The 56,537-nt window shown below is 42.6% G+C and overlaps 4 protein-coding genes across 4 annotated transcripts; 3 read left to right on the plus strand and 1 right to left on the minus strand.

Annotated features, from left to right (window-relative positions):
* Positions 1-1,115: 1,115 nt before the first annotated feature.
* Positions 1,116-3,365, plus strand: Ubqlnl (ubiquilin like). The gene has a single exon (XM_032895705.1). It carries the CDS (start codon positions 1,327-1,329, stop codon positions 3,163-3,165), a length of 1,839 nt encoding a protein of 612 aa, XP_032751596.1. The 5' UTR covers positions 1,116-1,326; the 3' UTR covers positions 3,166-3,365.
* A 7,695-nt stretch (positions 3,366-11,060) lies between these two features.
* Ubqln3 (ubiquilin 3) lies at positions 11,061-13,709 on the plus strand. The gene is made up of 2 exons (XM_032895706.1): positions 11,061-11,136; positions 11,417-13,709. The coding sequence occupies exon 2, from the start codon at positions 11,454-11,456 to the stop codon at positions 13,419-13,421; it is 1,968 nt and encodes a 655-aa protein (XP_032751597.1). The 5' UTR covers positions 11,061-11,136; positions 11,417-11,453; the 3' UTR covers positions 13,422-13,709.
* A 7,209-nt stretch (positions 13,710-20,918) lies between these two features.
* Positions 20,919-22,799, plus strand: LOC116893993 (ubiquilin-1-like). Its single transcript, XM_032895708.1, has one exon. The coding sequence runs from the start codon at positions 21,106-21,108 to the stop codon at positions 22,627-22,629; it is 1,524 nt and encodes a 507-aa protein (XP_032751599.1). The 5' UTR covers positions 20,919-21,105; the 3' UTR covers positions 22,630-22,799.
* Positions 22,800-35,700: 12,901 nt separating this feature from the next.
* LOC116893994 (olfactory receptor 52D1) lies at positions 35,701-36,666 on the minus strand. The gene has a single exon (XM_032895709.1). It carries the CDS (start codon positions 36,637-36,639, stop codon positions 35,701-35,703), a length of 939 nt encoding a protein of 312 aa, XP_032751600.1. The 5' UTR covers positions 36,640-36,666.
* Positions 36,667-56,537: the final 19,871 nt, after the last annotated feature.

Consider the following 56,537-nt stretch of genomic DNA (forward strand, 5'->3'; position numbering starts at 1 on the left):
GAATCAGAGAAAGAACTGAAGAGCTTGAAGGGGCTCAGACCCTTATGAACAACAATGCCAAGCAACCAGAGCTTCCAGGGACTAAGCCACTACCTAAAGACTATACATGGACTGACCCTGGCTCCAACCTCATAGGTAGCAATGAATATCCTAGTAAGATCACCAGTGGAAGGGAAGCCCTTGGTCCTGCTAAGACTGAACCCCAGTGAATGTGATTGTTGGGGAGGGCAGCAATGGGGGAGGATGGGAGGGAACACACATAAAGAAGGGAGGGGGTTAGGGGATGTTGGTCGGGAAACCGGGAAAGGGAATAACACTCGAAATGTAAATAAGAAATACTCAAGTTAATAAAAAAAAAAAGCCTCCATGGCCAGTCTCATATCTACTTCCTGGAGAAAACAATCATATATGGACACATTCTCATTTAAGTCAACAATCTCACAGTCTAGACCTCAGAGTACTTAAGATTTTCACATAAGATTTTCACTTTTGTTTCATTTTTCTTTCTTCAAACATTATTTTATTTAATTAATTTAATTTTGGAGACAAGGTCTCACTATCCTGGCTGGCCTGGAACATACTCTGTAGAGCAGACTCACCATCGACATCTTCCTGTCTCTGCTTCCAGAGTGCTGGGGTTAAAGGCACGATTTATCCAGTCTGACCTCCATTTCCCTTTCTAATGGTCACTTTGTCAAGATCATTAGCAAAATTAATAAGTCCTTCCTGTGATGTAGACTTCATTCTTTCTCTCTAGATTGAGTCTTTTTAATGTTTTCAGCAGATCTAGCACTTTATACAATAAGCCTAACCATTCCAACACACGGCACTATAAAAAACACACATTCCATGTCTTGTCTTATTGCTACTATTATTATTTACTGGGAACTTTTATCTTCATTTTAAAAAAATCTTCCCTATTTTGTTTTATTGCAAAGAGAAACATCTGCACTCTCCCAAATTTATTCATCTCCATTTCATCATGATGTATTGTGAGGCTTAAGTTGACATCACAATATTTCTTTTCTGAACACCCTTGGGGGGTGGGGCAGCTGTGAAGGGTCATCACTACTTAGTCCACTCTGTGCCAAGTATGAGTCAGTAGCCACGCCAGGCCTCAGCTGGGCCACATCTGAATTGGGGTGAGGGTTCAACATCGAATAATTCTGGCTTTTGCCCATTCATGCCTTTTAGGGGCATCAAGAAAAATTAACCTATGACCTCAGAACACAACACCTGCAACGAAGGCCAGCAGGACCACTTGCCGGCCCTCACCTCCCTGCCCCTGCTTCTGCCTAATCCCCATCTGACTATCCACTAAGGTCTATGCCGCATATTATCTCTCGGTCACCTAGGATGCCCCAGAGCAGGCATCCTGCAGGTGTGCCTGCAGATGGGAATATCCCTCCGGGTGTCATTCGAGTGATTGTGAAGACTCCAGGCAACCAGAGCGTCTTTACAGTAGCTGAAGACACCTCAGTGAGGCAATTCAAGGAGCAACTGTCCTCTCACTTCAAATGCCAAATGGAACAACTGGTACTGGTGTCCATGGGCCGCCTCCTAAAAGACCATGACACACTGAGCCAGAGGGGCATCACAGATGGCCACACCATCCATGTCGTCATCAAATCCAAGCATGGCTCCAGGTCCCTGACTCACTCTTTCCGGAACCTGTTAACCAACAATCCGTGCCATCAAGACAGAAACCCCAAAGGAAATAGCAGCACAGTGTGCCAATCTGCAGGCATGAGTGAAACCAAAGTGGAATCATCCATTCTCATGGAGCCGGATGCATCCAAGGTGTGTACTCCAGACCCGGAAGTGGGTAGTCCAGAGCAGATTGAACAGATGCTGGAGACTCTTTGTGTCCAGAGACTGCTGTCCAATATGTTCTTCATTCATCAGCTGCCCCCAGAACACCCAGATATGCAAGATCTGATACAGCAGAACCCAGAAGTTTCCCATCTCCTTGACAATTCTGAGATCCTATGCCAGACTCTGGAGCTGGCTAGACACCTTGCCATCATCCAAGAGATAATGCAGATCCAGCAGCCAGCACAGAACCCTGAGCATACACTGAACCCACAGCCATACTTGGGCTTGGAGACAATTCCAAATGGAAACATTGTCCTAGGCCAGGGCTATGACAGTTTCAATGACCACATGCTCAATGGTGTGCATGTGCATGATCTTTTGGAGGACGACTCTTTTACAGCTCTTCTGGCTGAACAAGTACTAGAACAAGTCCAGACTCCTTCGCTATGTCAACCACCACCCCAAGAACAATGGGGCCAACTCTCTTCTTCCCAAGTCATTTTTGCAAATTCTTGTGGATTTTTAACTACCCCAACAGAGGCTAATCCAAACACCACCAACAATGCTTCCAGGGAAAATCCAGCCATAGCTGCCACCCAGGGCCAAAGCAACGTCTGTGCTGTTCAGCAGCCAACTGAGATCCCATCCTTATGCACCATACCAGTCATCCAGGAGCCTCGAGAGGGCGATAAGGATACTACCATCCCTCAAGGTAGCTCTGCCCAGTGGTTAGAGGACGATCTCCAGCAGTCAGAAGAGCAGTCCAGTTCTCAGATCACAAGAAGCATGATCCAGTTGCTTAGGGACCACCCACACATGGCGGCTGAGATGCTGCTGCTTTTGAATCCGCCTCAACTGAATGAGCAGTGGAGGCAGCCAACTGCCACACCCTTGCAGTCGTCCCAGCTTTCTGACTTGCTTTTAGCCCTAGCCAACCCCAAGACATCGCAAGCACTATTACAAATTGAGCATGGTCTGCAGCTATTGGCTACAGAGGCCCCTGCCCTTTTACCCTACATTGAACCTTACCTATGGGGTCTGGGTTGGCTTATTCCTTCCAGCTGTGACTACCTCGATACAGTGCCCTGGACTTGGAATGTGCAAGACACAGTTGAGCCTCAGTGTCCTGAAAGTTGCCACAAATCTGGAACAGTCCTTCAGAGAGAACAGCCTCTGTCTGCAGACTCTTCCCATTCCCTACAAGCCCCCGAGGTTCGTTTCAGCAAAGAGATGGAATGCCTTCAGGCCATGGGATTTGTGAATTATAATGCCAACTTGCAAGCCCTCATTGCTACTGATGGTGACACTAATGCTGCTATTCACAAACTCAAGGCTTCTCAGGGATTCTAACCATTATGTCTCCCCATCTGCTTTCTACTGCATGCTGACCCATCTGACCACTTCACCTGCCTTTCCTACCTTTCCTGATGTTTCCAACTGGGAGCAGCCCTGGAACAGGAGAAACCAATCAATCTTGCTCAACTGAATACTAGCTTACTGGTCATGGCTTGAAAAACTGTCAATAAAATGGCTACACTTACTTGCCTTCATCTGAGACTTGCCTTCATTTTATTGTTTTTGTTTTATTGGATATATTTATTAACATTTCAAATGTTATTCCCTTTCCCAGTTTCCAGTCTATAAGTCTCCCTCCCCCTCCCCCATTAAGGTGTTCCACCCCCCACATACACCCCTCCTTACCACCCCACACCCTACATTCTCCAGCACTTGGGGTGCAACATTGGCAGGACCTAGGGCTTATCCTTCCTCTGGTGCCCAACAAGGCCATCCTCTGCTACATATGCGTTGGAGCCATGGGTCAGTCCATGTAGAGTCTTTGGGTAGTGGTTTAGTCACTGAAAGCTCTGGTTGCTTGGCATTATTGTTCTTATGGGGTTGCAAGCCTCTTCAGTTCTTTCAATCCTTTCTCTAATTCCTGCAACGGGGGTCCTGTTCTCAGTTCAGTGGTTTGCTGCTAGCATTCGCCTCTGTATTTGACATGTTCTGGCTGTGTCTCTCAGGAGAGATCTATATATCTGGTTCCTGTCACCATGCACTTCTTAGCTTCATCAATCTTATCTAGTTTGGTGGCTGTATCTATATGGGCCACATGTGGGGAAGACCCTGAACGGCCGTTCCTTCAGTCTCTGCTCTAAACTTTGCCTCCATATCCCCTCCTATGGATATTTTTATCCCCCCCCCCTTTTTAACTAAAAGAGCTGACAACTTTATTTTCACATTTCACAATATAAGTGAAAACCATACTTTTTTGTATCACTTCTCCCTCCAGAAGCATCCTCTCTGTTAGGAAAGGAAGTTCCTTGTCATGCATCTAGGAAACACTCAGGCTCAGCACCAAGATCTCCTGGTGAAACAACAAGAAAAACAAAAGGATAAAGAGCACTTTTGCTCTTATCTGTCTGGCTGGGTCATGCCAAGCTGTGTGGGCACCATCATAGGGCGGGCAGGAGGTCTCATCATTGGAGGCCTGGGCATCATGGGAATGTGGCTTTCCATGGGTGGTCTCATCCCAGGAGCTGGTACCACAGGTATCATCCCAGGAGGAGGAGGGCCTATTATTGGCATCATGGGAGGGCCTCCCATGTGGGGTGCAGGCATCATGCTAGGCCGAGGAGGACCCGGGAGACTGGGGGAGGTGGGATCATGGCCCCTGCAGGCGGAGGAGCAGAGAATGGAGCTGGAGGGATCTTTCCTGTTGAAACGCAGCGGTTGTCTTGTCAGTCAGGCTCTGGGCCCGCTCTTCCATCCATTTCTGGTAATAGTCTTTATGTTTCCGACCGTAATGGAAATTGTCCACTGAAGTCCTGCTTCTCCATCTGGGTAGGCACAACTTTCTCTGTCTTTTTCTTTTTTTAAATTAATCATTTTATTTGTTTGCATTTTAAATGGTATCCCCCTTCCTGGTTACCCTTCCACAAATACTCCATTCCATCCTCCCTTCCCTTTGCCTCTACGAGGGTGCTCCCCAACTGAGACGCCCACTGCTGCCTCACTACTTTAGCACCCCCTACACTGGGCCATCAAGTCTCCATAGGACAAAGGGCCTCCCTTCCCACTGATGTCAGATAAGGCCATCCTCTGCTACATATGTATCTGGAGACACGGATCCTTCCTTAGTTGGTGGTTTAGTCCTTGGGAACTCAGGCTGGTTGGTCCAGTTAGCTGATATTGTTCTTCCTATGGGGCTGCAATCCCCTTCAGTTCCTTCAGTCCTTCCCCTATCTCTTCCATTAGGGTCCCTGGGCTCAGTCTGATGGTTGGCCGTGAGTATCTGAATCTGTATTGTTTAGATGCTGGTAGAACCTTTAGGGAATAGCCATACCATGCTCCTGTCAGCAAGCCCTTCTCTGCGTCAGCAATAGTGTGGGGGTCTGCAGTTGGGACGGATGCCTAGGTGGGGCGGTCTCTGGGTGGCCTTTTCTTCAGGCTCGGTTCCATTTTGTCCCTGTCTTCTATTTGGACAGGAATATTTCTGGGTTAAAAAATTTGAGATATGTGGGTGGGCCCCATCCCTCAACTGGGGTTGTGTCTATCTACTGGGCTTGTCTCTATCGGCTTCATCTTTCCTTTGTTGGGTATGTCACCTAAAGTCATCACCATTGAGTCGGGGGAGCCTCTCACTTCCCTGGCATCTGAGACTTTTAGTGGCTACCTCCAGCTCTTCATCCCCCACTGATACATGCTTATAGTCTATTTCCTGACCCTCTGTACTTCTGTCCCTTCCAATACATGGTCTTACCCCTACCCCTTTCCCCTTCCCCCTCCTCTCTCTCCCAGGATCCACCCTCCCTTGACCTCCTGTGATTGTTTTGTTCTCCGTTCTATGTAGGATTAAAGCATGTACACTTTGGCGTTCCTTCTTCTTAGACTCTGTATGGTTTGTGGGTTGTATTGTGGGTATTCTGAGCTTTTGGGCTAGTATCCACTTATCAGTGAGTACATACCATGTGTGTTCTTTTGTGTCTGGGTTACCTCACACAGGATGATATTTTCTAGTTCCATCCATCTGCCTGTGAATTTTATGATTTTTTTTTAATAGCCGAGTAGTACTTAATTGTGTAAATGTACATTTTCTGTATCCATCCTTCTGTTGAAAGATATCTGGGTGGTTTCCAGCTTCTGGCTGTTATAAACAAGGCTGCTATAAACATAGTAGAGCGTGTGTCCTTGTTATATGTTGGAGCATCATGGAAATGAAAATCAAAACAATCCTGAGATCTGCCTCACTCCAATCGGAATGGCTAAAATCAAAACCACAGGTATCAGCAGATGCTGGCAAGGATGTGGAGAAAGAGGAACACTCCTCCATTGCTGGTGGGGCTGCAAGCTGGTAAAACTACTTTGGAAACAAATCTGGCTGTTCCTCAGAAAATTGGAAATAGTTCTACCTGAAGACATAGCTATACCACTACTGGGCATATATCTAAAAGATGCTCCAACGTATAACAAGGTAGGTACCACTTTCATTACTGATGTTCTCAGAAATGGCTGTCAATCTTACACCTTCTGCATGCTTCTTTTTTTTTTATTACTTTTTTTTTTTTATTAACTTAAGTATTTCTTATTTACATTTCGAGTGTTATCCCTTTCCCGGTTTCCCGACCAACATCCCCCTAACCCCTCCCCTTCCCCTTCTTTATGGGTGTTCCCCTCCCCATCCTCCCCCCATTGCTGCCCTCCCCCCAACAGTCACATTCACTGGGGGTTCAGTCTTAGCAGGACCAAGGGCTTCCCCTTCCCCTGGTGATCTTACTAGGATATTCATTGCTACCTATGAGGTCAGAGTCCAGGATCAGTCCATGTATAGTCTTTAGGTAGTGGCTTAGTCCCTGGAAGCTCTGGTTGCTTGGCATTGTTGTTCATAAGGGGTCTCGAGCCCCTTCAAGCTCTTCCAGTTCTTTCTCTGATTCCTTCAACGGGGGTCCTATTCCCAGTTCAGTGGTTTGCTGCTGGCATTCGCCTATGTATTTGCTGTATTCTGGCTGTGTCTCTCAGGAGAGATCTACATCCGGCTCCTGTCGGCCTGCACTTCTTTGCTCCATCCATCGTGTCTAATTGGGTGGCTGTATATGTATGGGCCACATGTGGGGCAGGCTCTGAATGGGTGTTCCTTCAGTCTCTGTTTTAATCTTTGCCTCTCTATTCCCTGCCAAGGGTATTCTTGTTCCCCTTTTAAAGAAGGAGTGAAGCATTCACATTTTGATCATCCGTCTTGAGTTTCATGGGTTCTATGCATCTAGGGTAATTCAAGCATTTGGGCTAATAGCCACTTATCAATGAATGCATACCATGTGTGTTTTTCTGTGATTGGGTTACCTCACTCAGGATGATATTTTCCAGTTCCAACCATTTGTCTATGAATTTCATAAAGGCATTGTTTTTGATAGCTGAGTAATATTCCATTGTGTAGATTGTACCACATTTTCTGTATCCATTCCTCTGTTGAAGGGCATCTGGGTTCTTTCCAGCTTCTGGCTATTATAAATAAGGCTGCAATGAACATAGTGGAGCATGTGTCTTTTTTATATGTTGGGGCATCTTTTGCGTATATGTCCAAGAGAGGTATAGATGGATCCTCAGGCAGTTCAATGTCCAATTTTCTGAGGAACCTCCAGACTGATTTCCAGAATGGTTGTAGCAGTCTGCAATCCCACCAACAATGGAGGAGTGTTCCTCTTTCTCTACATCCTCGCCAGCATTTGCTGTCACCTGAGTTTTTGATCTTAGCCATTCTCACTGGTGTGAGGTGAAATCTCAGGGTTGTTTTTATTTGCATTTCCCTGATGACTAAAGATGTTGAACATTTCTTTAGGTGTTTCTCAGCCATTCGGCATTCCTCAGCTGTGAATTCTTTGTTTAGCTCTGAACCCCATTTTTAATAGGGTTATTTGTCTCCCCGCGGTCTAACTTCTTGAGTTCTTTGTATATTTTGGATATAAGGCCTCTATCTGTTGTAGGATTGGTAAAGATCTTTTCCCAATCTGTTGGTTGCCGTTTTGTCCTAACCACAGTGTCCTTTGCCTTACAGAAGCTTTGCAGTTTTATGAGATCCCATTTGTCGATTCTTGATCTTAGAGCATAAGCCATTGGTGTTTTATTCAGGAAATTTTTTCCAGTGCCCATGTGTTCGAGATGCTGCCCTAGTTTTTCTTCTATTAGTTTGAGTGTATCTGGTTTGATGTGGAGGTCCTTGATCTACTTGGACTTAAGATTGTACAGGGTGATAAGCATGGATCGATTTGCATTCTTCTACATGTTGACCTCCAGTTGAACCAGCACCATTTGCTGAAAATGCTATCTTTTTTCCATTGGATGGTTTTGGCTCCTTTGTCAAAAATCAAGTGCCCATAGGTGTTTGGGTTCATTTCTGGGTCTTCAATTCTGTTGGTCTTCAATTGGTCTATCTGTCTGTCTCTGTACCAATACCATTCTGCATGCTTCTTGACTCAAATTCTCTGCTTTTAAGATGACTCTGGGATCCATTAATGAAATAATTCTATAGTAAACTCATATTCAGCTCTGCCTAATTGTTGTAGGTAAGGAAACCACACAACTGTGTTTGCTGATCTTTAAATCTATCCCCAAAGCCTCAGTTAATCTATTCAGTCATCCTAACTACATACTTATGGGCAAAGATTCTCACTAGAATCCACATTAGAATCACCCAGGGCCAGTGTTTTAAAACACAGCTTTTAAACTATATTTCAAGAGTTTTAAATCAGTACATATAGAGTGGGGCTCAGACTGCTAACACATTTCCCAGGTAATGTGGATGTTACTGCTCTCGTCAGATCGGTGGATCTGGTCATTTTTTATCCTTTGTGGTGAATATGTAATATCTTTCCCGCTTTTCTCAAATTTTCAACATCTTTTTTCAGTCTGAATGTCAAAGAATATTTCACCTAATTTAACCAAAACACAGAAGAGACCCAAAGAGAACATTTGCTGCCAAATAACAACCAACTAAACTCCTCATCTTACATGTTCTGTCATCCATTCTCGTATGAAGAATAAGCAGTTTGTGTTTGTAAGTCAAACCACCTACTTAGGCCCTTGCTCACTCTGTGTAAGGATTAAAGCTTGTGATTGCTTCTTCTATTCTTGTACCAGTTTCTTCCTCCTCACTGGAAATGTTTTCACCAAAATAAAACTATGACATGCTAGTCTTCAGAAAAGAAAGCACACACTAAAAGGCTTTTAAGTACCACAACCCCCTTCTCTCATTTGTTCTACTCTTATTCGATAAACTTGTTTTTTGACTCGTTTGCTCTTAACCACTTTCCAAATAGGATTTCTGTTCCCAAGTACTGTATCACAGCTGGTCTTTTGCTCTCTTTTATTCAAATTCAGCAGGCGGCTTGAGGTTTTAGCCACAAATAAACTCTCTACCAAACCGTTGCAAGGCTCAGGGAACGTCATAGAAGTGTACTGAGGAGAATGTAAGAGTCAGGGTGCAGGGAAATGATGTCTTCTGGATATGACATGGACTCATGAATTCATTGCAGTTATAGTTACCTGCACAAGACCAAGCCACCAGGACCAGTCGGTCTACCAGCAGACTGCATTAACTCCACTTAGTGGGTTATGAGAAAGGAGAGGAGACGGGGATGATAGACAGAGGGTCAGGAATTTGAACAGAGGTGTGTAGCAATGGGGGATGGGGAACTGGAGGTAGCTGCCAGAAAGTCCCAGATGCCAGGAAAGCAAGAGGCTCCCAGGACCCAACAGGCATGAGATTAGCTGAAATGCCAAACAAAGGGGAGGAAGAACCTGTAGAGACCATATCCAGAGGTTAGCCAAGGCCTCTGGTTGGTGGTTGGGGCCACCCATACTTCTCAAAATTTTAACCCAGAATTGCTCCTGTCTAAAGGAAATTCAGGGACAAAGAGTGGAACAGAGACTAAAGGAAAGACTGCCCCACCTGGGGACCCATCCCATACACAGCCACCAAACTCAGACACTATTGCTGATGCCAAGAAGTGCTTGCTGACAGGAGCCTTATATGGATGTCTTCTGAGAGGCTCTGCCAGAGTCTTATTCATACAGATGAGGATGCTTGATGCTAACCATTGGATTGAGCACAGGGACCCCAATGGAGGAGTTAGGGAAGAGACTGGAGGAACTGAAGGGGTTTGCAACCCCAGAGGAAGAACAGCAATATCAGCCAATCAGACTCCCTCAGAGCTCCCAGGGACTAAAACACCAACCAAATACACAAACATGGAAGGACCCATGGCTCCAGCTGCATATGTAGCACAGGATGGCATTGTCTGGCATCAGTAGGAGGAGGAGCCCTTGATCCTGTGAAGGCTTGATTTCCCAGTGTAGGGGAATGCCAGGGCAGTGAGATGGGAGTGGGTGGGTAGGAGTGGGAGTATCCTCATAGAAGCAGGGGGAGGGGGAGGAAAGAGGGGGGTTCTGGAGGGAAAAATGGGAAAGGGGATAGCATTTGAAATGCAAATACATAAAATATCCAATTTAAAAAAAGGAAGAAAAAGAAAAAAAGACAAATAAGAGAACAGGAGGGTGGAGGAGCGATGTGTTGAGAGTTGTCCAAGGGCAATAAGAATGGGAATTATAGGTAGATATGATCAATGTATGCATGTATAGAATTGTCAAATCACTTAATTCTGTAGTCAGTTGGCCCTTTGGAACTATCTCTCTAATTTTCAATATTTAGTTACTCTTCTACTTTTGCAATGTCATTTGATCTTTCATCTTCTACCTTGTTTGTCCATCCCCTTCTCCGAATTATAATATTTCAGATTTTAATGTTGTACAAAAGGCAATATTTTTATATCTATTCATTTTTATATACTAACAAGGTAATCTTGTGTACAACTAGGACCTTTATCAGTTTTTCATCTATTTTTTATATCTAATGTGTAGCTCGTCTTAGTCAATAAATCAAGTAATCTTAACACTGATATACATTAGACCTGCAATATTTAGCTATTTTGCCACACTTTTATTTTGTTAGATAAAAATAAATACCATAAACACCTGTGACTATACCCATCTAAATTTCTTGGAACGTCCCTCATGTAGTTTCTTTATATGACCATTCGTCTGCACAAAACATTATAGAATTAACAATAGAAGTTAAGTGGGAGTTTAGGGTTGCCAGGAACTTTTGGAATCTCTAGTATTCGTGGTATGAGGTTGTGATGTCAGTGCTGAGGTCACAGAGGTGACAGATAGAATGGGTTCCAGCCCAGAAGGCCTGCAGGGTGGCTGTACAGCAAGATGAGGGCAGTTTGGAGCCCTGCCTAAGAGGAAGGACGGGGCCACAGCAGATTGGTGTGTATCCCCCAAATTGGGCCCTTTTATTGCCCCTTCCATTCCTTTATTCATCATCTGAAGACCATTTCCCTGGGCCCTGAGTGTTTTTCTCCCTGACTAACACATCCTAAGTCCATAGTTCCCTCAAAGCAGTCCTGTCCAAGTGACCTAGTGGTCCTTTCCATGTGAACACTACACCTTCCCCTGCCCCAGAGACCCAAGGCCCTCCTTATACTCCTTCCTCACTTTCATCATTGTTTGAAAGGATGATCTTCGTCTCCCACCCCCATCCCCTCAGCTGTGTCCCCACAGACCTGGGCCTCCTGCTGCCCATCATGGCCAAAAGTGGAGAGGCTCTACCACAGGGCAGCCCAGCGCCAGTACAGGATTCCCAGCTCATCCGGGTGACAGTGAAGACACCCAAGGACAAGGAGGATTTCTCAGTTGTAGACACGTGTACCATCCGGCAGTTAAAGGAAAAGATATCACACCGCTTTAAGGCACATCCAAATCAGCTGGTCCTGATCTTTGCGGGAAAAATCCTCAAGGACCCTGACTCATTGGCACAGTGTGGAGTGCGAGATGGCCTCACCGTTCACCTCGTCATCAAGATGCAGCGTCGGACCACAGGCACTGAGTGCCCAGCACCACCAGTCTCCACTCCAGGCCCAAATCCTCTAGAACTCCCTCAGCCAAATTCTGCTTACCCTGTGGATGGGTCTCCTTCTTTCAGCTTAGGGGTCCTCACAGGCCTCAGTGGGTTAGGTCTGACCTCAGGTAGCTTCTCGGACCAGCCAGGCTCACTGATGTGGCAGCACATGTCAGTGCCTGAACTCGTGGCTCAGCTGGTTGATGACCCCTTCATCCAGGGTCTGCTGTCCAACACGGGCCTAATGCGCCAGCTGGTTCTTGATAATCCTCACATGCAGCAGCTGATCCAGCAGAACCCTGAGATTGGTCATATTCTTAATAACCCCGAGATCATGCGGCAGACAATGGAGTTTTTACGTAACCCTTCCATGATGCAGGAGATGATGCGTAGCCAGGATAGAGCACTCAGTAACCTGGAGAGCATCCCTGGTGGCTACAATGTGCTGCGTACTATGTACACAGATATTATGGATCCCATGCTTAATGCGGTACAGGAGCAGTTTGGTGGCAATCCTTTTGCTACTGCTACTACTGCTAGTACCACCACCACCAGCAGCCAACCCTCAAGGACAGAGAACTGTGACCCTCTTCCCAATCCCTGGACTTCCACTTGTGGGGTTTCAGGTGGCAGACAAGGGAGACAGCCTGGGGACCAGGATACATCTGAGAGTAGAAATAGGCTTCCAAGCTTTCTGGGTAACATAGGACTCTTTGATTACCTCCAACAGTTACACGAGACTTCTCAGGCCCTGGGATCCTACCTGCAGGGTACTGTGCCAACTCCAAGTTCAAGCCAGGAAACACCACTATCAGGAAACAGAGTTCCTCCAAATTTACCCCCATCCCCTAAACCTGGGTCAGGCCAACCTCTGCCCAAAGACTCAGTAGCAATCAAGGGAAAGTCGTCCTGCCCAGCTTTCTTGAGACATTCATCTGAGAACAGTACTGCACAAGGTGGAAGCCTACATGATTCAGGGAAGAGCTCTACTGGCCAGAGTACTGGCCTGCCCAATCTTACCTCTCAGATAGGGGATAATGCCAACAGATCCCCATTTGTTTCTACACCATCATCCCTTATATCACCTACTCCTGGAGCCCCAGAATCTCCCTGGCTTCCTCCAACAGGTTACCCAAGATCTCTGAGATCAGCTTTAACAAATCAAGTCCCTCGAATGCAGAATGAGCTACATCAACAGCTCCCACTACTGTTGCACCTTCAGACAGCCATGACAAATCCCCGGGTCATGCAAGCCTTGCTGCAGATTGAGCAGGGTCTGCAGATTCTGGCTACTGAAGCACCCCGCCTCCTGCTCTGGTTCATGCCTTGCCTAGCAGGGTTGAGTGGTGTAATAGGAGGTACAGAATCTAGGGAAGGTGTTGTTATGTCTGAGGATCCCCGACCAACCCCAACTTCTCAGATTTCCCTAGTACAGGGTTCTGCAGAGCTAGGTTTCCATTCCTCCCCCTTTCTCCAGGTGTTGCAAGCGTTAGCTAGTACCAATCCCCAGCAGCTACAACTGGAGGCTCACTTCCGGGTACAGCTGGAGCAACTACGGGCTATGGGCTTTCTGAATCTTGAAGCCAATCTCCAGGCCCTCATTGCTACAGGGGGTGATGTAGATGCTGCTGTGGAGAAACTGAGGAAGTCTTAGGAACTCTTGTTATTTGGACCATATCTTTTCCTTTGTGTTCTTCCCCCATGTCTTATTACCCTAGTTCTCCTATTCTTGAATACAGCTGCACTATAAACCAAATTACTATGATGTTCTTTACTGTGGAGACAATGTTCTGGAGTCAATGTGGAAGATGACAAGCCAGAAGTAGGGTGGGGATGCTGTGTGATCCAACTGTGACTGACACTCTTCTACCTGGGGCCTTTGACTGAGTTCTGTGTGTGCCTATCTTGCGATGCAATTACATCCAGTCTCTAGTGCTGCCAATTGCCTGAGTCTGATTCTTGTGGGCTTTGAGAAAAGGGGGTAGAAACAGGTGGTAAAGACTGTTTCTCTGGAGGGTATAGGAAGCTAAATGGTGGGAAGCTAGAGGAACCAAAGACTTGGGGTTGGGAGGAGGTGTTGCTGCCACTCTTTGAAGCAGAAGGCCCATGGATTTCCTGGGGCTTCTGGAAGTTTTTCAAATTTTGGTGTACTATAGGAGCAAGCTACCACACACTCTATTTTGGTATGCCTTATTACATGCCTGGCTTGAGAAAGGACACCACTTCATACATTTAATCTCTAAAAGCTATCTCACAGACTTGACATTAATCTCTGGGTTGGTAAGAGCTACAGTAGGAAGAATCCAGTCTCAATTATAATTATGGATTCTGCAGTCTTACCCAGTTTATATTACTTCTTATGGACAGATTCAGAGACAAGAGTTTTCCTCTTTCATCTTTTTCCTTTTCTTTTTGAATATTTAATATTTGTGTTTTGTGTGATCATATGTGCACAATGAATATGTGGAAAATTTTTTCAGTACAGACATTCCGACACACACACACACACACACACACATACACACCATACCTTTCCCTGCATATATATGCTGTACACACAAGAGAAAGCAAATGCAGATCTATGCAATACCATGAGCAGTCTTACTGATAGTCCAGTCTGGAGAGACTTGGGAGCCATCCAGAGATAAAGCCTGCAACAATGTTCAGAGTGAAGCAGATAAATCTTTGGGGGGTGGGGAAGAAGACTGTCCTTGCAGAAGGGCTGCATGCAGCAAGAGGGACTTTTGACACAGACCTCAGACAAGAATATTGTTCCCATTACCTGTGTGTTTCCAGAGTAAAACTGTTACAAGTTGTTATAAGTGAATCAAGTGACGTGGGACTTTCAGTACCTATATACAGGAATGTGTGCATGAATCTTTATTGCAAGAGAGGCACAATGTGTCCCAGTGCATTTCAACATGTGCATACCCTATGCACAGATGTACATGTGTATATACTAAATATAGTCCATCAAGTCCAACAGACAAGGAATACAGACAAAATCTTTCATGCTATAGTACAGCCACAGAAGGAAAGAGGTCTTCAGTGGATTATATCTTTGTGAAAAAAAAAACTGCGTATGGTGTGCATTTCAATGTCAGAGGCTCAGTGCAGCATGCTTTCACATCTAATCTCCCTTACCCCTTGGCTTCCACAATCCAATCTTAGAGTTGCTAGAGCAGCAGCTAGCATGTGGTATAAAGATGAGACCGAGGTTTAGAAGCAGCTTTTCCTGGACACTTGCATTTCAGTCTCTAGGTGGGGCTTAGAGCTATTAGCACTTGCCCCTCCAATTTCCCTACCTGTTTCCTACAATTGAGGGAAATCTTGTCCAGATAAATCAAACATTTCTTATTGCAGCACTAAGCAAAACCAAGAGACAAGCCTAACCCCACCATTTCCTAAAGCCCAGAAGAGGCACACTGTAGGGTATGTGTACCTGCAGAAGGTGCATGAGACAACACTTTTCCACCTTTGGAAAGCCAAGAGGAAAATAATCTTTGTATAAAGAAATTTTTTGGAGTCAGAGAGATGGCTCAGCGGTCAAGAGTATATGCTGCTTTTGTAGAGGACCTAAGTTTAGTTCCAGAACCCTTTCTGGGGTAGGTGGCTCACAACTACGTGTAATTCTAGCTCTAGGGAGTCTGTTGCCTTCTTCTGGACACCAAGGGCACCCATCTTTATCTTTGCATGTACACAGACCCAAACACCCATACAAAAATAAATCTTAATTATTTGCTGTTCATCTGGGTGAGAGAAATCTTGAAAGCTCCCCAGGAAAAGAACATTTAGGATGAGTTTTTGTTTGTTTGTTTTTTAATTTTATTTGAGCACACTGTAGCTATCCTCAGACACACCAGAAGAGGACATCGGATCCCATTACAGATGGTTGTAAGCCACCAATCTCTTGCTAAAACTTGACCTCAGGACTTCTGGAAGAACAGTGCTTTTTATCTGCTGAGCCATCCTTCCAGCCCTACGATGAGTTTTAAAGTCGTGGCTAGGAGAGTGTTTAGTGAATTTTGTTCTTGTCATTGCCTCTTCATACAATATTTCTGTTAACATGTACTACTAGTATATATCAACAGAGTCCAATGAGATAGGTCCATATTGAATACTACACACACACATCAAATCCAGCCTCCTGTCTTGCTTTTTTTTTTTTAAATGTTATGTATGTGAGTACAGTGTCACTGTCTTCAGACACAGCAGAAGAGGGCATCAGATCCCATTACAGATGGTTGTGAACCACCATGTGGTTGCTGGGAATTGAACGCAGGACCTCTAGAAGAGAAGTCAGTGCTCTTAACCTCTGACTCATCTCTGCAGCCCTGTTTTGATTTGTAGCTTGCTTTCAAACTGACATGGCTCACATGTGCCATGAAAACAGAGTTTACAACTGGGCTATGTTATAAAGCCCTCCTATTGACTTAAGCTTTATAAGAGCACACACAACCCTTATTTTTCTGTGTTTACCTTATTTCAACTAACAATTTTTTGTTTTTAACCACCATGTGTATTGTTGCAAATGAAAAGGCTTCATTCATTTTGTTGTCAAATAATACTCAATGATATATATATATATGCATATACATATATACACACACACACACACACACACACACACACACACACACACGATTTTCTAAATTCATCCATCTAGGCTGTTACACATATTAGCAGTTGGACATACTGCTATAAAAACACAGGCATCTGGGACTCTCTTTTCTATACCGAGTTCATTTCCTTTGGATGTTTATCCAGAAGCAGCATTCTTGAATCATGTGATACATCCAAAAGTTTGCAAGGATCTGCTACACTGTTACCTATAACTGTCTCACTAATTGACTATCCCGCTAACTCTCAAGAACTCTCTGGAGTTGATTGAGAGCTTGGAATCTTTGCTGAAGCTTCAACGGTGACTGACTTACCCAGTGCCATGGTGGTGTACCTGGAGGAAACAGATCATCCTGGGGCAGAGAAGGTTGCTGCCTTCTACCCAGCAACTAAGGCGAAGTCTGACAAGTGGAAAAGAAATAAGTGATTAAATGATGGAGCCTTGAAGTATGAGTAAGCAGAAGGGAGGATAGATGAGAAAATGTTTACAACAGTCAATATACATCAGTAGAAGCTGCTGGGAAACAGAGCTGGTGTCTGACAGAGTAAAGGCCAGAACAGAGCTCGTGTCTGAGGGAGCAAGGCCCTTGGAATTTGAGGGAGAGAAGACCCCTACAGGTTGATGTCTGCTGTTCTTCTCATCTCTTCCCATCCACTGTCACTGCTCTGAGTCTTGCTATCAACGATCTAAGATGAAGTACCTGGGCTTTGACAAGATGAGATGAGGGTGGTATGCATGGAAAAGCAAAGGCAGACTTAGATGTCATTATACTGGGCCTAGTACCTGGCTCCCTCCAAATAAGATCTTTTCCTTTACCAGGAGATTTACTAGAAAAAAAATCAAACAAAAAAAGTGACTACATCTTTAGTTGCTTGATCCCAGACAGGAAGTTGAGCATCACTTTAGCAAAAAGATTTTAGAAGCCAGAGGACCAGGACATCTGCAATGAGATAGTGTTTTCCATGTAATACAGAGCTGCACCTATGAAATCCTTTTTTAAAAAAATTTTAATTTTTACTACTTTATTTTTTAAATTTTTATTAGATATATTTCTTTACTTACATTTCAGATATTATTCACCTTCCCAGTTTCCTGTCTATAAGCCCCCCATCCCCTTGAAATCTTAGCAAAACACTCTTCTAAACAAGACTTACACACTTCGTAACCTGAATGTAGGAAATCTCACAAGACCCCATCCCTAGACGAAGGACTGTAGGTAATTGATGGACGTTGAAAGAGGATTAGTCTTCTCTGGGAATGAACTTCCTAACAGGCTATCTAACCCCAAGTGTCAGCCTTCCACATATGTGCATATGAGCTGCACTGAATGGTGTTGAGTACCCACTCAACCGGTGTTATTTGTGCATACACACACACACACACACACACACACACACACACACACACACACACACAATGTAACTGGTAAGGAGTCAGGAAGTTTTCAACAAAACAAAAAACCCCGAAAAATAGTTAATTGGGTCTGGCTTACAGTGTCAGAGGTTTAGATAATTATCACCATGGTGGGAAGCATGGTGGCACACAGGCAGACATAGTGCCGGAGAAGGAGCTGGGAGTTGTACATCCAGATCTGCAGGAAATGATTGTGTGTCACTATGCCTGGTTTTGTGTTTCTGAGACCCCAAAACCCAGCTCCTAGTGAAATGCTTCCTAGAACAAAGCCACATCTATTTCAACAAGGCTACAAATCATAGTAGTTCCACTCACTATAAACGTGGGGAAGTCATTTTTATTCAGACTACTACACTGTTCTTGCAGAGGTCCCAAGTCCAGTTCCCAGAACCTACACTGAATAGTTTGAAGCCTCCTATAACTCCTGCTCCATGGGAATCTCAGTCTTCTGGGCTTTGCAGGTATCTATCTACATACACATGGCATATATACACAGAGACACATATAAAATAAACAACAAAAACCAACTCTAGCTTTATACTTTCTGGATTTCTGGTGTTTCTTTCCCCCACCCCTGCAGGCGTATGCATATGTGTCTGCACATACATTTGCTCATGCATGTGCATATGAAGGATAGAGATTGGCATTGACCAGATATGTTCCATATTATTTTCTGAGACAATGTCTCCTACTGACACTGGAGGGTGCTGTTCTTGCTGGAGTGACCAGCCAGGAGCCACAGCATTCGTTGAGATCATTATCCCTTCCAATGCTTGAATTACAGTAGTGCAGCATTCTGTTTGGCTTTTTTAACTTGGCTGCTGGTATTCCCAACTCAGGTCTCCATGACTAAATGGTAAGCTAGCTCTTTCTTTCTTTCCTTTCTTTCTTTCTTTCCTTTCTTTCTTTCTTTCTTTCTTTCTTTCTTTCTTTCTTTCTTTCTTTCTTTCTTTCTTTCTTTCTTTCTTTTCTTTCTTTCTTTTCTTTCTTTCTTTTCTTTCTTTCTTTTTCTTTCTTTCTTTCTTTCTTTCCCCCTTCCTTCCTTCCTTCCTTCCTTCCTTCCTTCCTTCCTTCCTTCCTTTTCTCCCTCCTCCTCCTTTTCATCTTCTTCTTTTTAAGACACAGTTTCCTTTTTGTAGCCTTGGCTATCTAGGGAGTTTCTTTGTAGACCAGGCTGGCTTTGAACTCACAGAGATCCACTTGCCTCTGCCTCCCAAGTGCTGTGATTAAAGGCATGTGCTGCCACCACCCATGGTGAAAAGTTCTCTAATAATCCAAGAAATCAGAGTTTTAGGTACTTCTCCACACTCTGACACATCAGCTATCTGCAAAAACCAAGTTCCTGAAAGGATGTGAAATAACAATGCCATTGAACTAGAAACTATTAATATTAATTTTCACACTAAAACCTGTCTACATTGTAAAACCTGTCCCATGTTGGGGGGCAATACAAAGCAAATAGAATGGCTTTTGTAGCAATAGTGCTATGGTAGAAATTCTTATGAGGGCTGGGCACTATCTGGGAAGGCTAGCTGTTAGCAAGCTGTAGTGCACTGTGCAAGTTTCTGGGAGTGAAAAGTTCCTTCAGACTCTGAAATTACATTTTGTCATGTCTTGATCTTGGCTGATACTGGAGATTCTGGTTCACATCTACTAAATAGTGCAGGTGCAGAGTGACCTAGGTAGTTATTTTACCTCTTTCCAGCTCCTTTTGAGATGGCATTCTAGGCAGGCAAATCCTTGTCTGAGTTTTTTTTTTTCTCCATCTTTATTAACTTGAGTATTTCTTATTTACATTTCAATTGTTATTTCCCTTCCTGGTTTCCGGGCCAACAGCCCCCTAACCCCACCCACTCCCCTTCTATATGGGTGTTCCCCTCCCCCCATTACCATCCTCCCCCCAACAATCACATTCACTGGGGGTTCAGCCTTAGCAGGACCAAGGGCTTCCCCTTCCACTGGTGCCCTTACTAGGCTATTCATTGCTACCTATGAGGTTGGAGCCCAGGGTCAGACCATGTATAGTCTTTGGGTAGTGGCTTAGTCCTGGAAGCCTTGCCTGAGTTTTTCGGTCACTGGAAATTCTAGAGCTAGGAAAAAAAAGTGTGTGTGTGTGTGTGTGTGTGTGTGTGTGTGTGTGTGTGTGTGAGAGAGAGAGAGAGAGAGAGAGAGAGAGAGAGAGAGAGAGTTATTGGTAATGACACAAACCTAACACATCCCTAGCTGAAACATGACCGCTCTCACACAGTTTTATAGTAGTTAAATCATATTTAGATCTAGATTCAAAGAGCTGGTGGTGTTTCTTTTAACCCAGCCACCAGCCTCTGAGTTGAGACTACAGTATTCTTTTTAAAAATCACCTTTTAAATATCTGTGCTTACTTGAGTATGTGTACTACCTGTTCAGAGACCAGAAGTTGCCATGGATCCTTGGAGCTGGAGTTATTGCCAGTTGTGAGCAGCCTGAAATTGGTGCTGGGAACTGAACTTGGGTTCTCTCTGAAAAGGCCACAGTCCCTCTAAACCATGTACCAATCCTCCTGGTACCACCCATCTCTCTCCTTCCCCCAACCCCCAGTTTATTTTCTGATAGCAGTTATCTGCTCTCAGATCTGGAATATACTACCCTTAGAACAATATAGACAGATTACCTGGGATCTGGGACCTTGGAAAACAAGGATCCCATTGAAACTGTGAGCTGATTACACATTTTAATTACCCACCTTCATTCTGTTCAGATAGAACACAGGGACTTGAGGCCTCAGCTGGACCATGAAGAACATACAGTAATTTAGTGTACGGGTAGAGACCAGAATGAGTGCTTCCTTAGCTAATTCTCAGACCTTACTTTCTTACTCAACCATTATTATTTGTCGAGCTTAGTGTTAGGATTTCAAGAAGTTTATGTGAAATATGTTTCTGGACAACTGACATGACTCCCTCCCCCCCCAATCCCCTATCCCCCAATTGGGTGCTTCAATCAAAATCATGAGGAAAACCCAACCTCAGGCAGGTGGCAGACTTCTGCCCTGCCCCCATTCAGATGTACCTTTCAACTGTGACCTCATCACTGACACCATATCCCCTAAAGATTGCCAAAGAGAGGATCAGCTGCCCCCCGCTATGGGAGCCAGGTGACTGTAGGGCTACACTGGCAGGGGGGACCTGCAGGACGTAGGTGAAAGGACATCGCCGAACACCTACTGGTCCCTTAACCCAGGTGTGCTCAGTGCCACATCAAAGCTTCCGCAGGTGTGTACTCCACTGTACCTTCACCTAACCCTGCATACTCTTCCTCAGGAAATATGGCACGGGCTAGGGAAGAAGCAGGGGACAGTCAGCTGGTGTCTGGTAGAGAGTCATCTTCACGTATCATCAGAGTGTCTGTCAAGACCCCACAGGACTGCCAGGAGTTTTTCCTGGCAGAAAATAGCAACGTCCACCGCTTTAAGAAGCAAATCTCCAAATACCTTCACTGTGACACTGACCGATTGGTGCTCATCTTCACTGGGAAGATCCTCCAGGATCAAGACATACTGAGCCAGCGTGGTATTCTTGATGGCTCTACAGTCCACGCAGTAGTGAGGTCTCGTTTGAAAGGGTCAGCCTGTACAGGAACTCTGGCAGGCCCTACAGGCCACTGTACCCACCGTTCAGAACCATCAGTCAAGCTTGGCCGGCTGGCTCGGAGCTCACCAGACCTAGCTGATTTCTTCAGCCAGCTTGTTCAACTGCTGCCTGCGGCGCCGGTGCAATTCTTGGAAGACCCTCTTATTCAAGGACTGGCAAATGAGAAACAAGCCAATGGCGTACACATTCCCGAATCCTCAAAGACGGTACAGAAACGGGACCCAGCTCTCAAATTTCCGGAAACCTTTCAGAAGCCTGTGCAACAGCAGGAAGTCCTGCAGGAACACAAGCAGAGAGTCGAGACCCTGAAAGCCGTGCCAGGGGGTGACAACGCTATGCATCCCAGCTGCTCTGATATCCAGCAGGCCATGCTCTCCACTCTGGCCTCATTGGTGGCTTCTAAAGGTCACATTTCAGGCTCAGACCTGTGTAGAGGAGAAGCCAACAACGCTCACAGCAGTTTAGATACTACCACCATTCCAGCCACTTCTGCTCCGGTCAGGACCTTGGCACAAGAGGTCAGTACAGGAGGAGTTACCCAGGTCAAAGGCCTAGTTTCAAGTCAGGCCGGTTCAGGATGCCGACAAGGTACGCTAGACTTACACCCAAGCTCAGAGACCCCCTCCCAAGAGAGCCAGCAGCCAGTGGAGAAAGTCCCTCTAACCAATCAGCTGAGACTCTCACCCTCTGTTCTGCGCCGAGCCTTGACTGTCCTGCAACAGAATCCATCTCTCGCACACCAGCTGGCAACTGGCAGCCCTCTACTACATCATATACCGCTTCTCCCCATCCTCACCAACCCTCGAGCACTGCAGGCATTGCTACAGATAGAGGAAGGCCTAATGATACTGTCCAGGGAGGTGCCTGAGCTGGGACCGTTGTTTCGGGAGTCAGCTAAGCCACGTGGGGCTAGAGGAGCCCAAGAAACTAGGGGTAGAAGACAAGCCCATAGAGAAGATACCTCACAACATTCCTTGGCCTTTCTTCAGCTCTTCCATTCCTTGGCCAGCGCCTGTTCCCAAACTACCCAAACTGCACTGCCCGCATCCCCCTTCACTGAAGATCGGTACCAGCAAGAACTGGAGGAACTGAAGGCCTTGGGTTTTGCTAACCATGATGCAAACCTGCAGGCCCTTGTAGCCACAGATGGAGATATCCATGCAGCCATTGAGAAGCTTCTAGGGGCTCCGCAGGACTAGTCTTTCCATCTGATGTTCACGATTGCACCATTCTGTGGAGCGGGAGGGAAAGGCAGAAGGGGATGGAAGGCACTTATTTTAGAAATTCCTCTTCCTCGGATTATGAGCACATTTGGACAGCCCTTCTCTCACTGCCCAAACCTGTTCTACATTAAAGAAGATTGCTTGGAGCTCCTGTGTGTTCTACATCGGGGACTGGGTGGGCAGCATAGTCTTACCTGGGGATAGACTTGTATATCGCTCTGACCGCATGCTTCACTTATTTTCATGTCTCTAACCCAAGAATCCTTTCATGTTTCGGACAGAACACAGGGTTGGGGAGATAGCTCAGTGGATAACGGGTAAAGAGTTTTCATAGGCCAGCATGATGATTGAGTTCAAATCCCGAGCACCCATGTAAAAGCCTGGTAGAGTGGTGCATCTCTAACCCTAGCATTAGGCAATGGGATGGGGAAAGAGGAGAATGTTGGGAGCTCACTGTCCAGTTAAGTCTAGTCAATCAATGATCTCCATGTTCACTCTCAAAATATAAGGTGGAAAGCAGAAGAGGAAGACACCTGATGTCAACCTCTGATTTACACACACACACACACACACACACACACACACACACACACACACACACACACACACACACAGATAGATATACAAAAATAGGGTGGATAAATCCTGAGAATTTTGATGCTTTTACTCACCCTCACTCAACATCCACATCTCCTAGCATTTCCATCAACTATTAGTTACTTCCATAGTGACAGAATTCTGTTAGTCTCCTAAGAAACCATGACCTAAGACCTCCCGAAACCATGCCTTTGCCCAAAAGTTTCTGTCTGGAGTGTGTTTGACTTTTAACTTCCTTCAGTACCCACCTAACCTTAGGATCCTTTTCTTTGAGGTTACTCTCTTTCAAAAGGACAATCTTCCCTCCTCCACAGGATTCTTCCTTTTCTCCTGCAAAATGCTTGTCTCAACTGCCCTGTCAGATACTGCTCTATATCTGCAGTTCTTGCCTCTGAATTTTTACATATCTCCCTTTCAGGGGCAAAATAGTTAGGGAGTTACCCCTATAAGATGCAGAAGCTTTTTCAAATTTTATTTATAGTTTGACCTATAGAGTCTTGTTTCTATGACAAATGTACTTCCTTTAATTATTTTTAAGAACTCACCTCATTAACAGTACTTTAATAGTGGAGTATGTTATTCCAGATCTTTTAGAATTTATACCTCAGAAGTTTAGCCCTTTTCATAACCACAGTTCTGGTTCTCTTGTTGGAAGATGCCACATGCTCCAGAGTATTCACAGTTTAAGAACAACCATGTAGCAGGAACAAAGGCAACAGACAAGCAAGATAAGGGAGAAGTGAAGAGACAATGAGAAACTCCGAACTGGGAAAGGGAGTTAATGCCTGTGCTAAAATAAATCTATTATGTAATATTAGTGCTGGAATGGGATGACATTTTTAGGACTTAGAGAAGTATACTTGGCAGAATGGATAGATGGAATCTCACGCTGAACATGTTTAAATATATCAACCTATGTGGTTATCCACTTTAAAAACTGTTTATTAAAACAAATAATCATATACTGAAGTAACACAGATAATATGGAGGGTATTAAACTGGTGGACAGGGAGTTGTGTTCTAGACGGTAAACCATGATACGCATACACATACATTTCTATCATCACGCAACAGAGGCACAGATTAACGCATTCTTGTTCAATAGCATCCTTCTACTGACTGTCCATTGTGTGGAGTACTTAGAATATTGGGCTAACAAGTATCCATTATTGCCACACTTTCTGGCAGCAATGGCATCTATAGGACTTAGCAAATATTTCTCAAAGTTTACATGTGTCCACTTCACATGTAATACTTGTCACACAGAGCTTCTCTCTCTTTTTGTGCATCTCCAAAAGCTCTCCAATCTCTACCCAAAATTCAACTGGAAGATAACAGTGAGTTGTGTCTAGGATCCTTACTGAGCGCTTTGTCTTCTCAAATTACATCCTTCCAGCAGTGGCAGCTCATTTTATAGTGCTTATTCAAAGAAAAGTTAGGGTTGGGGATTTAGCTCAGCGGTAGAGTGCTTGCCTAGCGAGCTCAAGGCCCTGGGTTCAGTCCCCAGCTCCAAAAAAAAAAATCAAAGACAAGCTTAGGGAGAGAGGAAGGTAGAGAAAACTGAATTCCTCCATCTACTGTTGCTGCCAGCCTCTTGGGATTGCTGAGACATCATCTTGTTGCTAACTCAGTATGGGTCTGGAGACCTGAGGACCAAGGGAATCCCTCACTTGGAGGCATTAGAACCTACAGGGGAGTGTGGAGAAGTGACAGGCATGATTATTGCACATTAGATGTATACATTCCAAACCCAGAGTCCTGTGTCTTGGTGTGAAGAACGTGTCAGCATACTCTCGAGGTAGGTTAGGTATAGGTCAGAGATGTACTAAGTCTGGTTTCCATCGACATAGTGAAATTCATATAACCCTCTTTGTCCTTGCTTCTTTTGCGGGGGAGGGGGGAGTGTGCGGTTCTTTTTTCTCTTGTACATTTCAGTTTTAGAAACATTTTTCTACATTTCACCTCCAGTCTGGATTTGCTCTTCCTTGTTTCGGAAGTCAGCCATGCTAGAGTCATTGTGGTCTCCTAACAGACAAATCCAGTCAATTACTGGTGTTCATATCTCCATTTCCAATCTTCACTGTATTCTTTGAATGGCCTCACACCGTTTGTTTTCACAGGGGCTATCTAGATAATAGCATCATCTTGGCTATTCATAGGTTTAGTTGAAGAATTTACATCCCATTTCAATTAGAAAAAAGGCTGATATCCAACATGCCCAAATCCTATTTGTACATGTTAGAAATATATAATAATCTTGACATTGTGGTTTGGGTTGTTTTCTGACCTGTGCCTCTCTCAATGAGATTCTAAACTTCTGAAGATAGAAAAAGATGCAGTCCATTCCTCTGTCTCAAGACAAGGCTCATATCTGTAGTTTTCTGAAAACCTCTCTCTTTTCCATTTTTTCCTCATTTTCCAGAAAAGAAGGAAGGAAGGAAGGGAGTGAGGGAAAGGAAGGAGGAAGATGAAGAAGAGGAAGAAGAGGAGGAGAAAATAAAAAATAAGAAACAAAACAGAGACAAAAAGAAAATAGCAAATTTATTTTTTTCTAAACAAATACTTTGCAGGCTTGTAGGTACCCTAATGTCCCACACCAACATTTCTTCCTCCCTCACCTCTTCTTAATTGGCTAAAAATTCTGAGAGTGCCTTAAAAAATATTAGGTTTTAAAAATGTCATTCTCAGGCTGGAGGTATGGCTTAGCGGTTAAGAGCACTGCCTGTTTTTCCAGAGGTACTGAGTTCAATTCCCAGCAACCACATAGTGGCTCACAACTATCTGTAATGGGATCTGATGCCCTCTTCTGACTTGCAGGCATATGTGTAAGCGGAAAGCTGTATGTAATAAATCTTAAAAATATTAAAAAAAATCATCCTCATTGCTGCTATGCTGTCCAAATTGACTACTGCGAGATTAAGTAACAGGGTTATTCTCCAAAGAGAACACATTTGGTATATGAGATTAAGTAACAGGGTTATTCTCCAAAGAGAATGCATTTGGTAGATAATAGCAGAGCATCACAGTGGGGGTGTCCTTGCCTTTGTAAATTCTGAGTGTATTGACCCAAACAAGAGCAACGGGTGTCTTCAAAAATAAAACAAGGAGAATTTTACAGTTGTTTGAGCCCCCCACACTCCTCCCCCCCAAAAAACGCTGAAACAAAATGTAGTTACAGGAAATGTATCTCAAGAATTGACTTCCGACTCTCAGTGGAGACTACTATGTGAGCGTTCTACATAGCAAGACACACTTGGAAAGTTCTTGGTAAGTTTGGGTTGCAAGTATATATGTCTAAGAGCCTTTCACAGGGTGTCTTATTTCTTTACCGTAGGCCTGTGCGTGTGTAAGTCTGTCCCCTTCATCTCCCTACTCTACTTTGCTTAGGTTTGATATATTGCTTTATTTGCGTGGTGACAATATTCACATTAGTACTCTAGCATTTAAGCAGTCCTGTTGTAATCACTCTTTAGATTCCCATCACATCTTTATTCTCAGCACGGCCACCATACTGAGCCTTTTACACAAAAACACAAATTAAGTAGAGTTATAAAGGCAAGGCACAGGCACAGAGAAAACCCACTGTTTCCCCAAAGTAACATGGTTTGTGATTCACATAGATGTAGTGACCCAAACTTTATTTCTTGCTGTTTTGCTGCTTCACAGCCAGGATTATCAGGTTTCATAAAGTGAGCCTTGTCTTCAGACAGAGGAATGGGCAGCATCTTTCTGTATCTTCAGAAGTTTAGAATCTCATTGAGAGAGGAACAGCTTAGAAAGCAAATCACGGTGATAGGATGACTATATATTTCTAACAAGAATAAGCAGAATTCTTTTTCTTAAAGTTTTTTTTCATTTTTCTCTCATGTAATGTATCCTTACTACAGTTTCTCCTCTCTCCATTCCTCCAAGTTCCCCACCAACCTCCCCTCTTCTCTCAGGTCCACTCCTCCTCAATTTCCTTCTAGAAAAAAGCTGACCTCCCCAGGGATATCAACTGAACATGATCTGACAAGTAGTTAGAATAAAGCTAGCTATAAACCCTCACATAAAGGCTGAGTTAGGCATCCCAATAGGAAGGAAAGGGTCCCATGAGCATATGAAAGAGTCAGAGACACCCTTCTCCCACTGTTAGGAGTCCCACAAAAATGCCAAGCTAAGAACCATATCACATATGCAAAGGACCTAGAACAGACACACACGGTCTTCACAATTGCCTGTTCACTCTTTGTGAGCCCTGCTTAGTTGATTCTATGAGACATGTTCTCCTGATATCATTGACCCCCCTGGCTGCTATACCCTCCCTTAGAGTACCTAGAACTCTGAGGGGAGAGACCAGATGGAGATCTGCAATTTGGGCTTTCTCTGAGAGTAGATTTTTTAAATTATTGCTAATATTTAAAATCCTGGGGCTGGAGAAACTGCTCAGTGGTTAAGAGCACTGACAGGTCTTCCAGAGGTCCTGAGTTCAATTCTCAGCAACCACATGGTGGCTCACAACCATCTGTAATGGGATCTGATGCCCTCTTCTGGTGAGTCTGAAGACAGCTACAGTGTACTTTATACATGAAATAAATAATTTTTTAAAAATTTTTTTATCTAAGATCCCTCCCTCCCTTTGAGAACTGAGAGTATCGGGTTGGGGATTTAGCTCAGTGGTAGAGCACTTGCCTAGCAAGCACAAGGCCCTGGGTTCGTCCCCAGCTCAGAAAAAAAAAGAAAAAAAAAAAAAAAAAAAAGAGAACTGAGAGTATCTAACCTCCCAGGTCTCTGGTAAATTCTAGAAGGTTTCCCCACCTCCTACCTCCTGAGCTTGCCTGTTTCCTTTCTTTCTTTCTTTCTTTCTTTCTTTCTTTCTTTCTTTCTTTCTTTCTTTCTTTCCTTCTTTCTTTCTTTCTTTCTTTTTTTACTGTAGCATAATATGGAGAGATGACTCAGTGAATAAAATTGCTTACTGTTCTTTTTTTTCCATCTTTATTAACTTGAGTATTTCTTTTTTCCCCCAACTTTATTAACTTGAGTATTTCTTATTTACATTTCGATTGTTATTCCCCTTCTTGGTTTCACGACCAACATCCCCCTAACCCCTTCCCCTCCCCTTCTATATGGGTGTTCCCCTCCCTATCCTCCCCCCATTACCACCCTCCTCCCCAACAATCACATTCACTGGAGGTTCAGTCTTGGCAGGACCAACGGCTTCCCCTTCCACTGGTGCTCTTACTAGGCTATTCATTGCTACCTATGCGGTTGGAGCCCAGAGTCAGTCCATGTATACTCTTTGGATAGTGGCTTAGTCCTGGAAGCTCTGGTTGGTTGGCATTGTTCATATGGGGTCTCAAGCCCCTTCAAGCTCTTTCAGTCCTTTCTAAGATTCCTTCAACAGGGGTCCCGTTCTCAGTTCAGTGGTTTGCTGCTGGCATTCGCCTATGTATTTGCTGTATTCTGGCTGTGTCTCTCAGGAGAGATCTACATCCGGTTCCTGTCAGCCTGCACTTCTTTGCTTCATCCATCTTATCTAATTGGGTGGCTGTATATGTATGGGCCACATGTGGGGCAGGCTCTGAATGGGTGTTCCTTCTGTGTCTGTTTTAATCTTTGCCTCCCTATTCCCTCCCAAGGGTATTCTTGTTCCCCTTTTAAAGAAGGAGTGAAGCATTTGAATTGTTTCCATTCTTTCTGCTGGCCCTCGGGACTTCAGTCCTGTTCCCAGTGCATCCCCCATCTCCCAATACCTGATCATGTTCCCCTCTTCTCTCCCTGTCCCCTTTCCCACCCATGTCCCTCCCTCCCTCCCCCTCCTGTGATTGCTTTCTTCTCCCTCCCAAATGGAATTGAAGGATCCTCACTTGGGTCCTTTGACTTGATAGCTTTCTTGATTTCTGTGGACTGTATCCTGGGTATTCTGTACTTTTTTGTCTAATATCCACTTATCAGTGAGTGAATATCATGTGTGTCCTTTTGGGTCTGAGTAACCTCACTCAGGATGATAGTTCCACCTTCAGTAGAAAGACAGGGCATCAAGTGAAGGGATGGGGTTGCCATCCCACGGCCAAAACTCTCACCCAGAATTGTTCCCATTTGAAAGAATTTCAGGAACAAAAATAGAGAAGAGCTTGAGGAAAAGGAGGTCCAGTGACAGCCCCAATTGGGATCTAGCTCAAGGAGAGGCTCAAGGCCTGACACTATTACTGATGCTATGGTGTGCTTACAAACAGGAGTCTATCATGAATGTCTATATTGAAAGGCCCGACAAGTAGCTGAAAGAGTCAGATGCAGATATTTACACCATGGACAGAAGCTGGTGAGCCCTGTGGTTGAATTAGGGAAAAATTAGAAGAAGCTGAGGAGGAGGGCTCTCCTATAGGAGGACCAGCAGTCTCAACTAATCTGGACCCCAGGATCTCTCAGACACTGAGCCACCAACCAGGCAACACGCATCAGCTGAGATGAGGCCCCTGACACATATACAGCAGAGGACTGCCTGGTCTCTGTCTGGTCTGGCCTCAGTCAGAGAAGATGCACCTAACCCTCGAAGACTTGGAGCCCCAGGGAATGGGGAGGTCTGCTAGTGTGTGTGTGTGTGTGTGTGTGTGTGTGTGTGTGTACATTCCTCTTGGAGATGGGGGAGGAGGTGTGGGATGTGGAACAGTCTGAGGGTGAACCAGGACAGGGATAACGTCTGGACTGTTAAAAAAGATTAAAGAATAAATTAAAAACAGAAAAAATATTTTATTATTTACATTCCAGTCATTGCTCTCCCTAATCCCCCCCTCTGACAGTTCCTCATTCCATTCCTCCTTCCCCTTGCTTCTGAGAGGGTGCTTCTACCACCCACCAGTCTCCCCATTCCCTGGGGCCTCAAGTCTCTCCAGGATTAAGCACATCTTCTCCCACTGAGGCCAGATCAGGTAGACAAATGTGCCAGTGGCCTTGGACCAGCCTTTATATGCTCCTGGTTGGTGGCTAAGTCTCTGGGAGCTCCCTGGGGTCTGGGTTACTTGCGATTATTGGACTTCCTATAGGGTCGCTCTGCCTTTCAGCTTCTTGAGTCCTTTCCCTAATTCAACTATGGGTTCATGACTTCAGTTCAATGACTGGGTGTAAGCATCTGTTTCTGCTGGTAGTGACTCTCAGAGGACAGCTATGCCAGGCTTCTGTTGGTAAGCACATCATAGCATAGTAGTGTCAGACCTTTTTTCCCTCCCCTCATGAGATGAATTTTAAGTTGGGCCAGTCACTGGATCTCCTTTCTTTCAGTCTCTTCTTCATTTTTGTCCCTGTAGTTCTCTTAGACAGGAACAATTCTAGGTCAGGACGTTTGACTCTGGGTTAATAACCATGTCTATTTGAGACCCTGTCTATTTACTGGAAGTGGACTTTTTTAGTTTCCTTCCCCAGTATTGGGCATTTTGGCTCTGGTCACTCCCAATGAGTCTTGAGAGTATATTACTTCTGGGTCTCTGGTATTTTCTAGAGAGTCCCCCCATCTCCCACTCCCTGTTTATTTCTATTCATTCTCTTGGTCATCTGGGCTTCTCTCCTGTCTCTTTCCCCCACTTCTGATCCTGTTCCCATTCTCCGCACCCCTTTTCCCACCCAGGTCCCTTCCTCCCTCTGCCTCTCACGAGTATTTCCTTCCCCCTTCTAAGTGGGGTTGAAGTCTTGTTACTTGGACATTTCTGCTTGTTACACTTCTTAAGCTCTGTAGCTTGTATCCTAGGTATTCTGTACATTTTAGCTAATATCTGTTTATTAGTGAGTAAATATCATGCATGTCAGACCCTTTTGGATCTGAGTTACCTAACTCAGAATGATATTTTCTAGTTCCATTCATTTGCCTGCACAATTCACGATGTTCTTATTTTAAATAGCTGAATAATACTGACAAATCAGAAACCTACAGATTGGGAAAAAAAAAACTTCACTAACCCTACATCTGACTGAAGGCTAATATCCAAAATATATAAAGAACTCAAGAAGTTAATCTCTAAAAACCCAAAACTCAATTAAAAAAAATGGGTACAAAGCTAAACAGAGAATTCACAACAGAATAGCTAAGAAGCACTTAAAGAAATCAAAGTCCTTAGTCATCATAGAAATGCAACTCAAAATGACCCTGAGGTTCCACCTCACACCAATCAGAATGGCTAAGATCAAAAACTTAAGTGACAGCACATGCTATCAGGAGGAATACTCCTCCTTTGCTGGTGGGATAGCAAACTGGTACAACCACTCTGGAAATTAGTCTGGCAGATCCTCAGAAAATTGGAAATAGTTCTATCTGGAGACCCAGCTATACCACTCTTGGGCATATACCCAAAAGATACCCCACAAGGACACATGCTCCACCATGTTCATAACAGCCTTATTTGTAATAGCCAGAAGCTGGAAACAACCCAGATGTCCCCAACTGAAGAATGGACACAGAAATAAAAAAAATCTTAAAAAAAAAAAAACAAACCAAATAGGGTACCAAGTCTACAAGTGGGAGGAAAAGGTGGGTCCTAAGAATGTTTTTTAGGGTGAGAGGAAAATGAGAGATTTGCTGTGGTTTCCCCTTGTGATCTTCATGATCTCTACATAAAGAATTTCGAGGAGACATATAGAGTGTAGCATAGAAAATAGGTGCAGCATATTAAAAATGGGGAAACTCTCAATGCTGAGAGTGAACAGAGCACCAGTGGGTCTTTGCTGAGGAATACCCTCTAAAGACTGGATAGTGACCAGAGACTTTACTGCCAACCTACATGCTAGGTAGTCTTTATCTCACAGTCCTCAGAACAGATGGTTTTTCTGTCCGGGTGACGGGTCCACTTGGATTAGCTCCAAAGTAGGAGATGATAGCATATCTTTATTCTTTGTCAGAAAGCCAATGGACAAAATTAGAATTTCAATTCTCTACCAAGGACCCAAGATAAGACCCATCTTTCTTTCTCTCTCTTTTGATCCCTAATCAGAGTCTTACTGTTTCACTTCTTGTTTTTATCAGATGCTGTTCACCAAAGGTCTATCTTCAAGTCTTCTGGAGTCTAGCCTGGCTACCTGAGAGTACTAGCTTTTCTTTTTCAGGTCCTGCATATACACACTAAAATGTGCATATGTATACTAAGCATATACAAGACCTTATCAGGTCTGAGTCATGAGAATTAATTCTAGGTGGTCTCCATCTGTGCAAATTAAGAGTGTGAGACTTACAAAGAAAGGAAGGAAGGAAGGAAGGAAGGAAGGAAGAAAGAAAGAAAGAAAGGAAGGAAGAAAGGAAGAAAGAAAAAGAAAACAAGCACACTCAAAAGCATTGAGTCCAAGTTTAGGTTTACTATAAACCCACTTTGTTGATTCCTATATAAGAGTAGGAACTTCTCAGGGTGCCCAGGCACCAACCAGTGTAGCCTGGCTGACTCAGCAGCTGAAGCAGTTACCGCTGCTCTGGGAATGGAGACCTTTGTCTAGCCTCAAAGTTTGGATTCCTTCACTCACAGTTTTAAGGAAGGCTGTTGGGAACAATAAGTTATGGTCACTGGGAAGTGTTACCTCTGGAAACTCTCTTCTGTCAATATCCAACCTCACCTCTCTAACTTCTGTCACAACTGTGTGGGATGCTCCATCACCACCAACAATTCTGTTACAGTATTAGCTTTTTATTTATTTATTTACTTTTAATTATTTTATTTACTTATATTCCAGCCTTTATCCCCTTCCTCTTCCCTCCTCCACTTCCTCATCCAGCTCCTTTTCCCCCTTGCCTCCAAGAGGGTGTTCCCTCCCCATGTCTTCCCCTTCCCTGGGGCCTCATGTCTCTCAAGGATTAGGTACATCTTTCATACTGAGGACAGACCAGGCAGTTCCCTGTTATATTTGTGCCAGGGAGCCTCAGACCAGCCTGTGTATGCTGCCTGATTGGTGGCTCAGTCTCTGGGAGCTCCCTGGGGTCTGGGTTAGTTGATACTGCTTGCCTTCCTATGGGGTCACCAGTCTTCCCCTCAGCTTCTTCAATCTTTCTCCTAATTCAACCATAAGAGGTGCCCTAGTTCAATCCAATGATTAGGTGTGGGTATCTATATCTGTCTCAGTCAGCTGCTGGTAGAACCTCTCAGAGGACAGCCATGCTAGGCTTCTGTCTTCAGTCTCTAATCCATTACTGTCCCTACAGTTCTTTTAGACAGGAACAGTCTCCTAGTTACTGTGGACCTCCTGAGAGGCAGACAGAGTGTAGGATGTAGGAGGACATCAGGCTACTGATCTGGCCTAGGTCGGGAATCAGACCAGTAATCTTATTAGTTCTTTATTAATTCTGTATCATACCTGCTATAATGCAGCTTTGAATATTAGTGAACCAACAAAGAAATAATCACTATGTTATTTTGTCATCTCATACAATGAAACTCACATATTTAGATTTTATGAAAAAAGATATTTGAACCATTTTTATTGAAAATTTATATAATATTTTTCAATCATGCTTTGCTTCCTCACCACATCTTCCCCATCTTCTCTCCCATGCAATCCCACACCTTCTTTCTTTCTCTTTAGAAAACAAACAGGCAAACCAAACTAGAAAAAAAGTGGGGAAAACGTAAGAAACACAGACATACAAAAACAAACCCCATAAAAACACAAAACCAGTGACCACAATATATAAGCAAAAGTCCAGTCAGATAAAAAATGCACAAGCAAAGCATTATGAGACAAAGACATCTACAAAAACACCAATGAGTTCATTCTGTGTTGGCTGCAAACTGGCGAGCATGGGGCCTACCCTTCACTGTGGTTTATATAGCCAGTGAGCCTCCACTGAAGAAAGCTCATTTTTCCTTTGAAAGCAGATGTCAATTCGAGATGACTTCTTGTTTAGGGATGGGAGATCAGAAACACGTAGATCTTCATTAATTCAAAGAGTATTGACTAGATACCACTAACTACTGCCAGTGTGAATTGAGTATTTTCGTTGTTTAAGATAGCACAGCAAGCACTTTTCTAAGGCAGAGCTGAGTAGGTGGGACACACTGATTCCTGTAGTAAGAAGACTAAGAAGCCGAGACTTAAGCTCCTGGATGCCAGGGTTCAGAGCTTATATTATTCCTACTGCAAAAGGCTAGATAATATGTTGTCTATGAAAATGTGCAACCTCAGGTCTTTACCCGAATTACAGACTCTTTTTTCTTAAATTCGAACAATAGCGATCATCTATTTGAGCAGCATAGGTGAACTCGTAAATTTGAGAACTGAGATTATTGATAGAACCTGACTCAGCTTTTCTGACTGTCAGTGAGGGGCAACTTCAGGTCTGAAATCAAATAGACCTCAAACGAGAAACCTGGAGAGAGGATGGGAGGAAACTCATTTCACTAGGCATCAACTCCACCTCAAACACCACTTACACATTACAGATTTGTTCTATAACGTAGTTACGACAATAACTCTGTGAAACATTAATTTTAGCAAAAGAGGTAAAGAAGTTGCTCACTAGTGTTTAGAAAGGTTGTGTACATTTTCATTTTATTTGCTTATTGAACCTTTACAAGCAATGCCCTAAAATTTTTCTTTATTTATTGACATATGAATTTCACACCCCAGTATGAGTTAGATGTTAATGCCACCATTTACATAACTGGCCAAACTAAGGCATGGGGACACTGAGCATGATGTTCAAAGCTACACGATAATTAGAAAAGTTTAAGTTCAGGCGCTCTGTTTGGACTTTGAGCCCTAATTGCTACCTGAAGAGGTGAAATGTCAGAACTTAGATTTAAACCATACTAAGTTCATTTTTTAATTTTTCACTGGACTCAAATGATGGCGTCCCTTCACAAAACCCAATCTTTTCATAAGGCTGGTAACTGACTTCTTTAGGAAGTTGTACCTACTTGTGTTGCTTAGGGTTATTACTGCGGTGATGAAACACCAAGGCCAAAGCCCCTTGGCGAGGAAAGGATCTACTTCCCTCACAGTTCTCTCTGACACTTTGTTACCAGAAGCTGTGAGGTCAGGAACACAAGCAGGGCAGGAGCTGATGCAGAGGCCATGGACGAATGCTGCTCACTGGCCTGCTTTCATTACTTTGCTCAGCCTGCTTCCTTATAGAACCCAGGACCTTCAGCCCAGGGGTGGCATCATCCATCATGGCCTGAGTCTTACCTTATCAATCACTAAGCAGGAAAATGCCTGATGGCTGGATGTTATGGAGGCATTTTCTCAATCAACTTTCCCATCTCTCAGGTGACTCTGTGTCAAGCTGACATTAAAGTAGTCAGGATATCACTTCTGAGAGAAGAGTGAAAATATCCACCCTCTGGATTATTCAGAATTCCTTTAAAAGTGCCATAAAGATGGTCTGTTTAGTTTGACCATTAACTCTCCCCTTTATCTACCCAATCCTCTTCCTTCCAGAGAGCTGATGATATAATGCCCAGAATATTTTATTTTTCTTATCTCCAAATTTCTGCTCAGTCTTCATACCAAGTCCTTTCCCAAGTGAAACAGTTTTACAAGCCGACTCCGAATCTCCTTCGTTCTTGCTCCATAGATGATGGGATTGAGTACAGGAGGCACCAGCACATAGAGGTTAGCCAGGAAGATGTGCACATTCTTGGGAACTTGGTTGTGACCAAAACGGTGGGTAAGAAAGGAGAAGAAAGCAGGTATATAGAAAACCAAGATGACACCAAGGTGAGATCCACAGGTACTCAGAGCCTTGTGTTGAGCGTCACGGGATGGGAGACGGAAGACAGCCCGGAGGATGAAGCCATAGGAGATGGCAATGAGGATGGAATCCAGGCCCATGGCCAGCAGAGCCACAGTCAGCCCATAGACAATGTTGACAGTGATGTTGGCACAGGCAAGCCTAGCAATGCCCATATGCTCACAGTATGTGTGAGCCATGACACGGTGACTACAGTAGGGCAGTCGCCTCAGCAAAAAGATGAAAGGGGAGACAATAGCCACACTACGGACTATGCCAGCAAAGATAATTTGGGCTATGACAGTATGGTTGAGGATGGTTGTGTATCTCAGTGGGTTGCAGATAGCAACATATCGATCAAAGGCCATGGCAAGGAGAACCGAGGACTCAAGAGCATAGATGGAGTGGACACAAAACATTTGAGCTAGGCATCCACCAAAGGAAATCTCATTAGCATTGAGCCATAAAATAGCCAACATTTTAGGTACAGTGGTGGAGCTGAGAGCCAGGTCAGTGAGTGAGAGAAGGCAGAGGAAGAGGTACATGGGTGCATGAAGGGCACTCTCTGTCCCTATGATAAGGATGAGGGCAGCGTTACCAAGCAGAGCTATGAGATACATGACACAGAAAGGGATGGCAATCCAGAGGTGGGCAAACTCCAGCCCTGGAATCCCAGTCAGGAAGAGAGTTACTGGGAGACTGTCGCTCATGTTGGAGCCTGTTGTTCGCCTTGGCACATGCAGGGCTCTATCCATGGGGTGACAGCATGCCTGCCCTGAAACATTTGTTATCAGGTTCATTCATGTATTTATAGGCTAAAAAATTGTTCCTCAAGAATCTTTTAAAGCCTTCCCTATTTCCTGTCTCATTCATTGATGCTTGTTTCTATATTCAACACAAGGTGTTTGTGCTCCTTAATGAATACTTCCTGACTTGTCTTGTGAAATATCCTGCATCCCATGTAGAAGCCTTTAGCCTCCTCCCTTGGATGGATATGTCTTACTTCCCATCATTCAGGCCCCCTTACAGCCCCATCATTTTTAGATTTTTACATTTCCCCCTCTAAATATTTTGTTCTTATTTTAGGTAAGTTTCAAGGGGCCTTCTGCCTCTATTTTGCTTCTTAGTCATCTTTATACTCTTGCCTTTTTGCTGGGGGCCTCTATGTTACTTAATTCGGTCTTAATATATTCAGTTCTGAGTTGGGTCTTTTCACCCCACCCAATGTCAATATTTAATTTTCTATCATTTCCAGAAAAAACTACTTTACTTATTGTCACTTCCTGATGCTACAATAATTTTTTTTTTTTTTTTTTTGGTGTCTGAACTTCAGACCCTCTTCCCACTTGCCTTGAGATTTCAATGGTTACACAGGACGGTTTGGGCTGAGCCCTGCTGTTGGCCTGTGGTGATAGAATCTGACAAGCCGCAATCACTACAAACTTCTTTGCCCTCATTTAGGCTCGGTATAATACCTGTGCAGATTTTCCAATTATTGCTGCGGGATATCTGCCACCCTGTTAGCATCTGTGGCTGAAAGGCTTGAGAGTGGTAGGGTGCAAGCCCAGTTTCTCTTCCGTCAAGAGACTGTGAAAGCGCGTTAAGCTAGCGTCCCACTTGGATTCACGATGGGGCTTCCCTTTCCAACTTTGCCTCAGCCTTTTTGAGTCCGGATGGTTACTGGGTTTTTGAGGTCTTGTTAGGCAAACATGTTTAGTCAAACTTAGACATTAGTGCAGTAAGTCTGAGCGTTTTGTTTGTTTTTGTTTTTCTTCATTTGGTTTTCCTAACTAAAACCAGTTTTGTTTTGGATTCTGATAAAACAAAACAAAACAAAGCAAAACTCTTACCTGTGCAAGAGGCATCCATTTTTGGTGGAGCGTGCTGAACGTTGATGTCTGCAAAGGAACGCTGTGTGGGAGCCCAGCTACTCTGAGATGTGTTTCATGAGTTCTGAGTTGCTTGGGAGAGAAAGAAGAGGTAAAAAGGTTTGACCAGGCGCGACCTGTGCTTGAAGCTTTGTTTGGAGGAGTGGAAGGTGTGCGTCCTCGCAAATTTAGATGGGTTATTCCTGTTGAACTGGAGCCCTTTAAAGTTTTCTGAATTCCCTGTCTTCAAATCAGCTCTACATTCCAGCCTCTTTGGTCACCTGGCTCATTAAGTGAGACTATTTATTGATTTGCTCTGCAATGCTCAAGAGTAAAGGCTCAGGTGTCCTCGTCTAAGGAGGTCCCTGCTGTGTACCACTTGAGGGAGAAAGAGAATGTGACATGTTGACAAATGAGGGAAAAATTGAGAAAAAATTGCAGTAATTTTTGAAGGGAAGTGGGAATTGTCTTCTGTGTCTGTGCTCTGTTCTCCATCCTGGTTTGTCTTCTGCATTTGACTCCCCCCCCTTTTTTTTCATTCTGAGGTTTCTCGAATGCCTAGTTATCGTGGTTCACTAGCATTTTATGCTCGGGATGAAAGATTTATGTGAAGAGAGCAGTAAGTGGCGGTGAATGTCACTGTGCTAACAGATGCCACTTAACAACAGACAAAGAGTCCAGAGATGTGGCTCAGCAGCTGTTCTTCAAGAATACCTGGGCTTGCTTCTTGACACCCACATGGCAGCTCACAACTGTAAGTTTAGTTCCAGGGAATGTGATACCCACTTCTCACTTCTGAGAGAACTACACACATGGGACGCACAAACAAACCTGTGGACAAAACATATATAAACCTAAGGAAAAAATATGCATAGTCAGTGTGCACTAGGCCTACACCAGGCCTACGCCAGATGGGGTCCCATTGCTGAGAGGGGAAGTGGATGCCAGCCTCTACCCCGACCCAGAAACTATCTCCAATTGATAACCACTCACACAGGAAACTTGATTTTCCCCAACCTTCAACCACACTTAAGGGCTGGCTCTATGCCCACCACTAGGTAGCCAACACAAAATAAACTCAATGGCATTTTTGAGGTTTTTTTCCCCCATACAGGTCTTTGGCAATATTTCAGTTTTCAATTTTGTGTGAAAATGTGTATATTTCTGCATCTATATGTGTTTCTTGTGGTTTTTCTTTGCTCTTTTCTTCCCTTGTGGTTTTTTTTTCTTCTATTCTGGGTTGTTTGTATTTTATTTTATGTCATTATCTTTTTAAGTAACTTTTTTTGGTGAGAGAGAGAGAAAGGAGGTGGATTTGGATGGGAGGTGAGGTGATACAAATCTGGAAAGAGTTAAGGGAGGGGAATCATAATTGGAATAGATTATATGGGGCAATTCTATTTTCAGTGAAACTAAACAAATGCACAGTTAATGATGAAAGCATGGATTTCATGACAATGACATCAGAGAATTATGCACAGCATAGGACCTTTCTGAGCATTTCCACTACTGGTACCGGGGTGTATCATGAGCCGGTTCTGGTTGGGTAGCATTTTATTCTGAATTTAATGGCTTTTACCACCCAGCAGGTCCTGATCTATATCCATCAAAGCTCTGTCCAGGATCCTTCAATTTTCCTTTTTGATTTCCTTTTCAACGTACATTCTCTTCTCTAATTACTCCAAAGCAGTGGCCTTACAAGAATTCAGGTATTTATTTCCTAAAGGATGTAGCTGTTGTGCACTTGGACTAATGCCACTTGTATTATGTTAATTTGGTCCCCCAAATTGCATGAGAATCTGCACATCTGCATGTAAAAAGCTGAGGGAATCCTGCCCCCAGCTGATTTTGATTGGTAAATAAAGTTTCGGGTGGCCAATGACCCATAGGGAGACAGAGGTGGAACTTTTAGGATTGCAGCACAATGGACCAAGGAGGGAGAGATTAGCTGCCCTGCCAGGAAAGGAAGAGACAGCAGGCGGGAGCAGAAGACAGAGAGGCAGTCATCATGTAGGTGCCAGGGAATGTAGCCGAGGGGTTGCAGTTCTGTGTCGGAGGCAGCAAAGACAAAAATACAGATTTTAGTAAGTGATAACTCAGGTATATCGGAGGGGAGTTAATCACGTGGAGATTAGGAAGTGGCCCAGCCATTGAGCTGTTTAAGGCATATTAAAATATAAGGCCGTGTGTGTGTGTGTGTGTGTGTGTGTGTGTGTGTGTGTGTGTGTGTTTCATTTAAGAACCCAAAACATTGGGGTGGGTAATGAAGTGTGCCACCACCACAGCTGGGGTCAGTTTGTGTAGGATTAATTGGGTTCTACTACATGTAGCAAATATTATGTCTTCTACTAACTTTGAGCTGGCATTTGAAAAGTAGGGTTGTAATTTAAATAGTAGAAAAAGGATGACATTTTTCAGTGAATTGTTGATATTGATACTGGAAAAATTAAATGGTCATGTCATTATTTAAAAAACATTCAATAATATGTTTTCATTGGTGTGTGTCTATGCTCATGTACATGTATGCACATGTGTAGCATGTGTGTGGAGGCCAGAGGTCAAATTCTGGTGCCTTCTTCACTGCAAACCACCTTGTTATGGTCTCACTATGTTGCCCTGGTTGGCCTAATATGCCACTGTAGACCAGCCTGGCATCTTATCACAGCAACAGAGCAGTAACTAATACACAGTGTAAACAGGTGTAGGTAGAATAATTAAATAAATATGAAATGTGTTAAAACTAGGCTAAGCAGAGAACTTCGTATTTATGATACAATTGTGAATTATGCAAGATATTCTATTTTTCATTTTAGGGATCTGAGTACACTGTAGATTATGAGGTAAGATCAGGAAACTGGCAAATAACTCAGCTGGAAACCACACCAAGTCTGACCCAAAAGCCGTGTCCTCAAACATAGTACACCATTCATTTATTCTTTTTTCCTAGTAATGTTCTTGGCCACCAAATGCATGCGGGTGTGTAGGTGATGTGTCTGTGTGTACATATGTTCTGTGTATGTATGTATATGTTTTCTGTGTATGTGTGTGATGGTAATGCACGTGAGATCCAGCTGCTGCTGCCTCTTGACAGTCAGTGGTAGTGGTACTTTTTTTTTTAATTTCATTTTTTTCTTTTACTGAAAATAGATTTTTTTCCGTATAATATATTCTGATTAGAGTCCCTATACCCACTCCTCCCAGTTCCTCTCCACCACCGTTTCCGTCCAAATCCATATCTTTTCTGGTTCCCATTAGAAAATGAAATTTTAATTATAAAAGAAGAATAAGTTCAAGAGATATAACACGCTGAGTGTAGTTAAAAGGAACATATTAAATACTTGACAATATCTAAGAAGTCAATAAGAACGTTTTCATAAATGGATGGCAAGTGTATGAGGTGCTGCATATAAAAATAGCTTAGTTTAGTCATGCCACAGTGTACACTACAAACGTACATGACACTTCAGAACTTTATGTTTTATACCATAAATGAATATGATACTTCAAAATTTTCTTTTATTTATAAATTCTTTGAGAATTTTACACATAGTATGTTTTGATCATAACTAACACAATTTTCCCCTTCAATTCAACTTCTTCCAGACCTCCCCCCGTATCTCCCTCCTAACTTCCTGTCTCTGTCTCTGTCTCTGTCTCTGTCTCTTTCTTCCTCACCCAAAGAGTCTAGTTAGTACTGCCCATTTCTGCATGGTGAAGGGCTCCAGAAGCACATGGGCAACCTATGAATGGCCACACCACTGACGAAAACCGGCACCTTTCCATTCCAGCCACCAACTGTCAATAGTTTTCACTAAGAAATGGAGCGTCCCCAAATATGCTAGAAAGTTGGGTGGCTAGATCTGGTAGCCACAGCTGCTGCGGGTTCCTGAGTGCAGAGGTCCTGTTGTGTCCAGAAAGCAATACACCTTCCTGCAATATGGCTCTTACAATCTTTCTGGTTTTCTTTTGCCATGTTCCCCCAGCCCACTGAGGGGAGGTGGTATAGATGTGGTCTATGATTCCTAATTCTCTGCACTTTGACTGGTTGTGAATCTCTGTTAACTTCATCTACTGCAGCATACTGTTTCTTTTCTTTTTAATTAAAGATCTGTGGTAACCCTGCATCAACTGTCTACAGGTTACATATTTACAATAGCTCTAATGACCATTAGTAGTTTTTAACAATAAATTTTCTTTTCTAGACTATGCAGTATAGGCTGACCTGGAACTCACATTGAAGGACAGACTGGATTTGGTATCATGTTTGGATTATAACTGTTAAATTCTATGCTCTGCTAATGAGTTATTTTACAGTTGAAATATATATATATATAATTATATATATATACATATATAATTACATATACATATATATAATTTTGCTCTGCATATTGATATCACTCACATCACAGGTAATTCTATAAGCAACTTCCATATGCACCAGGAATAAAAAAGCTTGTGTAATTCACTTTACTGAGATATTTCCTTTATTTCTGTTGTCTGTTACACATGCCTGGATATATGTAAGGTATCACTGTATGTAAAGTATATTCATTTCAACAGGAAGACTTTTCTTTCTCTGAATAGATGTTTTATTTTCTTCTAGATGCCTAGGATTAGAATGACTTCACTATCAGTGACTTATGTTTAAGTAAGTAAAACAGGACTACAAACTCTTTTCCTATGCATGAAGAAAATCTAGTTGTGCCAACCCTTCCCCACCAGTGCAATGGTTAGTCTATTTCCTTGTGGTTTGCTTTGTGTTTCTCTGATGTCTCATGAGCTATTTACCTTGTGTTTTTGATTGTGCTCAACATTAAATTTTCATATATACAAAGAAAGAAGGACGCATGGCCCCCAAACAAAATAAAATATCAATACAAAATTGTTCTTTGGGAAATCAAATTTGGGATTACTTAATCAAGAGTTTAACTAGATATTTAAATATGTTGCAAGAACTAAAGAGAAATATGTCTAAAGATATATAAGAAGGTGCAATATGACTTTATTACCAGAGATATATCAGAAAGGATTAGAAAAAAGCACATTTAAAAAACCCAAATGAAAAAATTCCCAAGGCCAGCAAAGACTGAATAGAAAACAGAAGTAGCAAACACGAAGATTTGTTAATGGGTATTTCCTGTCCTAGTAACTGATAAGAGAAAAAATGTGAAAGGGAACTAGCAGAGAGCTCCAGAGGTCCTGGGACACACCAAGCACAACCACGTATGTGCAGGGTTACTGTAGGAGGAGAAAGTAAGGGAAAGTCATTTTAAGAATCACAAGCTGAATATTTTCTAAATTCAGTGAAAAACAGTGTTCATTCCAAGAACCTTTAGCAAATACTTAGTGACCGAGGCCAAAAGAGACTCTGCACAAAGACGACTTGAATTCACGTAAGCTTTCTTAAGTGCTTAATGAGGGTGTGTTTGCTACTGAAAGAAAATAAAGCTCAGAAATGAAGGGCAAGAAATGTACTGGAAGAAGATGCAACTTTTAAGCACACAGCATATCAATTATTGTCTATTTTACATAGATATTATAAAAGAATTATAATAACTCTCTGATGAGAGATTATATAAAAATTCTTATGTAAAAAGTCTTACATAAAATCTAATACTGTTTTGAGATTAAAGAAATTTTCACATTTGTTCATTAGACTTTTTGTGATTTTGGTTTTGGCACGATTCCAGGTTTGTGGCACACTCTCATTAATTTATTTAGTCTTTATCACAATCTCAAAAGTGTTTCCACTGTCCCATTTTTTAATTAGTTTATTTATTTTTACATTTATTTTTACATTCCAGAGTTTATTCCCCTCCTGGTCCATTCTCTGAGAGTTCCACATTCCATACCTCCTCCCCACACACACCCCCACCGCACTCCCCCAGCCCTACAAAGATGTCCCGTCCTCACCCACCCCACCAGACCTCTAAACTTCCTGGGGCCTGTAGTCTCTTGAGGGTTAGGTGTATCTTATCTAACTGGACCCAGACTCAGGAGTCCTCTGCTGTATATGTGTTGGAGGCCTCATCTCATCTGGTATATGCTGCCTGGTTGGTGATCCAATGTCTGAGAGATCTCAGGGATCCAGGTTAATTGAGACTGCTGGTTATCCTGCAGGGTTCCCTCTTCCTTAGCTCCCTCCAGCTTTTCCCTAATTCAACCAAGGGGTCAGCAGCTTCTGTTCCTTGGTTGGGTGCACAGATCTGCATCTGACTCTTTCAGCTGCTTGTTGGGTCTTTTGGAGAGCAGTCATGGTAGGTCCCTTTTTGTGAATACCCCATAGCTTTAGTAATGGTGTCAGGTCTTGGAGCTTTCCCTTGAGCTTGATCCCACTTTGGGCCTGTCGCTGGACCTTCTTTTCCTCAGGATCTTGTCCATTTCCATCCCTGCGTTTCTTTCAGACAGGGTCAGAGCTTTGGCTGTGGGATAGCAACCCCATCCCTCACTCGATGTCCTGTCTTTCTGCTGGAAGTGGATTCAATAAGTTCCCTCTCCCCATTGTAGGGCCTTTCATTTAGGGTCTCCCTCTTTGAGTCCTGGGAGTCTCTCACTTCCCAGGTCTTTGGTACATTCTAGAGGGTCCTCCCAACCTCCTTCCTCCTGAGGTCGCCTGTTTCCATTCTTTCTGCTGGCTTTCCCCCCAACCATACCGGATCATGTTCCCCACTTCCCCCACCTCCACCCTCCTTCTCTCCCCTGTCCCTCCCTCCCTCCCTACTTGTGGAATTGAGACATTCTCCCTCTCAAGTGGAATTGAGACATTCTCACTTGGGTCCTTCAGTTTGTTTAACTTTTTGACTTCTATGGACTGTATCCTGGGTATTCTGTTTTTTTTTTTCCTGGCTAATATCCACTTATTAGTGAGTACATACCATGCATGTCCTTTTGGGTCTGAGTTACCTCACTCAGGATGATATTTTCTAGCTCCATCTATTTGCCTGCAAAACTCAGGATGTCTTTGTTCTTAATAGCTGAGTAGTAGTCCATTGTTAAGTAAACCACATTTTCTGTATCCCTTCTGTAGTGGAATATCTGTGTTGTTTGCAGCTCCTGGCTATTACAAATAAGGCCACTAAGAACATAGTGGAACATGTGCCCCTGTGGCATGGTGGGGCATCTTTGGGGTATATTCCTAAGAGTAGTATTTCTGGGTCTTTAGGTAGATCTATTTCCAATATTCTGAAGAAACTCCAAATTGATTTCAAGAGTGGTTGTACCAGTATGTAATCCCACTGTTCCTCTTTCTCAACATCCTTGCGAACTTGTGATGTTACCTGAGGTTTTGATCTTAGCCATTCTGACTGGTTTAAGGTGGAATCTCAGGGTTATTTTGATTTGTATTTCTCTGATCACTAAGGACTTTGAATATTTCTTTATGTGCTTCTCAGCCATTCGAGATTCCTTTATTGTGAATTCTCAGTTTAGTTCTATACCCCATTTTTTGATTGGGTTGTTTGTTTTTTTGGTGGTAAGCTTCTTGAGATATTTATATATCTTGGATATTAATCCTCTATTAGATGTGGGGTAAGTGAAGATTTTTTTCCCCAATCTGTAGGATGCCGGTTTGTCTTATTGACTGTGTCCTTTGCCTTACAGAAGCTATCCAGTTTCATGAGGTCCCATTTGTCAATTCTCGATCTTAGAGCCTGAGCCACTGGAGTTCTGTGTAGGAAATTTCTGCCTGTGCCAATGAGTTCCAGGCTCTTCCCCACTTTCTCTTCTATTGGATTCAGTGTATCTGGTTTTATGTTGAGGTCTTTGATCCACTTGGACTCGAGCTTTGTGCGTGGTGACAAATATGGATCTATTTTCACTTTTCTACATACAGACTGCCAGTCAGACCAGCACCATTTATCAAAGATGCTCTCTTTTTTCTATGGTATACTTTTGGCTTCTCTGTCAAGGATCAAGTGTATGTAAATGTGTGGTTTTATTTCTGGGTCTTCAATTCTATTCCGTTGATCAACTTGTCTGTCTCGGTACTAATACCACGCAGGTTTTATTACTATTTCTCTGTAGTAGATCTTGAGGTCAGGGATCGTGATTCCCCTAGCCATTCTTTTATTGGTAAAAACTGTTTTCACTATTTTGGGATTTTTGCCTTTCCAGATGTCAGGCCAGTAATCAAATCCTCCCGGTATACCGTGCACAAAACATCACCCTAACGTTTATTCTTCTGCTCTGCCTAATGCTTTTCAATCTGTCTCCTACCACATCCCACACACGATTTGCTTCTTTCCTGCACAAAAAGCTAGGGACATTTCTAGTTTCTCTTTTTTTAATGTCTACTATAAACCAGGCAACTGTTTTTTCTTTATAGTCTCAGGTTTTTGAAGCTTGCTTTCAATCTGGTTCTTAGTTACCTTTTAATTTTATTTTATCCACTACCATTTAAAAATCCTACTGGGTTGAGATTGTCTCTGTGTTTCCTAATCTTGATCTTTTCATTGGCACTGTTGACATTTAACCTTTGAACTGATTCCCTAAACAGTTCATTGACAATTCACAGTGACAGCATTACCTATTTGGCTCAGTACCTCCATGCTTTAGTCCTTTCTGTGTCTGTAAAGTATCCATCTAATTACATGCCAAATAGCTTGTTTTTGTATCTTAAGTTATAGTTAAGCAGAATATATCCACCTGTTTCAGGAGGATTTATAGTAATTTAAGCATGAAATACATCACATATACTAGATGTGGCTCCCAACCACTGCAAAGCCAGTGCATGGACCTGCAAACCTACCAGGGCAATGACTAGATACAATGACCAGGGAGCATGCTAGGTCTTAATAGAATCAGACATAAGAAGGACTGGTTACCTCTGGTGTTGCCAGCAACAAAGGTATTCTAGAGAATGAGATATTATAGAAGGATAGCTTTGTATGTATCTTCCTTCAGGGACATGTTGTATACTCACAGATATCTTTTTGTTGGCTTTCAAGAAATCTGAATTAATTCAGATATATGAATGTTGTATGGCTATTTTCAAATCTTGTTGTCATCTTGTCTTATATACAATGATGGAATCCCAGCTTCAGCTTATCTACCCTTTAATTCTTGACATCAATGAACCCCACAACTCTGCTGAGGTTTTTAGTTCTTTCTTCATTGAGAATGGCAACACTTGGTTTGCCTATCTCATACAACATTTTGTCATTGAAGAAAATAGTTAAGCAATGGGATTAAAAGTTCTAACACTAAGTCAAAGCTTGTAGTCCCTTCTGCCAGGCAGCACTCTGGAATCTCCACCATGCTACCTACCCATTTTCCAGAGTCAGGACGCAGGAAAGCATTACTTTTTCCTTTTCTTTTTCTTTAACCCTTCTTTAGGTACTTTCCAAAGACTAAATATACCTTCCCTGGGACTTTAGGCTTTTTCATTCTTTCTCTGAAGCCACCCCCTTCTTTGCCCCATCATTGACACTATAAAAGGAATCTCTCCCCCTCTCTCTCCCTTTCCCTCTTTCTCTCCCTCTCCCTCTCTCACCCCCTTTCCCCCTCAGTTTATGTAGATACTTATATTGGCAGCTTGCTTAACCTGTTGTTTTTCTCTTAAGCTCAAATAAAATTCTCCTCAAACTTAAAAACAAACAAAGACGCAAACAAAAACTAACTGTAGAAGCAGCACCTTCTCCATCCCATACCGGCAGTGATGGAGAGCTTAGTCATTATTCATACCTTGATCTCACTAACAGGTCTGAGTTCATAGAAATGATCAGAGGAGACCAGAGCACAGCAGTCCTTACTGTCAGAAGTGCAACCAGCTTCCAGGTGTCTTGATTTGAACTTCAGTATTTCACTTGTTTAACTGTCAGTTTAGAGGGTCATGGCTCAAATCCCAATGTTTTCCTCACATGGTACTCTGTATACATTTGTACCTATTCCGGAAATCACTCATTGTTTTAAAGGAGAGAAAGAGAGAGAGAGAGAGAGAGAGAGAGAGAGAGAGAGAGAGAGAGAGAGAGAGAGAGAGAGAGATTTGTCTGAAGATTTTCTCTGATAACCACAGTTCCTAGGGGAATCACTTGGATAGTGGAAATCAGAGAGAGGGCTCCACATTGTTCAATTTTCTTTTTGTTATCTTATTCTTGTCCCTAAGGGAATAGTGGTAATTGTAAGGAGCATGCTCTTCCATAAATGGATGTAGACTCTGGAAAGCTGAAAAACTGTTAAAGCTGGCAAAGCTGGAAACAGATGAGTTGCTGTAGCACTATGTTCTGAGTAGGGACATGCTGCTGAAGTTGTTTCAGGCAGCCTTGCCATGAGTCATTTTCTGAGTTTTGTTCCCTGATTCTTTTTAGATCTTAGCAATCAAACCCCGATTTCTTTCTTTGAACAGTGGCTTTTAGAGACTCTAATCTTAGGGGCATACACTGATCGTAGGCTGGCATGCTTAGGCTTTAGCTGTGGGGTGTTGTCATGTGTGAACTGGAGGCTTGTGAGTGGTGGGTACTGGGTGGTAGAATGGTCATGTGTATCCGCGATTGTTCGGGGACATGAAAGGTGACTGTGTAATCTGGATATATCTGTCTGTCTGTCCTCAGTTTTTGTAAACTCAAGGATTGTTGTAAATTCAAGGACTGTGTTCGGTGTAGCTTGGATTCTGTGTTTTCTTCAAACGGTATGGTTATATATGGATTGGAATACTCAAATTTAGAAGTCAGATGACCTGTCCTAGGTACTTGATCCATGGTGCTTACTTTTCAGGAAAATAATAAGGAAGTGTTGAAAAGAGGAAAAAGGAATAAAGTTTTTCACGGGGAACTTATGAGGAAAATATTGAAGCAACACTTTGCAACATTTCATACTCATTTTTTTTCTGTCTTTTCTCTTTTCTCTCTACAAGGGTGTTGGTGTTGCTGGGTTTCCCATGCACTGTATGTTGTGGTTTCTGTGGACACAGGACCTCTCTAGGGCCAACTGTTAAGTACATGCTCCCTGACCAGTAGTCTGCAGTCTATAAAATACACCTTAAAATTACCAATATTTTCAGAAACATGACTGTCGAGAATTGAATCAAGGTCAAGGTTCTTCTCAGTGTAGGACCCTTTTCTGTTTCAAGTCACGAGCCATAGGTGTGAGCTCTGGTCAGGTCTTCTCAAATGTCTGATATTGTATTAATAAAAGCAACAAATAACACTAAAATATCACACATTATTAAACAAATTTATAAGGAGGACACATAGTCTTTAATGAGATACCATTTTCTCATTCAATTTGTATGTAATCAATATTAATGAATCACAACAGGATTATTTCAAGTTACACTCCAAGAACTGCTTTTTAAAAATATTAATAACATACAGGAGAGTGTAAAATATTTGTGATATAGGCAACAATGCTGTAATGTACAATTGATGACCTCTGAGATCATCTTCTACTCTCGGCAAAATTAACTTGTTTTTATATGACTGGATGCTTATACCCAAGGTTATAATTAATTCTAATTCTAATTCTAACCCTAACCCTAACCCTAACCCTAATTCTAATTCTAATTCTAATTCTAATAATTCTAATTCTAATTCTAATTCTAATGAAATATCCCACAACCTTTTCTCCAAGTTTTTGAAAACCAGAGATTATGTGCAAGTTTAGGTTTTGCTCCATCAAATTCGCTTGTTGGAATCTTGTCTTGATAAATATTGCCGCCCAGCCTCCATTCATTATGGGTTGAGTATAAAACAGGGAGACAATTATTTTTATGTCTACTTCCTGTCAGCATGTAATTACTTTGGCCTCCCAATCTCTTCAGGTTCAGGTAAAGGAGTCTAGGCCCCATAAAAAGTGTGTTTATAAAGTATCACAGTCCATTAATCAATAACATCAAGCATTTGTTCTGACGGGATGGCTCAGGTAAAACTCCAAATCAGAAGGGAAATAGAAACCATGACATTCTTATCTGGTACCCAATTTGTAAATAGTATGTACTATCTTATCTTTTTTAAAGGTTTCCTTTTTTAATTGGTTATTTTATTTATTTACACTTCAAATGTTATCCCTCTTCCCAGTTTCCCCTCCACAAGTGTCCTATCTACTCTCCCCTCCCCCTGCCTCTATCAGGCTGCTCCCTGACCCACCCACTCACTCTTGCCTCAGCTCCCTAGCATTCCCCTACCCAAGGTCATCGAGACTACGCAGGACCAAGGGGTTCCCCCCTTCCATGATGCCCTATAAGGCAAGCCTCTGCTACACATCCAGCTGGAACCATGAGACCCCACATGTGCACTCTTTGGTTGGTGGTTTTGTCCCTAGGAGCTCTGGCGGGGAGGGGGATCTGGTTGGTTGATATTGTTGTTTTTCCTGTGGGACTGCGAACCCCTTCATCTCCTTCAGTCCTTTCCCTAACTTCTCCATTGGGAATTTGCCAGAGCTCAGTCCGATGTTTGGCTGCTTGCATCCACATCTGGATTGGTCTGGCTCTGGCAGAGCCTCTTAGGGCTCTACCAGGCTCCTGTCAACAAGTGCTTCTTAGCATCAGCAATAGTGTCTAGGTTTGGTGTCTGCAGATGGGATGGATCCCGAGGTGGGGCAGTCTCTGGATGGCTTTTCCTTTAGTCTCTGTTCCACCCTTTGTCCCTGCATTTTCTTTTGACAGGAAGAATTCCGGATTAGTATTTTTAGATGTGTGGGTGGCCCTATCCCTCACACAAAAGGCGTGGCTATCCACTGGATACTGTCTCTATAGATTCTATTACTGCTTTGTTGGGTATTTTGGCTAATATCCTCTCTGTCGAGTCCTAGGTACCTCTTGGGTCCCTGGCATTTGGGACTTTCCAGTAACTATCCTGTTACCCCTTCCCCACTGCTACACACCTTCTTTCAAATTCTTGATCCTCTGTACTTCTGCCCCATCTCCTGCCATATCTGAACTGCTCCTCCCTTCCCCCCCTCCTCTTTCCCTCCCAGATCACTCTCTCCCTCTAATTCCAGAGATTATTTTCTTCCCCCTTCTGAGTAGGACTATATCCACACTTTCGTGTGATCTTTCTTCTTGGGTTTCATATGGTCTGTGAGTTGTATCACGGGTATTCTGAACTTCTTTTTGCTAATATCCACTTATCAGTGAGTACATACCATGTGTGTTCTTTTGTGACTGGGTTACCTCACTCAGGTTGATGTTTTTAAGTTCCACCCATTTGCCTATGAATTTCATGAAGTCATTAGTTTAATAGCTGAGTAGTATTCCATTGTGAAAATGTACCACGTTTTCACAATGTACCATGTATCCATTCCTCTGTTGAAGGACATCTGGGTTGTTTCTAGCTTCTGCCTATTATAAATAAAGCTGTTATGAACATAGCAGAATATGTGTCCTTGTTTATCTCAGAGCATCTTTTGGGTATATGTTCAGGAGTGGTATAGCTGGGTCCACATGCAATACTATATCCAGACTGATTACAAGAGTGGTTGTACCAGTTTGCGATCCCATCAGCAACTTTCTTCAGCATCTGCTGTCACCTGAGTTTTTGATCTTAGCCATTCTGATTGGTGTAAAGTGGAATTTCAGGGACCCCCTCATCATCTAGATTCAGTATTTAAAACTATTAAAAATAAGTCTTAATCTTTCATAAAATAATTATATAATAATGGGGAATCATTGGAACTTCAAAAGTCTCTGTTGGGACACAGTCCAATAACCTGCTGCAATTCTGAAAGATGCCTAAATGATCAGCCAATCTCTGTGTCAAAACCTGTGAACCAAACTTAATTAATTTTGCTGAAGAAAGATCCCAGAGTTCTTTGCAAATCATCATTTGCATGTCATTAAAGAAGTACATTGGCATTTTTCTAAACTAGAAACAGATCCAACCCAAGAGTTGAACAAATGGGGAAATAGTTTCATCCTTTTATTACAGCAGGAAAAATAAAATAAAGCAAACAAACAAAAACAGGAACTAAAAATGTGCAGGAATACATAAATTTGGAAGTCCAACCATACAAGTCACAGAAACATACAAAAAGAAAACACCCAGGATTCATTTGTTTTGTGAAAAACAAGTCTATCTAGCTGTGGTAGAATTTTTTTGTGGAAGGTAAGGGGAGCTGCTCACTTGACAACTAACTCTGAACTGATTACACTCTATGTGGGATACTGTAATGGAAAATTTAAAATAAATATCATTTTATTTTCATTTTTATGAGGACAATTTGTGGCCAACCAGCATCAAAATATGTAACATTAAACCTCATTTTGTGGTACAAACAATCCTAAGTGCTGCCTGTGTAATGGCACTAGGTATGACCAAATAAAACTGCCACTCTTAGATAAAAAAAAGAAATCATGGTGAATCATGGTGTAATTTAAACCCTAGACAGCCTTCAAATAAAGAAACTCTCTTTGGAAATACAGTAATTGTCTTATATATTTACACAACAAGTATTCACCTACCATTTAATATGGCCTGTCAATGCCTCTAATGTTTTTTGGTAATTGGGATCTTGAAATTCTTGATTGATAGCCCAAAAAATATACATTCTGAATTTCAACTCAGTGTGTTTAGAGAAAAGAAAATGCTACACAGCAAAAATGTGTGAGCTTTGTTCAACTAAATTGCCTCTAACAAAATGATTGTCACTTAAAAGTATATACTGTTGCTCCAAAATAAATACCAGATAAGCCTGGAGTAACAGCTCAGCAGTTAAGAGCATGTTCTGCTCTTGCTGAAAACCTGGGTTCAGTTCCCAGCACCCATATACAGTACACCCAACTGCCTGGAATATCCATTTTAGGAAATCATAACCCTCCTCTGTCCTCAGCAGGAACCTCATGGTGTACATAAACTCACTGAGGCATGCACATGCTCACACAAAAACATCCAACCAACCAAACTATGTTAATATATATGACCAAGAGGGAAATCGCCTCTGTTCAAAATTTGTATGTGACGTTTCATAATCAGTGACTTGTATTTGAACAACACAGAAATAGAATAATATAATAAAAAACATAAGCACCTTTTGATACTTGCTTTTTGTTTTTTGTTTTATAAGAACAATAAACTCGAGAAAACAAGTTTCTGTCTCTCATTCTGCCTCATCTCTGTCTCTATCTCCATCTCTGTGTCTCTCTGTCTTTCTTTCTTTCTCTCTCCCCTCTTTCACACACACACACACCGACACACACAGGCAGACACACACACACACACACACACACACACACACACACACGCATATGCACACATACACATTGTATATGGGTGATTTGCCGGCCTATTTGATTGGCAGTTGTCTGTGGAAGCAGGGCACCAGGGATGAGTCTGACAGCTATCACTTTGGGATTCGAATTTTCCCATATTGTTCATAATATTTTTGCTTAGTCAAAGAAAATATTAGATGAACACTTATAATAAGAGATTGTTTTTAAAATTAATAAAAACACCTAATGGTTTTTCTTTTTAGCAATGTTCAATATCTGTCCCCTTCCTCTCTTTTTAAGAAGACAGTATTAAGAAATGAGAAGAGATATCATCTTATCCAAATTAGGTTGATGTGATTTTTGTTTTTTAACAAAACAAATCCTCTGGCCTGATAAGATATGCCCAGGGTCCTATAGTGGAGTAACCAAACACTTTCTGATTGGATTTAAATCTCACTCCACAAGATGAAACCCATATCTGGTGCCACTGTAAGACCTTATAAGAACCTATGACTTGACAGGTCCTAGGAGAGAATTCAATACAGTTGTGTCCCTAAATAAACATAATATTAAATAGACTCTTAATGACTTATAATTATACCCATAGGTCAATGCATTGTTCAGCACTTATCAGAGAATCTTCTATTTGCAGTAGACAGTGATTATTAATACAGAGACCTGCAACATTCCAGAATGCAGAAAAAAGAACGGTCTGCTGTGAAAGGAACACCTACATCTTACATCCCTCCCAAGGCTCAGAGATCCACTATGGAAAATGGGGTAGAAAGAATGTAACAGAGTAAATAGGACTTTCTCGACACAGTAGGGCAGGGGCACATAGAACTCAGAGAAGTTGGGACAAACAGCTGATAAACAATATGCTCATATTAGACAAAATCTCAGTATGGAGAGAGAGAATTTGGGCACAAAATTTTACTAACTTCTAGCTATAGAGCTATTGGCAATTGTTAACTGCTGAGATAAGGAGAGGGGTAGAGGGAGAGGGATAGTTTCTCTAGAAGGATAGCCTCTGCTAAGTTGATCAGTTTCTACTGGAAGACTATACAGTCAAGAATAACAAGGACACACAGTTAGGTCAGTAAGGTGGTGGGTGTGGGTCTGTAAAGAGTTGGGGGAATGTTTTGAATATGATTAAAATGCACTGTATGGAACTCTCAAAGAACTAATGAAAATCTTACAACAACAGATTCTGTGAGTATAGGGAGAGAGAGGGACTCAGAACTTCTGACAGGAATTTGAATTAGTATTACCTATACCAATATAGAGTCATAAAATTCTAAAAACCAACACACCCTGTGATTCAACTTTCTAGGTATATTTCTAAAAGAGATGACATCAGCACATGAAAGAGTCACATGCTTTCATACATGCTACAGTACTATTTACAACAATTAAGGCATGAAATGAGCTCAGGTTCCTACAGGCAGTTGAATGAAAAATAAAATGTGCACCATATATGCACAGTAGAATGTGTATTCAACCATGCAGGAGGATGAATTCTTATTATTCGCAGTAAACTGAGTGCAACTAAAAGACAAATGAAATAGCAATGGGTTAATTAATTATGGAGGCAAAGTGCGTCCATGTTTTTCTCATGCTGCCAAAGTCTTAGACTCAACCAGAGTGGTCTTCAATTTGCAATCGTTTACACAAGTCTGCTTGTGTCTTGATTACAAGTTTGCATTATGTCCGTCTGTCACATGTTGTGATAATTGTAAGTGAGTAAAGGAAGTAAGGAAGTAAGGAAGGTCTGTGTTTGAAAGCAGCCTTGCGACTTGGTACTAATGATTTTGTGTTTACCTCAAATTTCTTAACCTCCAGTTTTCTCTGGCATGAAATGGGGAATTCCTTCTCTGTGTTGTTGGTTGTGAGGATTGAATAAGGCAATATGCTCAAGCTTTCATGGGGTTTAAGGACACCAAAAATACAGGGCATCACTGACAAGCATTTGTTTTTATTTTTATGAGATTAGCTAGCCTTAAGGTACAGCTTGTGCATCTCTCCTGGGAAGGAGTCTTTGAATGGGAACTAGGCCTGAGGGAAGATCTCCATCTAGCTGGAGGAAAGAACGAGTCATATATTATCATGTGCTGGTGTTGGGCTCCTTGTCACTCAGACTCTGATTTGATACATTGTTTATAGGTCCCTAGTAATCATGAGGATGTGCCACAGGTGCATGTCAGCTCTGTTTGATTGGGAGAAGAGGGACATTTATCTTGTTCTTTGCACAAAGCTCTGAAGCACCCAAGGGACTAGAAGGCTGGGGAGGGGGCCAGTAAACACATGACTCCTATTCCCAGTGCTGTGTGACCGATGAATATTAAGTCTTGCTGTAGACTCTGCATTGCTCGGAGATTGAGATGAAGCTCCTGAGAAATACGGTATGAATATGGTTTCGTCTATAGCCTTCATGAGGCCTGGTGTGAGCAGAGCACACTATGCCAGGAGCATGAGGCAGGCTGATGCATCTCTTTGTAGCTGTTAGCAGTGGGTTTTGACTTTCTCTTAATCTTTATTCTGTGTTGCTGTCATCGTCTCTCCAATCTTCCCTTTCTGATCTTGCTTCCTGCACCTTACAGTTCCCCACTTGGCCTTTCTCCTTTTTGTAGTATTTCCTCTTTAAATCTTTCTTTCAGAATTTGCTCCTCTATTTATATTCTGATCTTTCTAACTCTTCATCACTTCATCCACCCTCTGTTCTCATTATGTTCCTTGGTAAATATCCCCAGAAAATTACTAAGAAACAAAAGTGACATTAGTGTCAGTAGGGGCCACTAGGGCCACTTCATCTTCTCCAGTTACAATGGAAAAAGATATGAATGCTATTCTTTTTCCCCAGGAGCAGGTTTTTAGATAAGACAATTTTATATTTCTTTAAAGTGAATGTATTCCATGGTAGAATGGGACTAGGGTGTTCAAGAAGTCTGGCCACCTTGGGACAACCTCCTCTAAAACAAGTGGTGTTCTTTCTTTGTATGGTGTCAGGGGCTCATTACTCTGTAAAGATTTCTCTAAGTATTTCTCGTCTGCCCTTTCTACCTCTTCAAAACGAATGCTGTTTTCCAGCAAACTCATCCTTCATTCGTGGACCCTTGGGACTCTTCCTCAAACCCTTGTACCTCAAGACGTAATTTCCTTCTGATATCTAATATTAGTATTCCCTGATATAATTCTTAACTTCTGCCACAGAAAACTATGTCTTCTGAGTGCTATATGAAATAGTACATATGAATACAGTATGCTATGTGTGTTAATGATTGTTTGTGAGACACAGAAATTGACTTGGCAAACAAATTCTGAAGTCACCGTTTACAAGCACTAAAAGTTCATAAGCTTGCCACAGAAATGTTACATAACATTGTTAAATGCAGTTTCGTGCTCAAATGTGTGTATCTAAAACATATACAAGAGAGCAAAGAAGTATATGAAATGAAAGGTATGTTGCTTTTTCACCACATCTTCTCACAGCTTCATGTGGGCTGAGGGAAGCTAGCATTTCTTATCTTCTTGACATGCCAGCTGAGGACAGCAATGGCATGTTATGAACATGAAAGAAAGCACTATGTTATTAAGTTTT

The sequence above is a fragment of the Rattus rattus genome, chromosome 2 (genome assembly GCF_011064425.1).
Source record: "Rattus rattus isolate New Zealand chromosome 2, Rrattus_CSIRO_v1, whole genome shotgun sequence".
Classification (NCBI taxonomy): domain Eukaryota; kingdom Metazoa; phylum Chordata; class Mammalia; order Rodentia; family Muridae; genus Rattus; species Rattus rattus.

Excerpts from the sequence above, each read along its gene's own strand:
- LOC116893993 (XM_032895708.1), top strand. The coding sequence starts at position 21,106 with ATGGCACGGGCTAGGGAAGAAGCAGGGGACAGTCAGCTGGTGTCTGGT.
- Ubqln3 (XM_032895706.1), top strand. The coding sequence starts at position 11,454 with ATGGCCAAAAGTGGAGAGGCTCTACCACAGGGCAGCCCAGCGCCAGTA.
- Ubqlnl (XM_032895705.1), top strand. The coding sequence starts at position 1,327 with ATGCCGCATATTATCTCTCGGTCACCTAGGATGCCCCAGAGCAGGCAT.
- LOC116893994 (XM_032895709.1), bottom strand. The coding sequence starts at position 36,639 with ATGAGCGACAGTCTCCCAGTAACTCTCTTCCTGACTGGGATTCCAGGG.